A 72,089-nucleotide genomic window follows, 5' to 3' on the forward strand; every position below is an offset into this window, starting at 1 on the left:
CGCCCCATAACCCTGTGATCAACCTTGCCCCAGCAAACCGGGGTGTTATAAAGGGTTATCGATGTGTTCAAACGCATCTTGTAACTAGGTGTTATAAAGGGTTATTCCACGTGTGATTCGATGTGTGAATTGTATGAGTATATAGTCAAAGTAATTCGTTCCTTTTGCCCTAACAGGAAAAGAGATATCATTGGGCCCCTCGATGATTTGGTGTTGACTATATAGTGACGGGCTAAGCCAGGACTAATTAATGTGTTCAATTTGAAGTCCAGTCAAGTCATTACAAATCGGGAAATCATGAAACATAATTTTGGACAATGAGATTGATTCTGATCCATGTCTCGTGTCCATATGATATCTTGAAGAACGAATGAATACTTGATCACTTATCTTAGGGCCAAAAGGTGATTTGAATCAGAGTTCGGAAGTGGCTTTGGAAAGCACTCTTTGCTGTTTATTTCAAGGTCTATACTTGCAATTGTAGTTACAGACTTATCCAAGTGAGAGACTGTTGGATTAAGGTGTCTAAGCCAATAACTAAATTGGTACATTCTTGAATTAGAAGCAAAGGTCTTTTTGGGTTGACCTCAAAACTAGTAACTAATTAGAATGACAATTAGAGAAAAAGGATAATTTATTAGTTTATTATATGAATAATAAACTAATTGGAGATTGAAATATATTATTTATTAATATATTATATGATTAATATATTAATTGGAAATAGTCATGATTAATTGATTTGGATTTAATTCTAAGATTAATTAGAATTAATCATTCAAATGACTCTTTTGTTTCCATGGGAGTTTCCTTAAGAAAGTATAAATAGGACACCATGGATGTCATATTTTCCACACACCTTTACTTGCTTTCATAGAGCCGAATTCATCCTCTAGTCTCCTCTCTCCTCAAGTCTTCTTGCGACTAAAGTTTGGGTACAAGCCATTAGAGTCATCCATTCCTTTGGTGCTACATTTCCAAGATCTAAAAGAAGGATTATATTTTGATTATTTATAATAATAAGCAAAAGGTATGAAACCCTAATTTTCTATATGAATTTTGATTTCATAACTTATCTCCTAGGGTTTTCTTGATATTCATAGTTAGCCGATATCAATAGAGAAAACATAGATCCTTTCTAGTTTGCATGTGAACTAAAGGGTTTAAGTGTTTTTCCGTCACGTGTAATTTTTGTTTATAACTTATAAAACCCATCAGAGTATATACTTGCGAAGGAATATTTTATTGTACAAGATTTAACATATTCAATGCCAGGAATATAAATGTTGGTTAGAGGAATTATAATATATGTAGTGTTGATTACTATTGAGGAAAGGTTGAGTGAAACTGATAGTGGCTTGCTTGATTGTAAGTCCAATATGAATGATAGATGGCAGACTTGGTGTCAGTAATGTCATACTATGTAATGAATAGTTGAAAGATGCTTAGGAATGTATGATTGAGAATGTGATGATATATTTTGTTGTATAACTAAATTATATTGTGTTATGTAGGTTGCTCACTAAGCTCTTTATAGCTTATCTGTTTTTTGTTTGTGTGTCTTTCTTATTCAAGTAGATGTGTAGAATGAAGTGGAGTTACTAGCGTCCGACATGGATTCTTAAACTAGATTCTTGTAAGATCCTTTTTGATAACTACTTGTACTAATTTTTAATACAAATGTACACCGAATTTGCATTGATTCATGTTTTATAAAAGAAATTTTTATTGGTGTACTTTGTGTTAAAACTTTGGGTGTTACAGCATACAATGTCAAAATATAATACTAATGCTACTAATAAAGAGATATAATAATGTGTATAACATATATGACATTTATAAATGTAAACACCTAGATTTTTCATACTAGGGATACCCCAAAATTTTATTTATTTACAATCGTATAAAACATTTTCGTGTAATCTGGCACACTGGAATACACGAAGTTATCATAAGGAATTGTATTGACATCGAGTACAAGATCCAATACGAGTGCTACAATCGTCCTAACCTGCAACACAACATCAAATAAACATTGTAAGTTTAAATATTAGTGAATAACTACTACAATAACATATCAATATATATATCACCAGATATTATAACAACATATCACCAACAATAAACATCACATCAATTATATTAATCTATAATTATTATTCCGCCTAACTGATTATTGCCTTATAACACCATTAATTCGAACCAAATATTCATCACTACCATTAAACACTCTGTAGATATACTTCATCCCATATCAACTACATTATTTATCACATGCAAGATATTTCACCAAACTACCACAAATCATCCTCAGTTATATATTAATATCACAATATACCTAACCACATATTTTTTTAACAACACACACATCAACAACAACATGCATTATAGTAAAGCTACTCACCTGGCTAGTTAGTAGACTAACTCATGCTTCAGTCTTTGCCATCCGCTGCCTCTTAGCTTTCTATGTACTAACAACTATTCGACAAATAACAAGTTCCTCAGAACCTGTGACAACTCACTACGAACTAAACTCCATGATTATTTGTCACCAGACTAATTAAACTCTAAAATACAACTGATAAACAACTTAACTCGGTAAGCTATTAGCTAAATCTCACTTATCGGGTAACTCCTGTAAATAAGGATTTATAACCCTCGCCATCCATACTAAGTATTTCTCTGCAAGATTTATCTACTAATCTTATCACTGAGCCTATGATAAAATCATATCTTGAATTCTCATAAAACATTCGGGTCTAACAAGTAACAACCCGTCATAATTTACACTACAAAACACTATAACATAACAACAAAAAAAGAGGATACATCAACACCGCAAAGCTTGTACCCATGCATTTTAGAAAGGATTCTACGATGGACGATCTCGAGAACAATCTCTAAAGCTGTACCATCCCAAAATAACACCCTTTTTCATTTTTAAGTTTATAAAACGGTAAACCATATCGTTGTCATAAAATCCAGGTAGTCAAATTTTATCAATACATTATAATAATCAGAGTGAATCATGAAAGTACTTTTATAAGAAAACAGTTATTGGAGTACAATCCTAGAATCATCATAATGCGGAAACATGGGTGGATACATTGTAATCATCCCGAGCTCTTACCTTTGAAAATAGAAGTACCTAAAACATAAACTGAAAATTGTAAGCACAAATCTTAGTGAGTTCCTCAAAATATAACATATCATACATACATTTTCCATGGGCTACCCCCACGGTCTTTTCCCTAAAGTTCCATGGGCTACCCCCATGGTCTGACATCCAAGTACCATGGGCTACCCCCATGGTCTTTCCTTGAAATGCCATGGGTTGCCCTCATGGTCTGACATCCAAGTGCCATGGGCTACCCCCATGATATTCCATACAGATGTCATGGGCTACCCCCGGGGTTTTCCAAGAAAGTATCAAAAAGACAACTAACATTCCACATAACAATTAATGGGCCGATATTGGTGCCTTCGACCCATGGATATGGTGAGAAGACTCACCTCAATCTGTTGATAATCAAATAACTGCTCGGACCCCTGAACTGGATAACCTCGCGCCAACTAACAATAAATATAATATTACTCAATAATTAACCCGATAACCCAAGATCCAAGGCCTACTCCATAAACAACTTACCCTAAAGGGAAAAAGACCATTTTACCCTTTCTTACTTGTTCCATTATCAAGGCCCAACCCAAAATACACAAAAAGCCCAAGATGGCAACCCAAGCCCAGTATGGCCCAACTTCCTAATTGGGTCTAAAAATTCTCATGGGACCAATACCAAGAAATTCCTCAGCCTAACCATGGCCCAAAAATAGAAGCCCAATGGCCTAACAAGGCCCAAATCTTCAAAAAGGCCAAAATGCAAACTGGGGAGTACGCCCCGTGTTCTCGCCCTCGAAGCATATTGTATAAGTCTATAATGCACAAACTCGACATTACGCTGAGTGTACTCTTATGTACGCCCCTGTACTCCTCCAACCACCTTTTCATTTCAATAAGCGCTTAATCAGTTAAGACAAAGTACCAAACTTTTAGATCTGATTAAATAAGACTACTAATCATGTAAAGTTGGCAACTTTACATGCTTGCATGGAACAAAGGGACTTGAAAGCTTAATAAGGACTTAACAAAGGTCTTAATGCTTGCATGGACCAAAATACACCATAAATCTTGCATTTTTATGAACCTTGGGACTGAATTGTAACACCCATAAAATTTGAGCCAAATTAAAACATTTTAATTCATTGAAAAACCATTAAGTTCATACATCTTGTTTTCAAAATAGTTTAAACATCAGAGTATCCCCTAGAACCATATCACATAAATCATAAAACATGAAGAGTGGTACGATCATGCCTTCGCCTTTCCACGATCTCCTGAAGTACCTGAAACAATACACTAAACTGTAAGCCCGAAAGCTTAGTGATTTACCCCTAAAATACCAACCACACATAAACATACTCATAACATATCAAAAATAGAACAGCCATGCACATCGGGTCTACTGTGTGACTGGTCCGCCCGCACCGGGCCTTCAGTCCACCTGGTCCACCCTCCGAGTCTAGCCATGTACATCGAGTCTACAGTGTGATTGGTCCGCCCGCACCGGACCTTCAATCCACCTAGTCCACTCTCTGAGTCTACAGTATGACTGGTCCACCCACATCGGGCCTTCAATCGGCCTGGTCCACTCTCTGAGCCTCGGCACGTCTGGTCCGCCCTCTTGGGGCCTTCAGCCTATCCGGACCACTCGCTGGGCCTTCAGAATATCCGGTCCGCCCTAGGTATGTTGGCCTACAGCACAAAGCAGGACCCGCCTCAACCCATCCCCCGTCAAACAACCATGTGCACATAAAACAATTAATCACATAACAAATCCTTAACCAGACAAATAGTCTAAGATATCACATAGCATATCAACATCCTAACCAGGATTCCGACCTAACCGGCCACTAGCATAACATTACCCTATATACCAGGTACCGACCTTAACCAGTTCACTAACATAACATTACCCTAAATATCGGGTACCAACCTTAACCAGGTCACTAACATAACACCATCCTAAATATCAGGATGCAGATCTAGAAAAGCAATAACATAACAAACAATACCCGGATTTCCATCCGATAAAGGGCCCGCCTTGGTGCCGTATACCCTGTCGATATAGTAAGGATAACTCACCTACAATTGTCGACTGAAGAGATAAGACCAAGCTGCTCCGACCACCGACACGAACTTCACCACATAACACTACCAAAGAACCAATTCCATAAATACCAAAATTACCAAAATACCCTTGGAAGTCAAACTGGTCAACTCTTGGTTAAAGTCAAAGTCCTCAGTCAAAGTCAACCTTCCTGGTTGACTCTACTCGCCGAGTCAACCCGTCGACTCGTCGAGTTCTTATACTCAGAAAACTCCCATAACACGACTCAACTCGCCGAGTCGCCCCAAGACTCGTCGAGTTCAACGATCTCGGAATTCCATCCTGTCCAACTCACTGAGTCACCAACCGACTCACCAATCCAAAGCTTTAACCAAAAGAGGTTGGGTTCTGCGACCAGACTCGCCGAGTCCAAGAACAGACTCGCTGAGTCCAAGGCAATCTTCAACAGACTCATCGAGTTGTTCTTCCAACTCGTTGAGTCCATGCACATGTTCATACAACTCCTCAAGTACACCCATGTGACTCGCCGAGTCTCTCCAGTTCTCAATCCATACAGTGGCTTTTCGAGCCATGCAGGGGCTCCAATTCATAGACCCACTCTTCTACAGTCTAACCCTCACATAAAGTTGCAAACTTTACGTGAAACCAAGGAGATATAGGCCCAATACACACTAGGGCTAGGGTTAAGGACTAGGGGGCATCACCAACAACTCTTAAATAGAAGCTTTATGACATTTTGGACCATCACAAGCCTAGATCTGTACTAGCAACCTCAGATCTAACTCCAAACCCGAAATAGATCTCAAACAAGCTAAGGAACTCCAAATCAACCACCAGGGATGAACCAAAAAGGAAATAGCTTAAGATAATGGCTCCTTACCTCTGAGATGTGCCCAAAATGATGTAGATCCCAGGTCTACACAAGCCCCTTGATTCTAGCCTCTAATTCCTCAAGATCCTTACACCAAATTCCTCTTCCAAGCTCCAATTTCCTCAATAATGAAGTCTCACACGAAAATTAGGGTTTGCTGGAACTCTCAGGGGGAATAGGAGGCTGGGAGAAGGACATAAAGTCCTTTAAATAGGGTGCAACCCTCGGGATTAGGGTTTTCTCATTTTAGCACCAACTCGTCGAGTACATCTTCCGACTCGGCGAGTTGGCCACTTAACCTGCGATCAAATCCCACTCTGACTCGACGAGTAGCATACCTGCTTGTCGAGTAGCTTCCTTAATTTACACTTAGCACCATTCAACTTCTTGCTTCCGAACTTGGGATGTTACATGAATGGAGCTAAGATCTAGCACCCATTGCTTCTGGAGAAGATCAAGAATCCATCTTTATCACAAAAAACTCCAAAATGCACAAAATACTCCATGATGGATCACACATCTGGTCCCTCTCCTGTCGGGCAAGAGCTTTCAATAAAGCATCTCTCGCTTGGAAAGAAGGAACCGGTCTGCTTTGGAGATCCCGCAGAAGTTCCCGGATCTTCAAAAGCTTCACGGGGGACGCGAAATGGACAATGGGGGAAGGTTTGTCTTCCATGGTAGCTAGGTAGCCCCGCATGAAGGTGACTCACCCCCGATTGTAGGAAGCCCACTCTACAGTCTGACATGCTTTCCGTATCTCGTCTTCAATGGGGTCTGCTCTTTCTTTTTTGGGAGAGTATGCCAATATGATCTTAATGAGGTGCGGGGCTTTGCATCTGACATTCGTTGGGCTTCCCTCTTCGGGAGCATATAAGATCATCAAGATAGAAACTTTATACCTCCAAAATGTAGATCAAGATACAACAACCCTGGATCCAAAAGCTTCTAGTAATCCCACACTTCTCCAAGAAGTTCCTAGTTCTTTTATGAACACCAAAAAGCATGAAATACCACCAGAACCTCAAAAACCAGTCAAATGGGGGCTAGGGTTTCGATTCTAAGGTTTAGAGGGATGGAGGCTAAAGATATTAGGGTTAGGTGATTAGATAAGGAGCTTAAATAGAGTCCAAGACCCTAAAATAAGGTTTGGGTTTGACTGTAGTACGCCCAACATACTCCATAAGGAATGCACGATCACACTACTCAGTACGCCCAACGTACACCATTGTATGCCCAGCGTAATGGCCTCCTCACTAGTACGCCATGCATACACATGTGTACGCCCCACATACCTGCTTAAACCTTAAAACCATGAATCTTCCAACGGCCATAATTTCTTCGTTTTAGTCCGTTTCCGACGATCCTTATATCCACGAAGAGGAAACAGGAAGCCCTACACTTCTATCAACTCAAACTTGCCTTAAAACTTCCCGAACAAAAATCCAATTCTCATAAAAGCCCGAACTAACACTTTACCGAAATACCCCTTGGCTCCAAAACTCAGTATGAACACCCAGATCATCCAAATTACATTACCCACACCCAAATGGGTCTAAAACTCTTTTCCTCAAAGGCCCTAAGCGTGATGATTCTTGGTCTTCGGGTCACTACCCCACATAGGAAACGATTTGGAACAGGGTGTTACAACTCTCCCCCACTTAAATTAGATTTTGTCCTCGAAATCACTCCTTACCACCGTCCTGGGAAACAACGCTCCGATCAAAACCTTCTAGTGTTGAACAAAACACTGATCCCAAAACTGCCGATCCAACACGATATTGCTAAAATTCTGAAATCCCATTACTTGCCTAACCTTCACATAGGTGGAACCAATCTGAACATAATCATAAGATTATCGACCAAAAGCCAACTCGATACGTAACTCATAACACGATATCCAAGGATTAACACTTTCATTTCACCTGAAACCTTCTGATTCACTGGATCCAATCACTAAACTGGGATATAAAATCCCAAAGCACCGCTGAGACTACCAGTCTCACACCTGGTCCAGCCTCCAGGTTCCTGAGAGTCCAACTAATGAGGCTACCCTAGCCTATGCACCACACTATACCACTCCTTGGCCACATAATCATCCTACTAAAGCCAAAATCCAGTTCCTTGTCCCAACCGGTGCCTGCCAGGTCTCACCTGTATTGCCATAATCATAAAGGCCTCGCTCATGGGTCTCACCCATCGAGAGATACACAAGCCCAACCTCGCCTTGGACCCCAATGGTCTTTTTCCCATAACATATAGATGCTCTCCAACCCCACTGTCCGCCATGCCCAAGGCACGAGTTGATATTCCTTTATACTCATGACCACCCCAATGATGGTCTACCTCAAACCGGTGAATGCTACGATCCCATCGCATACTTACAACACTTCCATACTATTGGTCGATCCAATGAATGTTACGGCCACCCTGCATTCTTACGACACGTTTATCCTGCCATGGCCATCGCACATGGTCTTAACACACCCCTACCATATCAACCACAATCATCCTGAGTCGAACCCACATTCGACTAAATCCCAATCAGTTGTTCGGTTCATGCTTCGAACCCCAAAGTCTTAATCAAAAAAGAAGAGGTAAAGAGGCTCTAACACCACCCTCGACCTAAGACCATCCACATACCCGCCGTTCGCCACTACTGATGTGCAACAAAACACGAATAGCCTTTCTTGTGTAATCCCTTAGACCAAAATATTATCCCCTACTTGGATTCGACTGCGCTCTTCCAATCCTCAAGATTTGATGGCTTTCCAATCCATCTCACAACCTTACAACTCAAATTGTCGACAGCATGAGCTTACAATTGCCCGTGTTCCATTATTAGCCAATCTCGATGATTGCATAACTCTTAAAATCCAGATGAATATTCCCCAAAATCTCACAAGCCTAATAACCCCAATCGATTCCCATGATACAGAACCAAATCCTTAAGTCCTTTATGCTGGTGACGAAGACGATAAACCTTACTCTGAACTGGCGAACCTTCACTCCAACTTCCTATCCTCAAAATAATCTTTAAATTCTAACCATCTTTAACCCTTGCGATAATAGAATTCCCTTGGCACTTCCAGTGACCAAACAACTCATGCGACTACCACCACCAATTTCTTGCTACCTCTCCTTCCCTAGCAACGGTAGTGATTGAACCCAAAGATTCTCCCATGGGCAACTATCGATCATACAAGAACAAAAGATAATACAATTATACTCTTACTTCATTGGAGAACTAACCAGCTAATCTGACCATAAACCTTCCAAACGATGCCCCTAAATTGACCCCACCAACGAATCAAAAAGACAACCGAACAAACTGAAACCCACTCAGCATGATACGACTCACTAAAGACTTTTGGCATGAAAAATGGCATATAATAATTCTTGATGATATAACCCATACAATAGTAGAGAACCAAACCAGACATAATGCTTACCGAAACCAATACAAAATTCCCAAGCAATAAAAATTATGATAATAATCAAGAAGAAAGCATAAGATAACATACCCGCAATGGCACTTGATGGAACCCTGGTCTCCCCTGACTGACATTGCAATACTCGGATCCTCCCATTTGGGGCTCCTGCCCCATCCTCACGAGCATCAAAGATCCTCAAGGTAACCGGAGCATGTACACTCACTGCTCCACACCCACCATCAGAGAGTCGGCCTTCTTATGTCCCACTTGATTGCAGCGAAACATAACGGGATTTCCCCTTGAGAACAATCCCGACTGACATGGCCAACCCTTCCATACTTGTAGTAGCCCATGCCCCTAGAACGATAAATCCCATCGTGCTACTTCCCGCACGTTCTGCACTGACCCCAACCTAGCTGGCCCCTCAATCGTTGATCTGAAATATCTGGTCTCTTCACAGGACCCTTCACTTCCTACACCTGATTTGACCCCCTCTTCCTAAAGTTCTCCAAATCGATCTCCCACTCTCGGGCTATAGAAATCACATCATTCAGGGTCTTGCACCCTAAGATACTCACAAACTCCCTGATGTCATCCCTCAACATATCATGATACCATACCTTTTTATTTTCCTTATCCGATGCATACAGTGGAACCAATAGAGCCCTCTCCCGGAACTTGGTAGTGATCTATGTCACAGTCTCAGTAGTCTGGCGAAGGTCCTGAAACTCCCTCGCCAACTATTGTTCCTCAATATCTGGCAAAAACTCAGCCCTAAACCAAGTCACAAACTCATCCTAAGTCATCGTCTCCAGGGCTTCACCTCCCAAAGCGAAGTCTACCTCCTCCCACCAATCATGGGCTCTGTCCTTCAAAAGACATGAGGAAAATTTGACCTTCAACCCCTCGGGGCAGAAACTCATCATGAAAGCGTTAGCCATATCTGCTAACCATCTCCTACTGGCAATGGGTTCCTTCTCCCCAAAGAACTTGGGAGCTCCACAAGCATGGAACTCATGGAAAAAAAGAGTGTAGGCTCCAACAATAGCCATAACCTTAGCACAGAATGCGCCTAAACTCTCATCCAAAATCTCCCAAATCTCCTCCTTAACCGTAATAAAGATCACATGAGTCTGCTCTGAAATACCACGGGTAATCTGCAACAAGATTAACTCCCGCATCAGCTCATCAATCAACTCAGTACATGTACATGTGCTGGAACCAAAACATGAACCCCCTTCCTGAGTGCTCATCACCTAACTGAAACACAACATGCAAACGATCAAAACGTACCCAAGAATCCGAATCCCACAGGCTTCCTAGATTCTTCGAAACTCTCCCCGATTCGAGTATGGATCCTGTGCTTTCAGTAGTACGGGCTTAATACTACCTTCCATACCTATCCATAATTTCCTTAGGATTTATCCTGAACCCTCTAAGTCACCTTATCAAACTGATATTCCAAATACTCGTTGAACAGCGCAACAAAAACCATTGAAGCATTTCCTAGGGTTCCCTACGTTTCCGACCTCACCCTGCCATCATCTGTTAAAGAACTCCCCATAATGTTAGTTAACTACCCCATGCATACAATCACATGCAATAAAGCTCAAATAATCCTTCGAGTAAAAGACTCATCCCTGCAACGGTTAGACTCAAACGAGAGCTGCGCAGTAGGGTCAAATCCATCACTCTGAGATTATTCAACCTTTATTACATGTGACTTAACATATTCACTTAATAGCTAACTTATATCACTTAAGAGTCCCACAAAGAACAAAGCAAGGAACATTCATGTAGTAGCACTCCAATCCATAGAATAACCAAAGAACATTCAAGCTCACATACTACAACTCATGCTAGGAACTTCCATGCTCACTGTTGGTTGCCTTATGCATGCAAATTATACACAATACATGCTCAAATAGACGGTCGAATAAAAGACTTTGAACGGTAAATAAGGCCAAATCAATCATTTTAGGGCTATATGATCCTAAACGTATACAATTTTTAAAGCATATACTTAACAATTACGGATACCAATACATATTTCCAATCTAGCATAGCATCCAATGCTTCCTAGGCTACAAGGCATCGCATATCAGGCCAATCTATCATGCAATTCCTGAAAGTATCCCTAGCCTCATCCTAGCATGAAATTCTCATATCATAAAATGATAACAAACATGTATGGGTATTCTGGGAATCACTTACTTGAGCTCGGCCGATTGCACACATCACACCCTCTTTGTCATTACAAAAATCCTTTTATAATTTTCCTTCCTTTTACAAAAATCTTTTTAAAACTCGTTTTACTTTTAAGAAAAAAATTACCAATTCCTCAGTTTGAGTTCAGTCACACCCGAGAGTGTGCCTGAATCCCTCCAACCAAGGATCTGATACCAACTTGTAACATCCAAAAATAATACCTGAAAATTTTTTCATTTTTAAGTTTATAAAACAGTAAACCATATTGTTGTCATAAAACCCAGGTAATCAAATTTTATCAATACATTATCATAATCAGATTGAATCACGAAAGTATATTTATAAGAAAACAGTTATCAAAGTACAATCCTAGAATCATCATAATGCGGAAACATGGGTGGATGTGCTGCAATCATCCCGAGCTCTTCCCTTTGAAAACAAAAGTAGCTGAAACATAAACTGAAAACCATAAGCACAAAGCTTAGTGAGTTCCCTAAAATACCACATACCATACATACATTTTCCATTGGCTACCCCCATGGTCTTTTCACTGAAATGCCATGGGCTACCCCCATGGTCTGACATCCAAGTGTCATGGGCAACCCCCATGGTCTTTCCTTAAAATTTCATGGGCTGCCCTCATGGTCTAACACCCAAGTGCCATGGGCTACCCCCATGGTCTTCCATACAGATGCCACGGGCTACCTCCGGGGTCTTCCAAGCAAGTATCATAAAGACAAATAGCAATCCACATAACAGTTAATGAGTCGGAATTGGTTCCTTCAACCCATGGATATGGTGAGAAGACTCACCTCAATCTGCTGATAATCAAATAACTGCTCGGACCGTTGAACCGGATAACCTCGCGCCAACTAACAATAAATATAATCTTAATCAATAATTTACCCGATAACCCAAAATTCGAGGCCCACTCCAGAAAACCAACTCCCCTCAAGGGTAAAAGACATTTTTACCCTTTTTTACTTGTTCATGATAAAGGCCCAACCCAAAATGCAAAAAAAGCCCAAGATGGCAACCCAAGCCCAATATGGCACAACTTCCTAATTGGGCCTAAAATTCTCATGGGACCAATACCAAGAAAGTCCTCATCCTAACCATGGCCCAAAAACAGGAGCCCAATGGCCCAACAAGTCCCAAATCTTCAAAAAGCCCAAAATACAAACTAAGGAGTATGCCCTGCGTTCTCACCCTCAAAGAATACTATACAAGTCCATAATGCACAAACTCAGCATTACACTGAGGGTACTCTTAAGTACACCCCACGTACTCCTCCAGTCACCTTTTCACTCCGATAAGCCCTTAATCAGTTAAGACAAAGTGCCAAACTCTCATATTTGATTCTATAAGACTACTTATCACGTAAAGTTGGCAACTTTATGTGCTTACATGGAAAAAAGGGTCTCGAAAGCTTAATAAGGACTTAACAAAGGTCTTAATGCTTGCATGGACCAAAATAAAAACTAAGGAGTACACCCCGCATACCAGAATGGTACTCCCCGTGTTCTCACCCTCGAAGAATATTGTACAAGTCCATAATGCACAAACTCAGTATTACGCTGAGCGTACTCTTAAGTACACCCCACGTACTCCTCCAGTCACCTTTTCACTCCAATAAGCCCTTAATCGGTTAAGACAAAGTGCCAAACTTTCCGATCTAACTCTATAAGACAACTTATCATGTAAAGTTGGCAACTTTATGTGCTTACATGGCAAAAAGGGACTCAAAAGCTCAATAAGGACTTAACAAAGGTCTCAATGCTTGCATAGACCAAAACACACCATAAAGCTTGCATTTTTATGAACTTTGGGACTGAATGGAGCTAAGATCTAGCACCTATTGCTTGTGGAGTAGATCAATAACCCATCTTTATCACAAAAGACTCCAAAATGCACAAAATACTCCATGAACTAGATCTAACATATAAGATCATCAAGATAGAAACTTTATACCTCCAGGGCTCTGATACCAACTTGTAACATCCCGATTTTCAATCCAATTTTTTTTCATTTTCATTTATTCAAATATATCAGAGTATAATTACATTAAGCGGAAACATATTGTGAATGCACATGTGTACAGTCAAACCTTGCCCTTCTCACAAATCAATGAAGCACCTGAAAAACATTTATAATCAACTGGGTAAGCACGAAGCTTAGTGAGTTCCCCAAAATATCATATACCACAATTCATATACATGCATACAAACAATGGCTCACTATGTGCCAATAATATGTGTATTTTAGACTTATAACCCAACCATTTCGTCCACAACACGCATCTACGTGTACTTACGGCCTACATGTCATTTCGTTAACACATGTTTATATATACTTACGGCCTACATGTCATTTCATCAACATGAGGGCCTATAGGCTCCTAACCTCTTTGTCATTCCACCACCATCCCATCTCTAAATCTAATACAACAATTAAGCACATAGAGACTGCACTTTAAACTCTACTAGTACAGACACATTTATACTTTCTACTCTTCCAGTTTCAAGCATATAGAGATTATATTATCAATTTATTCTACTAGCTCTCTATTCTAACATACATGGACATGTTTTGTAGTACATAGTATAGTGATACAACTCACATGAACAATTACTCATACAATTGATAGCTATTTAAGTGATTCCACTTGTGATCCAACTGGCGGGTAACACGCCTAACTAGTATTAACCTATAATAATATAACTTATTAATCTCTATGAAGATATGGCAATGAAAGCCAGATCTTTCACTAATCCCAATGAATATCGAGAATTCTATCAAATAAGGATCAACCAGGCAGGATAGTTGGGAGGCAGGACCATTTCGGCATTAAACCTTTCTGAAATCCAACAACCAAGTCAACATGACCATTCTAGACACCTCTCCCATAAGTAGATCAATTAATATTATGACTGGAATTACCGATAAATCTTATTTATACATTCATAACAACGACTATGAAGATAAATATAAGTAACACTTAAAGCGTAGTAAGTGTAGCCTTATTTGTCCATCACGCCTTGGCATCTACACAGTCGCTTCGCGACTTTTCGGAAATATCAACATACTTTCGAATGACCATAACTTCTTCATATGAACTTTGTTTTTGACAAACTTTACATCCACAAAATCGTCTCCATGTAAACTAAAATTTTCTTCAACAATATTTGCTAGAAATCAATACACCACATAAATCAACTCTTTGCTTTATTTCACATGGTAGTCTTATAAACAATTTATACCCTTTCGAATAATACATGTTACGAAAAAAAAGTATTACAATAAAACTACAATCCATTACACTATTAAGAAGTTCAAACTCCATCAACGTGTCTCAAATATCTCAACTCTTTCAAATGATAATCTTAACTCTGGAAGTGGTTCAAAGCATGCAAAAGGGAGCACAAAAATATACTAACATAAATTGTAGCTTCAACTTATTAAGTCAACACAAAATAATCACCAAATTAGTTAAAATACAAATCGTATTAGTTCCAAAATATCAAATAACAAAATAAGTAGTAAAACCAACTCACTAGCAAATTTAATGCCTATCGATCTAGTGGGACCATCATGCTTGATCTTTGACAATGGTTTGTTGAATGGATCAGCTGGATTTTCTTCAGATGATACATGACTCACTATGATGTTATTGTATTCCATGAAATTTCTAATGTAGTGGAACTTTATGAGTATATGTCTTGTATGCTTTTTTTGTCGAGGTTATATAGCCAAAGAGAGTAGACCCTCGTTATCGCAGAAGATCTCAACAAGATCAACTATGCTCATAACACCTAGATTGATGATGAACTTCTTGAACCGCACAACCTCCTTTACAACTTCATTAGCTATTATATACTCCGACTATGTCGTCGAATCTGTTATGGTCTCTTGCTTGGAACTTCTCCAAGTCATTGCTCCTCCATTCATCAAGAACACAAATCTCGACTGTGATCGAGAATTATCTCTATCATTTTGGAAAATTGCATCTATATTGCCCTTTATCTTTAGCTATTCCTTATCACCAAAGACCAAGAACGTATCTTTAGTCCTCTTAAGATATTTCAAAATGTTCTTCATTGCGATCTATGACTTTCGCTTGGGTTGATGTGATAATGAATTTTCATGCTCAAAGCACACGATACATTATACCTAGTACATATCATGGCATACATGATCGATCCTATAGCAAAAGCATATGTGACTCGACTCATCCTACCAAGTTCTCTACTAGTATATGGATATTGAGTCTTACTCAATCTTTTGTCATGTTGCATAGGAACAAGGACTTTCTTAGAATATTGTACCCTGAAATTATTCAAGATCTTATCTAAGTATGTATTGTGGCTCAATCCAATTACTCGTTTAAATTTATCCTTGTAGATCTTTATAACAATTATATATACGACATCTCCCATGTCCTTCATAGCTTAACATTTCCCAAGCCAATATTTTAAACTTTTCAGTGTTGGGATATTGTTTCCTATGAGTAGTATGTCATCGACATACAATACACGAAAAAATACAGTCCCACAAGCTCTAACATATATGTATGGTTCATCATCGTTTCTTAAGAAACCAAATTCTTTGACTTTCCAATTGAAACAAATGTTCTAGATGCGAGATGCTTGTTTGAGTCCAAAAATGGACCTCTTTAGCTTGCACACTTTATTTGGATGCTTGGACTGTACAAAACCTTCAAGTTGTACCATAAACACATCCTCAGTCAAAAAGCGGTTTTTACATCCATTTGTCGTAAACATGACTAGCTCAAGTTCATGAGGATATCTAGAACAAATGAATAACTAGTCACTTATCAAGGGAGTAAACATGATTAGGTCAAGTGTTTGGCAGTTACATTAGATGACTAACTCTTTTTTGATTATTTGAGGAGTATTACAGACCTTAAAAAATAATGACTTGTTTAAGTGGGGGACTATTGAAAATGTTTCCCAAGGTTATTAACTACTTGGTAATAATTCTAAATAATAATAGGGTCCTTTTGGGTTGGCCTCATGACACAACTAGCAATAAGGAAATGGAGAAAAACAAGTTGTTAATTTATTAAGTAATTAATAAATTAATTGGAAATTATTTTGGTAATTATTTCAATAGTTTTAATTAATTAAAGAGCTTGAATAATTATTAATTCCTAGAGATTAGTTGGAATATTCCAAAAGCTCTTGGAAGATGACAGTGGACGATTTTGATATCCTTAGGATATGGATAAGACATGTTTTGAATAAGATAAAGATAAAAACTAAGAGTTTGAATCTCTTGAGGATTTGTTTGTTGCCTATAGATAGGGAGCTAGGGATCAAACCACGTATGATTTTTTTTTCTCTCTAATTTTGTTCCCTTCTCTTTCCTCTTTCACTCCATATTGACGAAAATGTAACCCCTCTCCAAGTGTTATTAATTTTCACAATATCCCTCATTAGGGTTTCCTTGGTGTTGCTTCTTGGACTCTTGGGTTTGACTACGTTAAAGGGATTCTCATTTGGTGTCCTTTATCCATTGTAAATGTTGTCAATCACAAGGTCTCAATCAAGAGATCGAGAGGTATATATCCTTCTTTCAGATTGATTTTAAAGTACGTTGTTGAAACTAGTAAAATCTATATCTTAGGATGCATGTACACTTAAGTAATTTTTTTTTGTTTCCGATGCCATGACTTAGTGTATTGATGCTATAAAAAACCAACACAACGTGTTACGATAAAGGCGAAATGAATTTTGTGGTTAAAAGGTATTATGACTTTTTTAAATGATAATTTTTTATAACATTTAAAAATATGAATGGTTTTTTTAAAGCTCTTAAAATATGAATAATTTTTCGATAAAAGATTTTAGAGATTGTTAAGATCGAGATCTTACGTAAGATCATTTTATGTTTTGCAAGATCGTAACCGTAAGATCGGATCGAGATCAAAAGATCCTATTAAAATCAACTAGTCTTCAAATTTGTTCGCAATGTCTTGTGTACAATACTCATTAAAATTGATATTCACTAAGACATGTGTACAATACTCATTAGAATTGATATTCACTAAGGCATCGATGATGTAAGTAACTTTAACTTTTTAAGTATGAAACATAATTCTTGTTGTTACAAACCACACAAATTAGGAAGAAAACATAAAAAATAAGATAATTGTCATCATATACAACTAAATACATTAGATCATAATGATAGTATCATGAGTGCCATAATGCTCTGTGTATAATTCAAGATGAATAGACGAAATGATAATACTTAATGAGACTTTTTGCCTCACATGTGATGCTCGATTTTAAGTTGTATTGACGATCTTTTGAGGCTCAACTATATAATAAAGACTAAAGAGGTATTATCACATCGGTTAAAATCTTAAGATCCTAGTCGGGATCCTAAGATCCCAAAATAGATCTTGCTTTCAGATAGATGCTAATATGATCGAGATTGTTTTTCACAAATAGGATCTTAAAATTATAAGATTTTAAGATCAAGATCGGGATCTTAACAGCCATCATTGAAACATTAGAGGGACCATTTATGTAAAATTTTCAATTTACATAAATCTTCCTAATAATTTATAAACATAAATCTTGTAAAACAAGATAAAAAAAGTGATTAAAAAAATGAAGATTGAAGTAGTATAGGGTCTTTTATATATAAAAAGAAATTAACATAAATCTTGTGAATTTTGAAATATTTAAATCTTTCTAAAAGTTTTCAACAATAAATCTTGTGAAACAAGATAAAATGAAGTAATAATAATAAAAAAGGAATGAAGTCGTGGAGGGGCCATTTATGTAAGTTTGCTTATGCGTATCGGAGTATCGGCGCACCTCCCTACGCAATATTTGTATACTTTGTTGTGTTGTGATAGCAGCTCCCAAAAACTAGGTCTCCAGCTCCCAACGACTTCTCTTTCACACAAAGAGAGAGGAAGGGAGGGAGGGAGAAAGGGAAGAAGGAAGAATCAAGAATTATGCCGACGTTCACGACAATTGCTCTCGAAAATCTACTAGAGCATAGAAATCCGAGCACGAATTCGTCGACTCTCAAGAGCCAACAACCCTCCACCAACAAACCTAACTATCCTCAAAATCATGTAGAACAAAACGATGAAGCTAAAGAGGAGGAGAAATTGAAAGCAAGGAAGAGATTGAATCACATCTACATATCACCTGCTCTCTACACGACTCCAGAACCGACTCCGATTTTGGATTATTCTTCATCTGGCTCTGTCTCGTCCTCGCCGTACGTGTTTAATCGGAAGGGGCGTGGTGGGGGAAACTCCGCCAATCGGAGAGTCGATGGGTTTGAGGTTCAGGGAAGTGGGGCCCAGTCGGTTGGAAATGAAGCTGAGACGTTGCTTGATGGGGAAGACGAATTGGTTGAGAGTAGTTTGATTGGAGGAGGGGGTGAAAATGGAAATCGTGGTGAGGCTGAAGGTGAAAGTGCGGATGATGATGAAGACTTTGTAGATCCTCGATGTGATTCGTTCAGTGTTGCTAGCTCGAGCGACCTGAATGATTCTGGGAGACTAGGGCTTGAGAATATGAGCGTCATTTCTAATCAAATCGGCGAATTCTATGACGCCATTGAAGGTAAACAAAACGTTTCTTTAAATCTGGTTGACTTGTGTGCTCCTGCTCTAGATTTGATTATATGTTGTTTATTGCCTACTTCATTTCTGAGTTTTTCTCGATGGTTTGTTCAAAGTAAAGACTAGAACATATAAACCCTAATCTCTTCTCCATCTTTCCAGAATTTTCTAGCAATTAATTTCAAGTATTGTTCCATTGGCATAAGTTCCAATCCCAATCAAACACAGTAGAATCTGCTCTTATTGAATCATACTTCTATTGATTCAACAGATAGTAATATCATCTAAACACAAACTGTAACTTTTGACACAGATTTCTCTTCGGATGGATCTATTATGAGCTTAGCTTCATGTAGCCGCAACCTAGAATCAGAGTTGCACACCACACGAATCACTCTCATTGAGGAGATTGAGAAGCGGAAGATCGCCGAACAAGAACTTGCTAGAATGCACACTCAATGGCAGAAATTCAGCAAGATTCTACTATCTCAAACTGGCTTCAAGTTTCTTGAAACACCTTCAAGTGAAGGTGGTTGTATGCAGTTTGACATTAATGAAATGAAGCAGTTTTCTCAGGAAGTTGTTTATGCTCGATTTGTGGGGGAAGCCATGGCAAAAGCTGAAGCTCAGGCGGAAGCTGAGCTGGCGGCAGAGGTGGTGATAGGATCCAAAGATAAAGAGATCTCCAGGTTGAAAGACAGGCTGCAATACTATGAGGCTATGATCCATGAAATGTCCCAAAAGAACCTTGAATCTATGGGTATGATCTCTTATATCTTAATTACCTTTTTAACCCTATAACATATATTTGATTTGTGGGAACTTTTGCAGAGGTGGCAAGAAGGCAGAGAGAGAAGAAAAAGGGGTATAGGAAATGGTTATGGAGTTGTATAGGAATGTCCATTGTTATTGGAGCTTCTGTGATTGCTTACTCATATGCTCCACCTACTACTACTAATACTGCAGAGTCTGAATCTGGACATGATTAGTGGTTCTATTCATCAATCTTACTTGTTTACATGTCAAATAATGCAACAAAACATTGAGGGGTGATTATGACCAAATGGTTGCCCAAAAAAAGTGAAGTTCACAATTTTGGTACTGATTTCAAGTAGTTGGATTTGGTTGGATCTTTAAAAGGGTTTAATACTGACGTGATAAAATTTAGGTTGTAGATGAAATGGATTTAATGAAAGAAATGCTTTTGGCATGCTATTCATTTGTTTTTTGTGTTACATGGTGTTTAGTTTATGTATGATTTGTCAAAATATTGCTTCTAATCAATCATGTTAATGCAAGAACCTCTTTTTATTTGGGAGATACAATTTCAATGTGGATTGAGCTCTTTGTGGTGATAGGTGTTGTTGATCTTATGTAGAATGTGGAGCATCCACAGAAATATAATTTTTTTATAAAGTTGAAAAAGGTCATATTGTAAATGCTTTACAATAGGTGAAGATTTGTAATTGCTTTTTCAAAATGAAAGCTTTGAAAAAACTCATATTGTAAATGCTCTAACAATGAATATACATGATGTTTTTGAACCATGCAATTTGGGTTTTAGCAGCCGCATGAATTTCAATTCCTACGTAACTTGGGCTTTTTTGAAACCATTGTGTCCTTGTTTATATCTCACGTGACACTTTTGAACAATATAAGTTTGTCCTCTTTTTATCTTGTTTATGTCATAAATGATGGTTTTAAACAATGTAAGATCCTATCCTCCTTTTGTCTTGGCAAAAACAAAGAATTTAAATCTTATTCAATTCTAATATGGATTGGATTTCTTGTGGGTATTTTGCTATTGTTCTTGTGTAATCAACCTAGGAAATTGCTAGGGAAATGATAAAACGTGTCATTGGAATGGGATGGTATTTGCATGAGAATGACCTTTTTGCAAACACCATCTAATCTTTTTGTATATACAAATACTTTCTTGGGTAGTTGTGACCATGGGGACATGGCTAGTTGCCAAAGTGTATTGGTTTCATACAAGATTCATTGTTATTTTTTTCACCATTAAATGTTATCTGGATAAATAATATTTAAATTTTTTTTAAGATGATATTACACTAGAAAAAAATATGAAAGCAAAAATATATGGTAATTTGGGATGAGAAACAATCGTTGGAACTGAATTAGAACCAATTATGCATAACATTCTGGTTCTCGGTTCTTCAACTTCCCCTTTTTCGGTCTCGGTTTTTCTCTAAAAGTATTTAAAATTTTTAATAATATATATATATATATATATATATATATATATATATATATATATATATATATATATATATATATATATATATATATATATATAGAGAGAGAGAGAGAGAGAGAGAGAGTAGGGACTAAACTTTTAAACATAAAGAAATAGCTAGAAAAATCCCTAAACTATATGACCTTATTAACGAAAAAGTTATCCTTCTTTTTTTATTTGCAATTAAGCACAGGATACCCAAAAACATTTGCAAAATGGGTATTATACTCAGTTTGACCATATTAACGAAAAAGTTATTCCTTATTTTTAACTGTCTGAACAAGATGTCAAATCCATGCATAATTAACATTCAAAATTAGACATCTATTTAATCGTTGTGTCATTTCTTTGAGGATGGGATCTCAGGTCCGTTAGCTAGAAGGCTTAAATTTTTCCTATGTGAACCAGCATTAAATTTTTTTTAATAATAATAATAATAATAATAACATTTCCCGTAAAGCTCTTTAGTTGGGTTGAAGACGTAGCTTAAGGCTAACCGGAGTGGGAGGACTAAGCCACGCGTCTTGCTGATGTGTCCGGCCTAAGGACGCGTGAACACCGCCCCTAAAGTCGGTGGTTTGGGTGTGGCCGTGTGTCGTGGATGGAAGGACGGACGAAGACTAAGAATAAGAAAGTAATAGCAACAAATGATCCTTTTTCTCCCTTTTCCTATGTATCCATAGAAATAAAAAAGAAAATGGTAATGGACCCATTTTTCGGAAAGCGGGTGAAGAAGACAACCAAAAAGTAAACAGGAGGACATTCATATTTGCTTTAATTGAAATTATAAATTTGGTCTCGGAGGTTGTGTCTTTTAATTTTATTATATCTTCTCATTTTTATTTGAATAAGTTAAACCTTCAACTATATATTATATATGTTTATTTAATTTAAAAATAATAAAATGTTTATTTGATTTTTTAATTAGCAAAATGATTACTTAAGTTTATAATTATGTTTTTTTATTTAGACAAAATTGCAAAAATGGTCCTTGTGGTATGTAATTTTTTGGGGTTTTAGTCCAAACCTCGAGTTTTTTAGATTCATGGTCCTTTTGGAGTGGTTTGTATGTGAAAATAGTCCCTCCAAAAATTGAAATGACTATAATACCCTTGCGGTATTTATTTTTCATTTTTTTAAAATTTAATCTTTATTTATTTATTTTAACAATTAAAAAAATAATAAATGATCTCTCTCTCTCTCTCTCTCTCTCTCTCTCTCTCTCTCTCTCTCTCTCTCTCTCTCTCTCTCTCTCTCTCTCTCTCTCTCTCTCTCTCTCTCTCTCTCTCTGATGATCCATCACCCAAAACACTCATTCTCATTGTAGAACCAGTGAAGAAGAAGGAAAGGACCGGTGATTCTTCGCCGGTAGTAGCAGGCTCAACTGTCTCCGCCTATTTCCACCGAGCACCCGCTGTCAAACACCCCCGAAATTGCTGTTGTACTGTCTCGATATCCCTTCATAGCCCTCTCAATGACTGTCATCCCATTCGTCTCCTTCCCCGAAGAGCTAGAATCACAGGTGATGTTTTCCCGGTTCCCCACTATCACCACCTCCATATCCCCTTCCCTTCCTCCTTCTGCCAAGAAACACCACCACACAAGCACCCTCTCTGACTGTTGCTACCCTTCTCAACCCCCACAACCCCGATTGAAGGCTTGAACTGCCGGAAAAATCGACTCCACCTTCGTGCTTCATAGCGAATCAGGAAAAGAAGAAAGAAAGAAGACTGTTGTTGCTTTCGGTCCCTTTTCGTCTTCGATCAAATGGGATTCGAATGCCCATTCCCTTTCGTTTGACTGACAGACCAAACACAACCACCACAAGTCTCGACTTTCACCCTTTTTGCTCGATTAAACTCCTCAGGACCACCGGCAGTTGATTTTCCTTCCTATGTTGCAGTTGACTTAACCAGAAGACGAAGTAGGTCGTCGGAGAGGCCCTGCAATGCCGACGCCCTTCCTCCTCCCCTCTCCGCGATCCATTTTTAACCACGACCATTACCTGTCGATTGTGGCCTTGTTCTTCTCAACTTTCGTCCGTCACGTTCCCACTGCTCCTTCAACCAGATGAAGGCAAAGAGGAAGAGACCCCCTTCTCATTTTGATTGTATTGCTTTATTAGAGAGAGAGAGAGAGAGAGAGAGAGAGAGAGAGAGAGAGAGAGAGAGAGAGAATGGGGTGTGGACCCTATTTTATATTATATTAATAAAATATTAAATTAAATAGAAAAAATATAACAAATATATCAAGAGGGTAATTTAGTCATTTCAATTTTCGGAGGGACCATTTTTACATACAATCTAGTCCAAAAGGACCACGAATCTAAAAAAGTCATAATTTAGACTAAAACCCCAAAAAAATGCATACCAGAGGGATCATTTTTGCAATTTTGTCTTTTATTTAATCTAATGTTAAAAAAAATTAAAAAAATATAAATATAAATGATATGGAGTGGTAATCATTTCCAATATCTAGTGAGTAGATGATTGTTGGTGATGGAGCTGACGTGGTATTGAGTTGGCAACTCAGCACTTTTCCGATAGCTTGGATATGACCACTACCCGTAGCATAAAAGAAAGCAAACCTTTTTAGTCGTCTTGGGAACAAAAAGATTAATTACAATTATCAAACCAATGTCATTGTTTGATGTTTATCCTTGTCCAGGTTTGCTTTATTTTATCTTCCCACATTCTGAAGTTTATAATTATACAGGATTTCAACTATTGCTTAACGAAACATTAAAAAGACTAACCAAACATATATCGCTGAATCTTGTGGCTCTAATTCAAAACAGTTATATAAAGAAAGCAATGTAATCTCAAAAAAAAAAACACCACCTTAGGGTAAGATAACATAAGGCTAATAACATTTGTAATGAAATTTGAAATATTAGAAGATGTGTAACAAAGATACAGTTAGACAACATCTGTACTACTGAGTTGACCCAAGTGCAAGATCATGCCAAATATCTCCATCCGCTTGTGGTGCCTCATGATCTGATAAACAAAATGATTTTATCAAAGTACATAAATACAAAGCAACAATTAATGAATACTATTTTAATATTCTTGTTTAAATAATTTTGAAATATGATTTAATAAAGACAGCTTATAAATGATACTGAATGTATTTGCACTCATTCAGAGGATCTACACATCATTCAGAGGATCTACACAGACAACTTATATGATAATGAAAATTTGTTGTTTGTTTGACACAATGGAATGGAGTGGAGTATTCCATTATTCTGTTTCATTCCATTCCATTTCATCATACCAAAGGCAAACAGACCCTAAGAACATCAAAGGGGCAAAATATAGAGAAAGCTGATAATGAATTTTGGGAAGGTTTTATGGTTTTTACAGCATCAATGGAGTTCAAAGAATGCTAAACCATGCAAGTTTTGTTCAATTGATAGATAAATACTAACAACCCAATCCAAACAAGACATGCGATTCAGTTATTCAGTCGTAAATAAAGCAGACACCAAAAAAAAAAACCCTAAGAAGGTAAATAGATAGAAATATTTGTTTGTTAACAACAAGAGAAAACATACTGGAATCTTCAGCATCATCATTCCGAGGGACGAGTGATGGGGGTAATGCGAGATCTGTTAAAACAGAGTATCAACCATTTAATTTAAGCATAAATTCTCCAATTTCATGAAGCTTTTAGTACTTCAAGAAAGAAAGTGAAATAAGTAAAGTACCATCGTCAGGAAGAGTATCTCTCATCCATTCGTCGTCGACGACGTCAATTAAAATCCCTAGGGTTAACTCTTGTGCCATTCTTGGGCCCTAACTATATCATTTACAGTTGAAAGAAGATGAAATTAGTTTCCAATGATGCATCGTTGTTATGCGAATAGATTAGTCAAAGAATCGAACAAGTAGAGCGGGGCTTACAGTGGGGCTGTCGGAGAGGAAGCTTCACAGCGGAGAAAAAAGTTGGATAGAAAGGGGGGAATGAATTGTCTAGTTGAATTTTGCTAGGAGGGAGGGGGAAGAGATTAGAAGAAAATGGAGAATAATTGCAAAAAGGGAAGGGGAAGGGCTAATGGTCATAAAAACCCTCAAGTTTTCAGGGTTTTGTCGGTTTTATCTAAAGTTGAATTTTATGTCCGTTTTTACCCTAATATTTTCCAAAATATGTTCAGTTTTACCCTTTTACCGGTGATAACAAATTACTATTATATTAACGTCGCAAAAAAAACCCTTAAGTTTATAGTTTTTTTACGTTTTTACCCTTAAGTTTATAATTTGTTAACACTTTTACCCTATGTATTTTTTTCATATTATACGTATTCAAGCAGAAAAATCATATTTATAAATGAAAAAAATTTAATTAAATATTGTATTTACATTTTTAATGTTAATTCTTTATATATATTTATATATATATATATATATATATATATATATATATATATATATATATATATATATATATATATATATATGTGTGTGTGTGTGTGTGTGTGTATGGTTTTTTTTCTTGGATAAACCATTTAAGATGTAAAAAAACAAATTAATATGTTTTTAGAACTATAAATACATATTTTTATGTATTTAAAAATATACATATCAATAAAAAAAACTTGTTCATTCATAAACATGTTTATATAAATATATAAATATATTTTTAGAAGTGTAAATATGTATTTTGATATATGTTTTTTTTTAAGTATAAATATATTTTTAGAAGTATAGATACATATTAATATATAAAAGTGTAAAAATATGTATTTATACTTCTAAAAACTATATCCATAATACACATATTCATAATTCTAAAAATAGTATTTATCTTTTTAAATGGTATAAGATAACCATACAAAAACACAAATACACACAAACATATATATATATATATATATATATATATATATATATATATATATATATATATATATAACATTAAAAAAATATAATACAATATTTAATTAAATATTTTTTCGTATATAAATATGATTTTTCTGCATGAATATGTATATTATGAAAAAAATATACTTAAGATAAATATGTAAAAAAAATTATAAACTTAAGGGTAAAAACGTAAAAAAAATTATAAACTTAAGGGTTTTTTTTGCAAATTTAATATAAAAGTAACCTGAAAAACCTGTTATCACCGGTAAAAGGGTAAAACCGAACATTTTTTTGAAAATGTTTGGGTAAAAACGGACATAAATTTCAACTTTGGGCAAAATCGACAAAACCCTAAAAACTTGAGGGTTTTTATGACATTAACCCAAAAGGGAAAATGATTTTTTCGAAACGAAAAAGACTGAGCACATAAGAGGGACCGAACGGGTTGGAGCATGTAATAAAGTAATGTGTGAATATGTTTGAAACAGATGGTTAAGTGTTGTGTCATGCAGAACACGTGCATCAGTTTTTAAATCAAAAATCTTCTAAAAAACAAACATTTGCGAATGACCAAGTGTTACGTGTGTGCTGCGCGGCGCAGCAATAAATGGTTAATTAGAAAAAACAAACACCACCTAAGTCTTAATGAAGCATCGTTTTGTTCTGTCTAGTCATTTTTTTACATCATTTACTATTGAACTTGTTGTAGATGTTTAAAAAAAATATCCTTATTATCAGTTATTGAAGGTTTCAGGCGATTTGTCATCTCCATCGACTCTTCGATCATCTTCTTCCACGAGTCTCTGACAAACATTAGTTTTTCGGTGATTTCAAACATTTTCTTGAAATCATTTAAACCAAAATACACATGTCAAATTTGTAAGTCCTGAAATTGTTTAGTTCAAAAAACCAAGAACTTGCTGGAAAAAACAAGAAATTATTTGGGGATTAAAACTAAGAACATGCACACATCAGGTTTGAGGGTTCTTGTAACGACCTAAAAATCACGACTAAAAATTTCTTTTAAAACATTACTAAAACCATATTTATAAAAACGTATCATAAGTCATAACATAATTTTCTAGTATTAAATTCGAAACATGATCTCATTATCAGAGTAAAACATTCCCCAGGCTAACTCATTATGGTGTGTACACTACAACCTCTCCGAGCTCCTCTTTTGAAAACTGAGTACCTGAAACCAAAACTGAAAACTGTAAGCACGAAGCTTAGTGAGCTCCCCCAAACTACCACATACCATACAACATATAAAGCACATACTGGGTCTTGCCCACTGCATCGGACCAAAGTCCGGAAACTGCATCGGGCCGAAGCCCAGACTAACTGGGACCATGTCCCCTGCATCGGACCGAAGTCCGGAAACTGCATCGGGCCGAAACCCGGACTAACTGGGACCATGTCCCCTGCATCGGACCGCAGTCCGGATACTGACTGAGACCTTGTCCCCTGGAAGGAAACTCACCTCGGAATGTTGACTGCTGAAAGCTCGAGTGAAAGATCCCCGACTGCTGTCCCGGCTGCTCTCCGGCTATCATGACAAGTCAAAACACTAAATCAAAAGGGGAATCTTTTGATGGGTAAAATGACTATTTTACCCCTACTATGGTGTGGGTCATAACTAAGGCCCAAAACCTTTAATTCTTCTAAGCCCATCCATGGCCCCACTAAAGGCCCACTAATGGCCTAGTTTGCTACATTGGGCCCAACCCCATTATTGGGCCTTATCTTAAGCCCAAAACATATACTTGGCCCATAAACACTGACTCTTGATGGCCCACTAAGGCCCAAAGATCTATAGTCCAAAACACAGCCCACACCGAGGCCCAACAGCTCAAGGCCCAAGTCTGGCAATGTACGCGGGGCGTACTCCTAGGTACGCTGAGCGTACTGGCTGGTGGCTTGTACGTCGTGCGTACCTCCTTGTACGCCCAACGTACATCCTCATTAATTCAACTTCCAATAAGTTCTTAATACCCCGATTCAGAAGCTACAAACTCAAATCCAAGTCTTATTCCATGCATTAAGCCATAAAGTCACTGACTTGGTGACTTTATAGGACCCAAACTCTCAAAACACTCTTCTACTTCCATAAATGGGACTAGATCTCATGCATGGACTTAATAGGACCACAAAGGTTGAAACTTTACTGCTTCTGGGACTTATATGACTCTAAAGGGGGCAACCCTGGTCTTAGAAACGAGCTTAAGTCATAAAGTCCCAATCTTGGGACCAAAAAGGTCCATAAACTTGCACTAAGGAGATCTAAGAGGTAAATCATCAAGCTCAAGAATTTCTACCTTGCAAAGGTCCAAAATGAAGCACTTATCCCAAATCTACAAGCTCTAGCTTCAAAGGTTCCTCCTTGCCAATCTTCTTTTCTTTGCTTCCAAGCTTTAATCCACCAAAATGGGTTCTCCAAGGTCAAGATCTCATAAAATGAAGATAGGGACGTTCTAGGGTTTCTTCTGAGGTTGGGGAGGCTCATATGGGGGCTAGGGTTGGAACCATAATGTCCTTTATATAGTGCTCAATCCGAAATTAGGGTTTCATAACTTTTTAGCGTACGCTGGGCGTACACCTTGGACATCCGCGACCAAGCTGCCCCATTACGCTGGGCGTACCCACGCGTGTTCCAAACATGCATGAATGGTCTTCTATGCAAACTTTTCTCTTTAAGGGCCATTCTTGCCAAATCTTCAAAGTGTCATAACTCCTTCATTCTAGATCCGTTTCTGATGAACTATATATCCACAGAAAGGTGGCGAGAAATCCTACGCTTCTAACAACATATCCCGACCCGTAAAGTTCTCGAATAATAACTCCAAATTAATAAAGGACTAAAACGCCCCTGGCCTTGGCCTCTGAAATTCCATAAACGAATATTTTAGAACAGGGCGTTACAGTTCTAAAAATAGATGAAAACACTCCTAAAAACGATTTCTAGATGAACACACTCCTAAAAGTATGGAGCCCCCCCTTATGTCGGATCACCACCTGTATGTTATTTGTTCGTCTCCACCTTCACTGTCGTTAAGTCACCTTTTATCGGAGCTTCATTCACTACTAAACCCTACAACACCAGTGAGTTATTTTCAACACTAAACTCTAACGTCGTCGAAACCTATGTTGGCTACGGTTTTATGGTTCGAGGGCTCTAGTTTTCAAGTTCGAGAGTTAGGGTTTTTGGCAGCGACAACCACACTAGGCTAGCTAGGCTTTCAAGATCAGAGTCGTCGTAGGTAAAAGGTGTAAGGATTTTCCAAATTGGAGTCATCGATGTAATCATCTCTCGACTTTCTTTCTCTGCGAATTCAGCACCGGATACTACTAGGATTCCGGTGGCTGGATATTATTTCTTTCTTTTTCAATGTTTGGCTCATCACCAACAAATTCTAGTCCACCACCAACGAAGTCTGGTTTATCTGTGGTTCATCGATGTGTGTCGAATTCCGACGAAGTCCTTAGCAAAGTAACCAGGCACTTGGAGAATGTGCTCCACCGTTGGAGATGCACTCCTCCTAAAAGCATGGAGAATACGCTCCTGACATGGAGAATGTGTTTCTGACGTAGAGAATGTGATGTTGGGTAGAAGAATACATTGAGTAGATCATGGATGTTTAAGGATATGTTGCTTGATATTGAATGCGCTCCATGCATAATGAATACATCTTATGCATGAAGAATGTGTTGCCTATGTGCATGACATGTGGTCATACACACCCCTCAAGGTTGAAGATTCTTGAAGCAACAACATGACGTCTTGTAATTGACTAATTCCTTTTAAGGCCTAATTATGGATATGCATGGCCCATCAGATTTAGCCTATCCCTATGTTTGCCTATAAATAGATACACATCTTCATCAACATTCTTATCAGGGCCGGTCCATTAGGTTTTAATGCCCAGGGCGAAAAAAGAATTTTATGCCCTTATGTTTATACCATACAATAGACAACACATACAAATATATATATATATATATATATATATATATATATATATATATATATATATATATATATATATATATATATATATATATATTAAAACTTTGTAAAAATTGACTTTCAATACATGAATGCGTTAATTCATTCAATCTTTCTAAAACTCCATTATTTGAATAGATATTCATGAACTTCATCTTTGTCCGTTTCATCCAACAAAAAATTTCTGCAAAAAAAAAAATATTAAAACTCATTTGGCTTAACTTTTATCCATATATTCATTATTTTCACAATAACTAGAATTATTAACCAAATAATTGAAAATTCTAATTAGATTATTAGAAGTATTAGGTGGATCATTAAAATTATTAATCAGTTTAATAGAACTATTTTTACTAACGTTTTGATTTCTAACAAAAAAAAGTATTTAAGCAAAGATAGATATCCAAATTTTATGTTTTTGTTTACACTATCAATATGCAAAATTGCAAAATAATCTGAAAAATGAATAATAAAATAAAAAGTAAGAACCCTTTTTAAAATAACTATTGTGTAACAAACAACAATCGAAAGTTATATGCATGCTGCCTCCTAATTAGGAATCAAACTAATCAGAAAGTTCAATTGATTAGTATTTGGTGTACCTCCAGCTCCTAAATCATAAAACATAACACATAGATTCAAAAGTTCAACTTATTAATGTATGGTTTACCTTAAAAGGGAATAAGAAAAGTGATGAGAAAAAGGATTTGGAAATTACTAAATAACAAGGCCTCGAATTCTAGTTTGCAACTCTTTCAAAACAGGAAATATGAAATGAAGGCTTCGATCTCCTAGTCTCCAACAGTCCAACTTCGAACTCCAAGTGTACTAACATACGAATCGGGAAATGGAAAATACCAAATTAGAATAGTTATTAGCTTAGAAGAATAAGAGAAAGGAACCACCAAACCAGATTAGGATATTCCTCAAACAAGAATCAGGGAATCACCAAATCAATATACTTCAAACACGAATTAATGAATCCCCAAATCAGTATACCTCAAACACGAATCAACGAATCACCAAATCAGAAAAAAGAAATCGCCATATACTTACAAAAGCCACGAATGTTATCACAAATTGGAGAATAAGAGAATAGAAGAAATGAAAACAGAAATTAGATTTAAAACACAGATTCAGTCGATTTGAATTTGATTAAGAGGCTTCTCGATCTCTACAACTTTTGGATTTCGAGGCGTCTCTTGGTAATCAGCCAATCACACTTACGAATACACCTTGTGTGTCTTTCCTGTTGTCAATTATTTTTCTTTTTCCTTCTCTGATCACATGCCTTGCACAAAGACTATTTATCTAAATTTTTTTGGGCCAAAACACATATACATATAGTTGCTTACTAGACTAATTTGATGCCCCTCCATTAATGTTGCCCTGGGCCTTTGCCCATTTCGCCCATGTATTGAGCCGGGCCTGATTCTTATGCTAGATATGTGTGCGTATGTGTGTACAAATTTCAAGAGAGCAATCATTGTGATGATAAGAGCATATCCACCAAACCATGTTAAATATTGTGTTTAGGTTTATAATTTTTCGATTTTTGTTTTTCAGAAGTTATTCCGCTTGTTTTACCGAAATTGTTTAGTATTTTTTTAAAATTGTTTAACTTGTTTTGTTGTTTTTCAAATAATATATAGTTATGAAGCTTTCATCATGAAATAAAAAAACCATTAAATAGTACATAAACATATAACAAATATAAAGATTTACACATAGTCCAAGGTTGACTACCAATATCTTTCTACTAACGAAAAATAATGTTTAATTTAACACAAATGACATAATAGTTCTCATTATATTTTTGCAAATTCTAATTTCTTTTATAAATACATATTTGTAAATAAATTGTATGTAACTATATACATAATTTTAGAAATATTTATTATGTTTTTATTCAATTTTTGTTTAAAACGAGTTATTCACTTTTATTCCAAGATTTTAACTCTATACCTCATCCGGTATGCTTCTAATTTCCCTTCGACATTTTCATAGCGTTAATGGCTTAAGAATTTTCATTCCAGAAACTTCTACGTCTCTTCATGTTCAAATCTCCAACTCTCTGCACTTTAAACCCAACGATTCAAAATTCACATGGCGAGAATCACTTCCATCCTCTTCTTCAAGCTCAAACATCAAACTCTCTTCTCCTCCACCTCCTTATTCCGCCACCACCTCCCACCGTTAACCGTCCCTATTCCACCCACACCCCCAAACGAATCCTTCTTTTCCCGACTCTTCAACAGCACCACCACTACTTCCTCTCAACAAACAACCACCCCAAAGCGCAACACCAAGGTAAACTTCTCACTCTCCGACTCTGAATCCGACGATGATTCCCAATCGCCACCAACGCCAGCCGTGAAAGAGATAAACAAGAGCAAGCTACCGCCACCGTACGACCCATTTAAGAAAACCCCGGTGATCCAAGAACCCGATGACCCCACAAATCTCCAGGAAGTGTTTCACAAAATACGCACAGAAGGGCTCAACGATAGTGCAGTCAAGATGTTCGACGGATTGTCTAAAGACGGACTCACCCACGAAGCGCTTGAATTGTTCTCCCAGATCAAAGATAAAGGCCAGATGCCGGACGTAGTGGCGCACACGGCTGTTATCGAAGCGTACGCCGCCGCTGGTAAAGCTAAAGAAGCCCTGAAGGTGTATACGCGCATGCTTGCTTCCGGCGTCCTGCCCAACGCCTACACTTACTCGGTGTTAATCAAGGCTCTGGCGGGGTCCGGTGACCAGAAATTGTTAGGGGAAGCGAAGAAGTATTTTGTGGAGATGATGGGGAAGGGGATTAGACCGAATCCGGCGACATGTGTGGTGGTTATGGAGGGGTTTGTGAAGGTAGGAAAGGAAGAAGAAGGTAGAGAAATGGTGGTGAAGATGAAGGCTCTTGGAATGGCTCCTGATGAAAAGGGTGTGAGAGAGATTTTGAAGAACAAAAGAGGTCAGGTTTTTCGATCAGTTATCAACATTTTATTTGAAAGCTGAAATGAGTTAAAACATAGAGAGATTACATGTTAAGAACTTCCTCCTTGTTGAAAGACAATGTCGAATGCAAAATCTTGATTTTTGTAACGCATATATTCAAATTTGCAGTTTGAATTTGTTTTGATCAAAGAATATGTTGTCTTTTTGATGACGATTGGTGAGAAGCAGATGATATATCTTCAGTTTTACGATTTCAAGAAAATCACTTTGATACATAAACATAATTGAAGGAAACACTCATTGATTAATAACGAATTCAAGAAAATCACTTTGATACATAAACGTAATTACTCAATAAGACAAAAATCAACAATCCGAAGGGGAACACATGGGAAAAAGCTGCTGCTACATAAAGATAATCTACTGATTTCGCCATTAGATTTCTGTAGCATCATGCATCGAAAGCACATGTTTATCCACTTTTTCCTATTTTGACCAAGATTCAAAGCACACCGACTGCCAGCATGGGCGGCAGTTGGTGGCCTCCTCCACCCCTTTTCACCGGAGCAATGATGGTTAACACTTGAAGAACAGAAGAGCATCAACTAATTAATAGTCTTGCTTCTTAGGGCATTCAGATGCCCTGTGCCCTGACCTCCCACAGTGGAAACAAGGACCCGCAAGATTTCTGTTTTATTCACACATTCATTCAGTCTAACCCTCAGATTTTACTTGTATAAAGTTGGCCAATGAATAAATATAATTATTTCTTTATTATATTATTCTAATTTCATTTCTTCCCATTACAAGGCTTTTAAAAATCTACCCGATTATAACAGCGTCATCCAAATATAAAGCAGTTTTTGTAATGTCCCGATAAAAATAAACCAAAAGCATATGATGTCATAATTGGGTAGAATTTTCAATATATATTTTTTTTAAAGTACAATGTTGTACTAGAAAGAAATTAAGCTATGTTGTTATTTCTTGCATTTAGCCCTTTGAGTTTGCATTGGACTGAAAATCGATACTGATGTCAATCGAACAAAAATTGCAATTTTTTTGTCCCGCCCAAAAGAGCCCTCTCTCTCATATCTGTGAAAAAGACATAGATACCCTTCTCATTTTTATCATCGAAAATAGCCTTGAAAAACTTATTAAGCCGATGTAACAAATATACACGGCACGGGAAGCTTTTTGGAACGCTATCTTTAATGACGAGGATGAGGAGGGCATTTACGTCTTTTGCAAAGACTAGAGTTCGCAAACAAGTTTGTTTCCCACCTTTTTGTGTGAACCAAATAATTGCAATTTTTGTAAATCTATTCGACACCAAACACAGTACAACTGATTGTGTCATATCTCATGCATAACAAATGGGTGATTGTGTCATATCTCATGCATAACAAATGGGCCTAAACGACTTATGCAAACTTCTAAATAGTGCATTCTGCAATGTATACTACCTGTCCCTATTTCCAAATGATGGAGAGCGTGAAGATGAAGATGAAGATCGTCTATCACCAATCAACCAATCACTTCCACCGGTGGTTGTCCTCGACCCTCCACCAGTTCTAGAGCCTCCTCCGCTTGACCAACTACCACCACCACCACCACCTCTACCGCCACTCCTACCGCCTTGCCGGAAGTTATCCCCTCCACCACCGGATGAGAATCGACTATTATTACCCCAACCACGGGACCCACCGGAACCTTCCCTTCTTGAACCTCCACCACCTCGTGAACTTCTCTCCCTGTTTGAAAACCTTCCATAAAAATCACTCGCTGGACCATTGTCTTCCAATGCAGGCAACTGCAATTCATATCCGTTATATGACAAATTAACAAAAACAAAAATTACAGATACATTTTTCAAAATCGAAAAATTAACTTCACCTTGTTAATTTTTGTAATAGTGGTGCCAGGTGGCATCTCCTTAGTTAATAGATTTTTAGCAATCTCTTCGGGAAGATCAAAAACAGCACCTTGAACCTGATGACAAAATATATATATATATATATATATATATATATATATATATATATATATATATATATATATATATATATATATATTACAAAAAGCAAAAATCTTGTATCTAGTGGACCCACCACCAACTGTTATTTTTTATACCTTTTTATCTGCAATCACATGAATTTTTCCAAGTGCGCCAGCAGCCGTAGCATACACACTAGACAAAAATCCAGTAACCGTTCTAGCAGACATGTACCCTTGCAACGACGACTCAGAATCCCGCGTCATTTGCAACGTCATCCATCCCTATCACGCAAAATTACAAAATTACCCTTATATAAAACATAACAAAAATAAAATAAATATACCTTTTCATGTGTGATTAAAGAACGAGAAGATGGTGGTTGGGAGAAACCGCTCATGTGTGCAAGGGCTGCAGCGAGAGCCCGTGTACCCTTTTCATCAATTAACTTTTGGGCAGTTGGAGTGAAGAATTCTATGGAGTCGTTATGAACACATGAAAGGGTAGCGATTACTTGTTTGACTGAGGAATCCAATAGATCTTCGACAGCTGGCGGACTTATATATTCAAATTTGCATCCAACATCTTGCTCCAGAGATCTAACGGTTCTCCTTTGATTATTTGTGTACATCAAAATCGCCTTCCCTTCCTTTCCTGCGCGCCCAGTTCTACCTGATCGATGCACAAAAGTTTCCGGATCGTTCGGTAGTTCGTAGTGGATAACCTAAATGCAAGAAATAGCAACGTACTTTCGTCATTTTATTGATTTAGTCGATTTAACTATTTTTTTTTAAATAATAATTGGATTGATAGTTCGGTGGCTAAATCGATAAAATATAGGGAAAATGACACAAATGCCCTATGAACTTTCTAGGGTTTACCCTTTCAGTCCCTAAAGTTTTTGTCGGACTTTATGAGTCCCTAAACTAGGATATGACCTGCTCTTTTAGTCCCTGTCAACCTGTAATAGCCGGTTCAGTGACCTTTTAGACCAAAAAAACTCACATTGTGCCCTTATAAAGCCAAAAAAATAAGTTCGGAGATCAATACGAATTGAGTGTGAATCGGCATTAAAAGAAAAAAGAGATTTTTTTTGTACGAATTGACCCCCGAACTTATTTTTTTGGCTTTATAGGGGCACAATGTGAGTTTTTTTTGTCTAACAGGTCACTGAACCGGCTACTACAGGTTGACAGGGACTAAAAGAGCATGTCATATCCTAGTTTAAGGACCACCCGACAAAAACTTTAGGGACTCAACGGGTAAACCCTAGAAAGTTCGTAGGGCATTTGTGTCATTTTCCCTAAAATATAATAGTTCACTACAAGAGATTAAAAATGGTGAAAGTACATTATTACATTGTAACTTTCTATATTTTGTTCGGATATAATAACTACAAGATATATATAAACAAAAAAAGCATACCAAATCAACATTGGGTATATCAAGTCCACGAGAAGCAACATCTGTAGCAACAAGCACTGTAAACTTTCCTTGTCTGAATCCATTCAGTGTTCTTTCCCTTTGATGTTGAGATATGTCACCATGTAATGCCTCTGAAACAATACTACTAGTCAACCCTAATGACACCTCATCTGCATCCCTTTTTGTTTGAGTGAAAATAATCGTCTTCCCACCCTTTGCATATACCTAAATCCATATCTCAACTTTATAAATATAAGATTTTTCATTAATCAAAATAATAATTAAAAAAAAAAAAAATTCAATGGTCATACAGTGACAAGATCACCAAGCATTGACCGTTTTGAAGTTGAGGTAGATTGTATAGCATAGAGCTTGATGCCTTCTGCTAGCTTCTCATCTTGATCACCAACCTTTTTAATAAGCATCATGACATAGTTTAAGACAAATAAGAAGAAAATATTATGTAAATTGGAATGTTAACATGTCAAAAAAAAAAAAAAAACTGACCAAATCAATAGTCAAGGGGGACTTCAAATATTTCCTAGAGAGTTTTTGAACCCAACCAGGCATAGTTGCTGAAAAAAGCATGCTTTGTCTTTGTGAAGGAAGTTTTTGTAAAATAACTTCAACATCTTCCTCAAAACCAACCGCAAGCATTTGATCAGCTTCATCAAGAACCAAAAACTGAACTTCCCCTAATTTCAAAATATTACTATTCACCAGGTCAATGAGTCGACCGGGTGTCCCAACCACTATATCAACCCCACGACTCAGTTGGTTTTTTTGTAATGTGTAAGACACACCACCATACACACACACTGTTTGTAAATAAGGTGCAGATTCTTTGATTTCGTTTTCTACTTGCTTTGCTAATTCTCTTGTAGGTGCTAGAACTAAAACTCTTGGCATTCGTCCCACAATCCTTTAGATAAAAAAAAAAGAATGAAAAAAATTGTTAGATCCTATAAATTATTGGGATAAATAAATACAAAGTGTATATTGAAAATTGAATTGTTTTGTATTTGAAGTGAAAATATGTTTTTATGTAAAAGAACATTTTATTTATTATTTTTTTGCATATGTACCTATTTCGGTTTTGTTCATCCTCTTCGGTGAGTTTTTTGATAATAGGAATTGCAAAGGCTAAAGTCTTCCCTGTTCCTGTTTTTGCACGACCAATAATATCTCTCCCTTCTAATGCAGGAACCAAAACGGCTCTCTAAAAATCCAAAAATTAATATCACAATTAAATTTCGACAAAAACAACCTTAAAACAATTGTAATCGCAAAATACTAAGATTTTTGGATACACGTTTTGAAATTGAAAGGTGTAATAGCAATAGAAGCATTTAAGAAGTGCATAAATAAAAGGGAAGAAATGGTGAAATTACTTGAATTGGGAAAAGCTTAGTAATTCCTCTCTTAACAAGAGTTTCAACCAGTCTTTGAGGCAACCCCAGTCTACGAACTGAAAGTTCATCATCATCGTCATCATTACCATCATCAATGGAGGCTTCAAATTCAGACTCATCGTCATACTCTGTATCACCATCGTCTTCCAAAGAAGAACCTTCCTCGAACACACCAAGACCCTTAAACGCCTCCTCACTAAGAACTGAATTCCGCGCCGCAATTGCCGACGTCACGAAAGTAGAACCACCTCCGCCGACGCCGACGCTGTTATGTCTGAGTCTGGATAGGGATGTGAAGTGGATTTTATCGGAAGACAACGGAAAAGCTAAAGGGGATGAGGGTGTAGTGGTTTTCTTCGAGATATGCTCTAGTGAAGAAGGCGTTTTCGGGAAAATGGAGGAGACGCCTATGATGGAGGAAGAACACGACATGACGGTGGTGCTGGTGGCGGGATTTCGGAAAAGGATAGGAAGATAAGGGTGAGAGGTTTATGGATGTATGGTAGTGCAGACCTCTACCTCTTGCCTGTGACTAAACCCACGAATTTATAGTACCCAATTTTTGTTTGTTTCTCTTGTGATTTTACTGGATATTTAGCCAAGAGTATACTATATAGAATTATGATTTTGTAAATTATTTCGTTTAATGTAGTTTCTGTTAATGTAAATTAAACATTTGGTTAATTATGTGTTGGAACTTTGTTTTATGCATTCTGACCTACACTCACAAAATTCCATCTCAAATTCAAGATCTAAGTTTGGGATTACTTTTAAACCTTAAATTCCTTTTTGTAAAACCACTTTTGTAAAAAGACTTTTTACAAAAATAGTTTTTAAAATGTGTTTGGTTTAATTTTAAGCAACAAAAATTAAAAGTTGTTTTTAAAAAGTGTTTGACTTAACTATGTAAAATGACTAAAAAAGACATTCTTACATATTTTCAATGATTTACTATTTTACACTATTTTATACATAACAATTTTTTACGCCCAATTTATAATTTTGTAATTTTCTAGATTAGACCATGATAATATTTAAATTAGGTTCATACAAAAGCAAAATACAAATTGTAAATAATTCATAAAGAAGATCATAAATTAAGTTCATACAAAAGCAAAATACAAATTGTAAATAATTCATAAAGAATATCACAGACAGTGCCATATTACATTCATCTCCGCAATATGATTATATCTTCTGCAATAATATCTCGTATCACTGTCATATACGAATCGTCATCACTCATGCGACGTGTACTCGGACCTCCTTTGTAAACTTCACTACTACTACCATCTCGTGTGGGAGTGTAGGATTCTTCTTATGCCCTATTGAATGCTTCCTCAAACCTACCAAACTTTCTAATATATGTTTGTATGCTTCCCAAGAAAATCCAATATTTTCTAACATGTATGTTTGTTACTGTGTTTTGTAGTAGTGTATAATTTACTAGTTCATGTGTCTGGTTACCACCAGCTGTATTGTATATCGTTGTTTTGAATGAAATACCCTTTGTATGAAAACCCTGGCTATTACTAGCAATGTATAGAATATTCTATTTGAAAACCCTGGTCACCACCAGTATGTATAGTAGTTTCATTACTTAAAATAAAACCATAATTTGTATCACCTGAAATCCTCCAGTGTAATGTAAAGTAGTTCTATTAATTAAAATAAAACTAATGAATAATGAAATCCCGTAAACAATGGTTAGTTTATACTGCTGTGAGTCGTATAACCATGTTTGATATGACCTAGTGACCCCTACAACGTTCTTCAGGCGTTGAAAGTTATGACATTTGTCACCCCCGGCATGTCTGCCTAACTGTAGCTAGCAGTTTAGGTGTGTGATAGTTAGTCCCGAATAGACCTATTCACAAATCTCACGTTCTCCCTTAGGAGACTCTGGTTATACTATGATGGGATTTAGCCAGCACCCCGAAGGGTACAATTGAAGTAATGTCTCATAACCCTGTATTAACTAGTTTACGTGTAGTTCTGTATTATTCTCTTGTATTTGAATCCGCTTGTATACTTGTAGTGTAGCAATAATTATACTTAAATAATTATTTAATGTTGTATTCTTGAAATCCGAAAGTAGTAATGTATATCCTAAACTAAGTATGTCATAGTTTATATGTTTGTTAATGTATAAGCTTTGAATTCGTAAAACTGTGTATTGAAATCTCAAACTATACCTATTATAGTTTGCATGTATGTTATGTACTTGGTTCGTGTATTGATCTGAAAACTATGCAATATTGATTGTAAGTAGAAAACGTCCCTTATGCTCAACATGTTACAAAAGGGATAAAATATCTAAATATTTTATAAAATGTGGAAATCGTTTGGTTGTATCAATTGCATAAGTTTTAAACATGTTGAAATTCTTTTGTATGAGTTCACAAAATCATTTGTGTTTGGCTTGTATTCCCCCTGAAAACATTAATAGTAAAAGCATAAGGATTTGAACTCACTGTTAGTTACGTGAAAGTGTCGGACTGTGAAACTGAATGAGGACCTTCAAGTTGTTGCACGCGGAATTAACAAAATCCTAATAATAATTAAACACATATACGCCTAATATTAGCGAAACCATTAATTATAGTGTTGGAAAACACTTGCTTTTAGTTTAGGAATGTTACCGAGACTCAATTGAATCGGAAAAAGTGGGTTTTCAGCCAAGTTCACGACGTGGGAAGGTTTGCGGTCGTGAGCTGTTCTCGGGCGTGAACTGTTCTCGGTCGTGAACAACCCTTTGAATGGTTTATGGCCGTGAACGGTTGTTCTTGAAGAAATTATGAAGGTTTGAAGGGTTCACGGCAGTAAACTGATTTCGGCCTTTGAAGATTTGAAGGGTTTGCGGCTGTGAACTCAAGAACAACAATACTGGATTTGATGAAAAACGCATTTTAGAGGTTCCACTACAACACCTAAAGGTGATTTTTGATGATTTTCGGAAGAAAATGGGGGTATTTTTGTGTTTGCGGTTGAGAGGTTAGAGAGAGAATGGGTGAGTATTCGGCTAGAAAAATATAAATAAGTGTTAGGAGCACATATGTATAGACTGAGTTCATGGTTAGTGATGGGGTCCACCAACCATGAACGGGTTTACGGCCGTGAACACCAATCAGGCCGGATTGATTATTGAAGAAACTCGGGTTTTCGCGCGATTTTGTTTCCGACTCTTATATAAAATTTAATTATATAACTTAAATGATTTTCCAAACCATAAGAATTTGAAAGAACTAAATAGAAATTCAAATTTTAATTAACGGAAACGGCTAACGTTAACAGAAAAAGGTTCGGGTTGTCACAGAAAACCACATGTATTCTCAGGGAACCGGTAGACAGGTACACCCGCAGGTTTTGAGAAGATGGAGCTTTTAGAATCGCGTCTTTTATACTTTTGTTATACATTTTGTTTTCATACAAATTATGTATCGAACAGATGTAAATACTTTATTTATTCAATGTAATGGTTGTGTTTACTTTGATTACTATGATGCAATTATTGTGATACTGTACATGACGTCCTCCGCCCCCGAACATTTCCACCGTCTCGGTTTGGGGTGTGACAATTATGGTTGGTTTAATGGAAGTACAATGGATTATTACTTCGTTGATTATCGATTCCTAAGATGACCAGATTAATATTCACTAACCTAATCCTTTAGCAAATAAGTTCATTGATACGACGATTAAGCAAATAAACTAACAAATTTACTAGTGTTTAGTTCGAGTTAAGTTAGAGGTCGTTTGATAGTTACTAACCGGGTTAGAAGTTGACTGGGTTAAAAGTTCTGACCGAGTTAACTTCTGACTGAAACTTTCTTTTGATTTTGCATCTGATTGACTGTATAAAATGACTATATTACCCTCAAAGTAGATAATTTAATAACACATCATTAGTTGCAAGAATAAATTCCAAAGAATAAGGTTCTAAAAGTAGATAATTAAATAACCAAAAACAATTTACTTTTATTTTCTTGTCAAACAAAACATAAGGTGTACGATTAACAATCGGATACTAGATTCATAAGAGATTAATATCTCTCAAACGCCAAATTTAACCCTAATCAGTTGAGAAAATGCAAAACTTTGGTATAAATCTAGACAAAACCTTTATACACACATTTACACATTTGATCTACATTTGACAATTTAATCCATAACACATATCCTAATGACCAAAGCTAATCCAATAACATATAACCTTTATTCACGCATTACCAAAAACTAATTCAATAACACATAAAAAACTCTACCACCAATCCTTAAATGCAAGTGTGTTGAGCCCAAAATGCTATGTTGCAGCAATCAAAACAGACACGAACTCCACCCCCATTACATGAAGCCCTATTTGAGAAATCAAGAAATTAACAAAACTACACCACCAATCATTAAACACAAATCATTAGAGATAACAGTCATATAACTAGAATAGTTCCATTGATCACTAACAAGGGAAAATCGAAAAAGAAAAAAAATCAGCTTACATGCGCTGCTCAGGAGGTCGTCGCCGGTAGAGGCCCCTGAGGTGTTGTTAGTGATTTATTAATGTCTAAGTCCATAACTATTTTGGTATGTACTTGACCCGATGGTGCATGGTCCTTTTGGGTTGCCTTCACCAAAGCAACTTGATAGGATGAATTATGGAGATAAATGATTAATTATGATTTATTAATATATTGTGAGAATAATATATTAAAGGAGAAATCATGTTGTTTAATTAATATTACTCAAGAATTAATAAGAATTAAGTTTGTGGCTAAAAGACATTAATTAAACTTAAGGGACTAGAACTGTCAATTGTGTGATAGTTGAATATTAGGCTAAGGGACTCCATAAAGGATGGAGTGGACGAATTCTATGGGGAAACCCATTAGAAATCGTCCAAGGCCTCTAAGGAGGGAGTCCATGGGTTACTTAGGGCCTAAGCATCCAAATTAGGGTTTCCTTGTTAGATAACCCTAATAGCCTCACTATTTAAAGGACCCTTAAGCCCCAAAAACATGGTGAACTTGTTCTCTAGGGTTTCCACACGTTTTGGGCAGCCTCCTCTCTCCTTATTCTTCATCAAAGCATCAATACAATAGAAACCAATCAAGGCTTTGATACCACTGATGGGTTTTGGCCATAAGAACATCCTATGTGCTCATACAAACCCTAATGCTTGGATCTAGGTTTCTCTATTGTACATGCAATTCATCCAAGACTTTAAACCCTAGATCTAACATATGATAACCAATATTAACATAATATTGGGTTCAAGATATTACCTTGATTGTTATGTAGCAATAACAATCACAAATCCTCTGTGTAATGACTTTAGAAAGCTTATAGTCACAAATGTCACTCCTCTTGCTCTTGGTGTTTGTGAACCATTAGAGGAGTGGCATTTGTGACTCTAAGCTTTCTAAAGTCATTACAAGGAGGATTTGTGATTGTTATTGCTACATAACAATCAAGGTAATATCTTGAACCCAATATTATGTTAATATTGATTATCATATGTTAGATCTAGGGTTTAAAGTCTTGAATGAATTGCATGTACAATAAAGAAACCTAGATCCAAGCATTAGGGTTTGTATGAGCACATATGATGTTCTTATGGCCAAAACCCATCAGTTAGTGGTGTGCTATGTGGGAGGAAGGGCTGTAGAAGGAAGGGTTGTAGAAGGAATCGACCATTCTATTGATTTCAGGGGAAGAAGAAGAAGAAGAAGAAGAAGAAGAAGAAATCGATTTACCTGTTGCGCTGCTTGGAGGTTTCCGCTGGTAGAGGCTGATGAGGCGTCATCGGTGTTGTGCTCTATTGAAGAAAGCGACGATGCAAGGAATGAGAAGTGGATTGTTCCCGGTCCATCAATAGAAAACGGGGGACCGAATCTGATGAAAACCTTGGACTGAGTCCACATTTTGGACCGAGTCTTTAACTTTCAAATCCTTATCAAACATGCCAATTGGATTTTGTTGGACCCAATCCCTCTTTGGACCCGGTTAGAACCTATATCAAATGACCCCTTAGACTTATAATGATTGAACTATTTGGTTTAAATGAATCGGTTCAATATATGTTTGGTCCTCATATATTTATTCCTACATTTACTTACCCATTTTTCTATTTAACCCTATGTTTTGGTCAAAACTCTAGTCCTACGATTTTGTAATTCACAGGATTATAAGATTCAAGTTAATCAAGAATGATTGGTCAAACAAACTCAATTAAACTTAGTAATAAACAAAAAAGTAGTTATTTGTAACGCCCGTGTTTCTGGGCTAAGCACTAAATATAATATAATAGCTAGCTTAACCTTTGTAACTCATTTTTAAGTAATAAAGAGTAATTATGTGAATTATGTGTTTATTTGCTTAATTATTATAACTTAAATGAATTAAGAATAAAAAAATGAGCGTCGAAAATGAAATATTAGATAAGCCCGATAATGATACAAGAAGACGTAGTAGTCATGACGAGGTTTCCGAATATATAAAGAATGCAAAAATCCGAGTTATAACGAATAAGTTATGACCTGTCGAAGTTTCGCGACAGAACCGGTACGGCACAGCGCAACGTAAATAGTGAATTTACGATAGAGCGATATTTAGCCTTAGTAATCTAAACGAAAGTTGTAGAATACGTTCAACCGAGAGCATACATAAAAAGAACGTCTAAATCTGACTTCGTATGAGGAAGTTATGATTTTTCTAAGTTTCAGCTTAGCAGTATGCAGCCCGAAGTTCGGATTTGAGATCGAGTGATTTCTAGCCGAAACAATCTAATCGAGAATCGAATATCTCGTCGATAGTAGTGCAACGGTAAAAAGACAGACGAAAAAGGACGTCAGATGAAGAAGTTATGAATTTCTAACAGAGTTTTCCTGTCCCGGCCTACTAAAAATAATATAATAAAAATAAAGTCAAAATTAGCCGACAGAGTCTAAATGAAAGTTGTAGAGCATAATCTCACCTACGCGTGGATATAAAGAACATCGAAAACGGAGATCGTATGCAAAATTTATGAATTTATGAAGTTCGAGGCACGCATACCAAAGAGGGAACGCCCCGCGTTCAATTGGGAAACGCTCCGCGTTTAATACTTGGCTCCGAAGAGGCCACGTCAATGATGACTCAGTGAATAAGGGATAGGATTGGAACCCCGCTCCTACGCACTGCATTCGAAGGGAACGCCTTGCGTTTGCGGCAGACTTCACCATATAAATAGATCACAAAGGGTAGCCGTTTGCGGTTGCCAAACCTCTTCTCTCTCACCCTTATTTCATCGATCTACGCACAAATTATACCCCCGAAGCCTCGGTATCATCCTGAGACCCGACAGTCCTGAAGCCCCGAAGTTCCCAAGCCGAAGCTCTGCTCGCGAGAAGCCCGGTTTTTTTGAAGATCTCCCAATTTCACTAAAGAAATACTACTTTTAGAGCCGTAGTGCTACCCGATCATCTTCTTAACAAGTGAGTGTGTGGTCACTTTCACCTTACACATAGATATGAAGTATTTTATATAAAATACGTGCTATGTGTAATTATATTGTTTTTTTATTTGAGATGAGTGTTGAATGGATGTTTTATACATGTTTTAAAATGATTTAAACGGTATATGTATTTTTATCTACAAATATGTTGGGTATAACATGGGTAGATGAAATAGTTGGTGTGTGTTAAAATGATGAGAGGTCTCGATGCTGTTGATGTTTCAGTCATCTAGCGGAGTATGGATGACGACCACAGACTTTTATAGACAGTCCACTAGAACGTTAGCAGGCTCGCAACCTGTAGGTGTTTGTGAACTTAGTGTTTAGTGGTATACTCCATCCCCCACATGGTTGTCTTATTTGACATAAATTGCTGAGGAATCCCCTAAAGCAGTGTTGTTATCCTGATAAAAATCCTTAGACTAGGTCCCTTGTGATAGGTGTTTAGGGACGTAAAGTGAGGATAACGGGAATGGGTAATCAGGGTTATTGTTGGTTGATAAAATTAATAAATTTATTTTGGATTGATAAATTTATTGTTAGGTGATGAAATTAATAAATTTATTTCTGGTTGATGAAAATTTAATAAATTTATTATTTGTGGGTTGAAAACCCTATATGCTCACCATGCTCCCAAGCCTGACCCATTCAGTTTTTTGTATTACAGGTAGTGGACTCCGAGCGTAGTTTGGAGGTTGAAGAGGGATTTTTGAATTATAAGTCAGTAGTTGTAAATATTTGTTGTAAGGATTACAATTTACCGTTTATGCTTTCGTTCTGTTTTAGAACATGACATCCCAAGGTTTTTAATATATAATGAAAATATTTATTTCTTTAAGAAATGTTTGGTTAAATTTTTATTATATTCTGTTTTGGGAATAAATTCCGCAACATCTTTTGGAAAATTACTCTGATTTTATTTTAAAAGCATAAACTAAATCGGTCTTTTCTGGCCGATAAAATTGGGGATGTCACAGTTGGTATCAGAGCATTAGTTTAAGCGAACTAGGAATTTGTAGGATTTCTAGACTTAAACTTAGAATGCTAAGTGATGATTGTGAGATGAGTGTCTACCCTATTTTAGACACGAGCACTAATGTATTTTAGGAAAGATGCCTAAAATGCTTTTATGTGCTAAATGTTATATGTTTTCCATATATGCATTATTTGTTCGGATCTATGGTCTGTTGTCGACCGGATCTGGAAAACTTATGTGTTTAGGATTCTAAGCGTGCAACTACGATATTAGAACTAGCATATAATTTTTCAGAGTAATTAAGATCTAAATTCACCATATTTGGTATATAGATAATAATGGCGAAAACCCGGAGTGGAGCCGGAAATGCAAACAGAAATCAACAACCTTAACCCCAAGAAAAAGAGCAGGTACTTGTTGTAGCAGCTGCACCTGAGCCAATGACAATGGCTGGGGTACAAGCAATGATGCAGACGATGTTGGATCGTCAAATGGAGGAAACACGACGTTTACTTCAACGGAACCAAGAGGAACTTTCAGTGCGTGTTGAACAGCCTGAGTTGAATGAAGGGCAATCAGAAGAAGGAAACTATAGTGGGGATATTGGTCAAGCCAACCCACTGATAGTTAGACGAAACCATCAGAATGAAGGAAATGACAAACGTGGATGCAAATACAAGGATTTTATGGCATCCAAACCACCGTGCCTATCTGGAATCCCGACACCGGTGGAAGTCATGAATTGGATCTCTGAAATGGAGACAATGTTTGAAAGTTGCGAGTGTAGTAACAAGCAAAAAACCGCTCTCGCAATTCCTCTATTAAAATCTGGAGTACTGAACTGGTGGAAACTACTAGCTGATTCGATGCCTAGGGAGAAGCTAGTAAGATGTCATGGGAAAATTTTATGGTACAACTAAAGATGCAATACTGATCGGAGCAGGATCTTTTGGAAATCAACAAGGAGTTCCAGAATCTGAAGAAAGGAAAAATGAGCGTTACTGAATACGCTGTAAGTTTTACGGAGAAAATGAAGCTTGTTCTATATCTAGTTCCAACCGAAATCTCCAAGGTTAAAAAGTTTGCCCACGGATTACCAGCGGACTTTGGTCCAATGGTCAAGCAAGCAACCAATCTGAAAGCCACCATTGGGGCTGCTAAGAATGTGGAGACCCCAATTCGAGAAAAGGGTCTGGAGAGAGAGAAGGTTGGTGAGAAAAGGAAATTTGATGGGTCGTCAAATTCCAACAAGAAGAGCAAGTTCTCAAAATCTGGTACAAAGAAGTTTGGAGAAGGTGAAGCCAAACGGTGTGACAAATGCAAGAAAAAGTATTGTAACGCCCGTAGATCCGGGCTAGTCAATTTAGAGGCAATAAGTGTCGAAAATGACTTTTCGGCAAGAGATTATTTATAATAAATAGTCTTAACCAAGTTGTAGAATATGTCTCAAGGTTTCCATACATATAAAGAACGCCGAAATCCGAGTTATAACGAAGGAGTTATGGCACGTCGAAGTTTTACGGCAAAACCGGCACAGCACCGGCAAGCGTAAATAGTGAATTTACGATAGAGCAAGATTTAGCCTTAGTGATCTAAATGAAAGTCGTAGAATATGTTAAACCGAGAAAATCCATAAAAAGAACGCCCAAATCTGACTTCGTATGAAGAAGTTATGATTTTTCTAAGATTCGGCTTAGCAGTGCACGGCCCGAAACTCGAATTTTAGTTCGAGCGGTTTTTGGCTTACGCGACCTAAATGAGAGTTGAAGATCTCATTAGTAGAAACTCAACGGTAAAAATACATACGAAAACGGAGTCTGTATGAAGGAGTTACGAATTATTCGCGGTCATTTAGCAGTCTAATCTCCTCCTACTGTTAAATTTAAGATCGATCGAGAATTAGCCGACGGAGTCTAAACGAAAGTTGTAGATCTTGATTTTACCTACGCGTGGATATAAAGAACGTCGAAAATGAAGCTCGTATGCGAAAGTTATAGGGTTTAGAAGTCGGTAGGGTGCTGCTGCAAAAGGGGTGACGTGGTTGAATATGGGCCAAGGCTTTCTCCCCAAGGAAAGCCATCAGATGATGACACGTGGCACCAACTCGGCGAGTTCGTTAGGATTTCACCCTATAAACAGAAGTGTCGGGTTTCTCTCATTTCTCACACCTTTCCCCACTTCTTTCTCTCTCTACACTCTCTCTCTCTCTATAGCCTACCTTAATCCCCCTAAAGCCTAGCTAAACCCCCTAGCACCTGAAGGAAACCCCGAGGCTCCTAGAGTCCTGAGAAAAGAGCCTTTCGGCTCGAAAACGCTGCTCCAGCGAAGCCCGGTTTTCGAGAAAACCCGCTGTAAGTGAGCCATGCCTAACCTATCTTTAGTATAGCTTATGTTTTAATATAGTAATGTTATTAGGACCTTATAATAAGTATTTGGGCTATTATTATGAGTTATATTGAGTGTTATTTAACGCTTATATAATAATAATAATAGCTGGACTATTAATTAGTCGCGGTTATCGTTAGACTAAACCCTAGTGGTATTGATACTAGGTTTTATCGAAGGAAATCGTTTTGAGAGTATCGAAGCGTTGTCCGAGTGCTGAGTCACCACCTTTCAAGTGAGTGCATGGTCCCTTTCAGCTTACACATAGATATGAAGTATTTTATGTAAATTACGTGCTATGTGTGCATATTATCTGAATACTTGCTATCTATGCTGGATGAACGTTTTATACATGTTTTCAATGATTTAAACTGTATAAGTATTTTATATCTACAAAATATGTTGGGTAAAACATGGGTAGATGAATGATGAGGAATAAAAGCTGAAATAGAGGAACACTAGTAGTGCAGACCTAGTGCCCTATAGGTATACATTGGCAGCAGTGGACCTAGTACCCTATAGATGAGCACTGGCAGCTGCGCCACAACCCGTAGATGTTTTAGATCTACGGTAAACGTCCTAGCAGCTGCGCTCTAAGGACAGTATCGGCAGCTGCGCCTAATAGGGAGTCTTATGACCATGACAGTAGCGTTTAAAGGTCAATACTGGCAGAAGCGCATCATAGAAAATGTCCAAATTCTGGCAGCTGCGCCTAAGTGATAATATTAGCAGCTGCGATTGACCAATGTGTCATTGACAACAATGGAATTCATGTTGTTTCCTTAGGATGATCCTTAGGAATGAATGAATGAGAAATAGCGGATTCTTAGGGTAGATCCTTAATAATAAGGAAGATAATGGGGATGGGTAATTGGGTTGATTGTTTAATTGTTTAAACATAATAATTATATTATTGTGGGTTGAAAACCCTATGTACTCACCAGGTTTCCCAACCTGACCCACTCAGTTTATTTATATCACAGCTGTTGTTATGAAGTCACATTACACTGAGAGGTTAAAGAGATGTAGATCACTAGTGTAAATAAATGTAAGTTCTGTTTATGCTTATGTTTTTGTATTGACGATGACATCCCAAACGTTTTAGAATGAATAAAATACGTTTCTTCGAAAATGTTTTGATAACGTATTTAACATGTTTTTCTGGGAACAAATTCCGCAACATTTTTATGAAAAGAAGTACTCTGATTTTTACAAAGCATAAACAAAATCGGTCTTTTCTGGTCGTGAAAATGGGGATGTCACAGTTGGTATCAGAGCATTAGTTTAAGCGAATTAGGAATTTGTAGGAAATTTCTAGACTTAAACTTAGAATGCTAAGCGATGATTGTGAGGTGTGAGCACTAGCTTATTTTAGGAGTTATGCCTAAAATGCTTTTATGTGCTAAATGCTTTGTGCATGATATGTTGTTAATTGTTCGGATTTATGGTCTGTTGCCGACCGGATCTAGAAACCTTATGTGTTTAGGATGCTAAACGTACGATACGATATTAGAACTAGCATGTAAACGTTTCGGAGTGATAAGGATGATTTAAATGTCAATCCTAAGTAAAGGTCTAAATTCACCTTATTCGGTGTATAGATCAAGATGGAAAGAACCCGTAGCGGAAACGTGAATGCAAATGGGAACCGAAACCAACCCCCAGTGATTGAGCAAATACCAGTTGTGGAAGCCGCTGCTGAGCCAATAACGATGGCCGGAGTGCAAGCGATGATCCAGGCGATGTTGGATCGTCAAATAGAGGAAACCAGACGTTTGCTCCAGCAAAATCGAGAGGAAGCGACCATTCAAATCGAACAGCCCGAGTTGAACGAAGGGCAGACTGAGGAAGGAAACTACAGTGGGACTGTTGGTCAAGTCAACCTACCAATAGTTCGACAAAACAACCAAGATGAAGAAGTCGAGAGGAATGTATGCAAGTACAAGGATTTTCTAACTTGCAAGCCATCGACTTTCACTGGAAAGGAGGATCCGATCGGGGTCATGGATTGGATCTCGGAGATGGAATTAGCTTTCATAACGTGTAATTGCAAGGGAAAACAACAAACCACGTTTGCGGTACGCCAGTTCAGAGGAGGCGCGGTTCGTTGGTGGAATACCTTGGGGAAGACTCTGAGCCCCCAATGAGCCCCTGCAACTGACATGGGCGGAATTTCTGGTGCAATTCAAATGTAGGTACTGCTCAGCCCAAAATCTGCTCGAGCTAGAAAACCAATTCCTTACCTTGAAGAAAGGAAGCATGTCTGTTGATGAATACACCAACAACTTCACAGAAAAGATGGAGTTCGCCTTACGTCTTGTTCCGGATGAGCTGACAAAAGTTGACAAGTATGCAAAAGGACTTCCATGGGAGTACGCGGTGCCAGTGCGTCAGGCACCTACTTTGGAGGCATCTATCTAGGCTGCCAAGTCGGTTGAGGAGATGATCAAGGGAAGAGCTGCCAACAAGACCGAGGTTGGCGAAAAGAGGAAGTTTGAGGGGTCTGCAAAGCCCGATGAGAGAAGCAAGTCCAGTACAAGGAAGTTTAGAGGAGGAGGGAGTGAAGAAAGATGGTGCGAGAAGTGCAAAAAGAAACACTCTAGAAAATGCGGTAAGGAGGTGACTTGTTTCAAGTGTGGGAAGCATGGGCATTATGCCAACGAGTGTAAATTCAACAAAAGGGTGTGTTACGAATGTAACGAGGAAGGGCACTTCAAGCAAGATTGCCCAAAGAGAGAAGGGGCTACAAAGCCAAATGTGCCGTCAAAGCCAAAGGCAAGAGCATTTCAAATGATCCTTGACGAAGTAGCTGACGATGCAAGGAATCAGGAGTAAGGATGGATATATAGAGATCAAGTTATGAAGAAGCCATATAGATAGTGTCATATGATGTAGCCTATTAGAGGCATAATCTAGGGTGAACTTGAACACCCATGTAATAGTTTCAAGGAATAATAAAAACCTTCGTTTTGATATTTGATGTGTTAAGTTGTTATGTGATTTTCTTGTTTGGTGACTTGGAAAGACTGCGGGACAATACTTGGGACGAGTATGAGTAGATGTGAATGGTAGTAAAGGCCTATACTACCGGAAGCACATGACTCACACTTGGATCTGGGAAAGTCACAAGGTTACCAAGAAGCTAGTAATTGATTTCGTTTTATTCAAGTATGTCGTTACCATTGTTTCGATAATGACTAAGAAGATTGTTGTTATCCCGACCCTATTGGTCATATCACATTGAGTCCGACAACGATGAGTAGGTTACGTGGTTCAGAGAACCAAGTTTGATGTAGCGTCCGACTTAAACAAAACTATTGAAATCAAAGCGATCAATAGAAGTATCGCGCTCGTTGTTAAAGAAGTTGGTAGCTAGAAATGCTACATGTTAAAATGTGATTATATCACATTAGACCATGAAGGAAGGCATATTCCATTCCGGAATATGACTCTAAGAGACCTGAGTCTAAGCGTTGCTACATACGATGATAGGTCATTAGAATATGACACATCAGTCAGTTGTAGTAATCAAATTAACTTATCCTAAGTTTGTTAAGAAGAAGAAGAAGGAGTCTCTGATAAAGAATGAGGTTGTGACATGAAGGTCGTGATTGGAAGTCTAACATTAGATAGAGAGCGGGCCCTAGATCGGGCACCGCCTGTGGTCAAGAAGTCTTAGAGTTAGATACTCATTCGAAGAAACATCAAAGTTACGGTTATTACTTAGGATGAAGAGATAACGTATGGGGTCATCATGTGAGCCCTATTTCATTGATGAGTCCGGGACGTAATCATCCTAAGGGGGAGATAATTGTAACGCCCGTAGATCCGGGCTAGTCAATTTAGAGGCAATAAGTGTCGAAAACGACTTTTCGGCAAGAGATTATTTATAATAAATAGTCTTAACCAAGTTGTAGAATATGTCTCAAGGTTTCCATAAATATAAAGAACGCCGAAATCCGAGTTATAACGAAGGAGTTATGGCACGTCGAAGTTTTACGGCAAAACCAGCACGGCACCGGCAAGCGTAAATAGTGAATTTACGATAGAGCAAGATTTAGCCTTAGTGATCTAAACGAAAGTCGTATAATATGTTAAACTGAGAAAATCCATAAAAAGAACGCCCAAATCTGACTTCGTATGAAGAAGTTATGATTTTTCTAAGATTCGGCTTAGCAGTGCACGGCCCGAAACTCGAATTTTAGTTCGAGCGGTTTTTGGCTTACGCGACCTAAATAAGAGTTGAAGATCTCATTAGTAGAAACTCAACGGTAAAAATACATATGAAAATGGAGTCCGTATGAAGGAGTTACGAATTATTTGCGGTCATTTAGCAGTCTAATCTCCTCCTACTGTTAAATTTAAGATCGGTCGAGAATTAGCCGACGGAGTCTAAACGAAAGTTGTAGATCTTGATTTTACCTACGCGTGGATATAAAGAACGTCGAAAATGAAGCTCGTATGCGAAAGTTATAGGGTTTAGAAGTCGGTAGGGTGCTGCTGCAAAAGGGGTGACGTGGTTGAATATGGGCCAAGGCTTTCTCTCCAAGGAAAGCCATCAGATGATGACACGTGGCACCAACTCGGCGAGTTCGTTAGGATTTCACCCTATAAACAGAAGTGTCGGGTTTCTCTCATTTCTCACACCTTTCCCCACTTCTTTCTCTCTCTACATTCTCTCTCTCTCTATAGCCTACCTTAATCCCCCTAAAGCCTAGCTAAACCCCCTAGCACCCGAAGGAAACCCCGAGGCTCCTAGAGTCCTGAGAAAAGAGTCTTTCGGCTCGGAAACGCTGCTCCAGCGAAGCCCGGTTTTCGAGAAAACCCGCTGTAAGTGAGCCACGCCTAACCTATCTTTAGTATAGCTTATGTTTTAATATAGTAATGTTATTAGGACCTTATAATAAGTATTTGGGCTATTATTATGAGTTATATTGAGTGTTATTTAACGCTTATATAATAATAATAATAGCTGGACTATTAATTAGTCACGGTTATCGTTAGACTAAACCCTAGTGGTATTGATACTAGGTTTTATCGAAGGAAATCGTTTTGAGAGTATCGAAGCGTTGTCCGAGTGCTGAGTCACCACCTTTCAAGTGAGTGCATGGTCCCTTTCAGCTTACACATAGATATGAAGTATTTTATGTAAATTACGTGCTATGTGTGCATATTATCTGAATACTTGCTATCTATGCTGGATGAACGTTTTATACATGTTTTCAATGATTTAAAATGTATAAGTATTTTATATCTACAAAATATGTTGGGTAAAACATGGGTAGATGAATGATGAGGAATAAAAGCTGAAATAGAGGAACACTAGTAGTGCGGACCTAGTGCCCTATAGGTATATATTGGCAGCAGTGGACCTAGTACCCTATAGATGAGCACTGGCAGCTGCGCCACAACCCGTAGATGTTTTAGATCTACGGTAAACGTCCTAGCAGCTGCGCTCTAAGGACAGTATCGGCAGCTGCGCCTAATAGGGAGTCTTATGACCATGACAGTAGCGTTTAAAGGTCAATACTGGCATAAGCGCCTCATAGAAAATGTCCAAATTCTGGCAGCTGCGCCTAAGTGATAATATTAGCAGCTGCGCTTGACCAATGTGTCATTGACAACAATGGAATTCATGTTGTTTCCTTAGGATGATCCTTAGGAATGAATGAATGAGAAATAGCGGATTCTTAGGGTAGATCCTTAAGAATAAGGAAGATAATGGGGATGGGTAATTGGGTTGATTGTTTAATTGTTTAAACATAATAATTATATTATTGTGGGTTGAAAACCCTATGTACTCACCAGGTTTCCCAACCTGACCCACTCAGTTTATTTATATCACAGGTGTTGTTATGAAGTCACATTACACTGAGAGGTTAAAGAGATGTAGATCACTAGTGTAAATAAATGTAAGTTTTGTTTATGCTTATGTTTTTGTATTGACGATGACATCCCAAACGTTTTAGAATGAATAAAATATGTTTCTTCGAAAATGTTTTGATAACGTATTTAACATGTTTTTCTGGGAAAAAAGTCCGCAACATTTTTATGAAAAGAAGTACTCTGATTTTTAGAAAGCATAAACAAAATCGGTCTTTTCTGGCCGTGAAAATGGGGATGTCACAAGTACCACGGAAAATGTGACGTGGAAGTCACTTGTTTTAAGTGTGGAAAGCCAGGGCACTACGCCAGCAACTGCACAATTAGTAAAAGGGTGTGCTATGGGTACCACGAAGAAGGGCATATTTTGAAGGATTGCCCGAAGAAGAAGGATGAAACAAAGCCTAATCTTCCGCCAAAGCCAAAAGACAGAGCTTTCCAAATGACTGTGGAAGCCGCAAAAGATGCAACAGATGTCGCATCAGGTACCTTTCTAGTAAATGGATTGCCTGCCAATTTATTGTTTGATTCCGAAGCGAATTACTCCTTTATGTCACATAAATTTGGTAAAAGACTAGCATTACCTATAGAAAAGCTAAATGATGCCCTAATTATAGAAGTTGCTAGTGGCAAATTCATACATGTTAGCGATTATATTAAGAACATTGTCATCGACCTGAATGGAAACGAATTCAAAGAGAACCTATTACCCATCGAGTTAAATGGTTTTGACATTGTTCTGGGGATGGATTGGCTTAGCGTCAATGATGCCGAAATACTATGCAAGAAAAAGATAGTAAAGTAAACCCGCCAGGGAAAGAGTCATTTATGGTGTATGGAGATAAGCGCAAAGTGAATTCTAGAATCATTTCCCTAATGAAAGCCAGAAAATGTTTGTCTAAAGGATGTCCATTATACTTGGCGTTCGTGATCGATGCCAAGAAGGAAAAGAAGGAAATGCACAACATACCAATAGTGTGTGACTATGTAACATCCCCAAAATTCAAGGCCAAAAATTTCATTTTTAAATAAGTTATTACATAAACCATCAGTATAGAAACATTCATAATAATATCTCGTGTCAAACCAAAGTGTCAGTAATCAAAACATATTATCATAAAACCATATCATAGTGTAATTCCAAAGATCTCATGTGCGGAAAACATAGTGTGATGCGCTGCGATTGAGCCGGCTCCTTTCCTTGAAAACAAAGTACCCGAAACCAAAACTGAAAATCGTAAGCACAAAGCTTAGTGAGTTCCCCAGATACCACATACCATACAAACCATTTGATCCATACATGCCATACATAGCCAAGAGCCATACATAACCAACATATCCATAATCAAGTAAGGTGCTATGTGCCAAACATAGTCTTGCGGTTATGCCACGTGTCGCACGTGGTCTTCCTAGTCAAGCCTAAGGCCACTCGCTGGGTCTTATAGACAAGTGCCAAAGGTCACCCATGGTCTTTCATGCATGTATCACAAAGACAACTATACATACTACTCTACTAGGCTACTCCGCATATAGTTTCAGGAGCCACCTACTGGTCATTCATACACAATAGCATACAGTGTGCCAGGAACCACCTCCTGGTTTTTCATACATATTGCCTAGGGCTAACCCCTGGGTCTTCCTATCATACATAATAACATACGGTGTGCCGGGCGCCGCCTCCTGGTCTTTCATGCGTAATGCCTAGGGCTAACCCCCGGGACTTCCTGCCATACATAGACTAAATGGGCTGGCATTGTGGTCGTAGACCCATACAAACAGTGAGGAGACTCACCTCGTACTGTTGAACGTTGTTGATAATCCTGTGGCTGCTGTCCGACAACTCTCTGAGCTGCTGATCCACTAGCTCCCTGAGCTACTAATATCAACATAACACTTAGTTCCAAACTGAACTCTAGAAGTCAAACTAAGTCAAATATGGTCAAAGTCAACCTTCTAGTGGGCTCGAGTCGCCGAGTCAACCCATAGACTCGCCGAGTTCTTAAACTCAGAAACTCTCAAAATACAACCCAACTCGTCGAGTCACCCCAGGACTCGTTGAGTTCAACAATCTCTGAGTCCCATCCTGTACAACTCACTGAGTCACCACTCAACTCACTGATTTGCGTCTTAACCAGAGGAGGTTGGGGGGGTTCTGCGACCTGACTCGTCGAGTACAAGAACAGACTTGCCGAGTCCTTGACAATCTTCAACAAACTCACCGAGTTGTTCTTCCAACTCGTCGAGTCCATGCACATGTTCATACAACTCGTCGAGTACACCCATGTGACTCGCCGAGTCTCTCCAGATCTCAATCCATAAAGTGGCTTTTTGAGCCATGCAGGGGCTCCAATCCATAGATCCACTCTTCTACAGTCTAACCCTCACATAAAGTTGCAAACTTTACGTGAAACCAAGGAGATATAGGCCCAAAACACTATAGGCTAGGGTTTAAGACAAAGGGGCTTCAACAATGACTCATTGACGGCTGCTTTAAGACATTCTGGACCATCACAACCCTAGATTTGAAGTAGCCATCTCAGATCTAAGCCCCAAACCTGAAATAGACCTCAATCTTGCCAAAATAGCCCCAAATCTCATTCAAGAATAGATCTATATGCAAAAAGGGTAAAGGTAATAGCTTACTACCTCTAAGATGACCTCCTACTGAAGAATAATCCAAATCTATGTAAACCCCCTTGATCCAAGCTTCTTGATATTCAAGATCTCTTCACAAAAACCACTTATCTAAGCTCCAAATTGCTTCTAAGGACTCTCACTCACGATTTAGGGTTTTTAGATCTCAAAAGGGTAGCAAAGAGGCTGGGGAAGGGATGTAATGCTCTTTAAGTAGGGCACAACCCCCAAGATTAGGGTTTTTCTCGTCCAGACCAGACTCACCGAGTCCACTAGCCGACTCACCGAGTTGGTCACTTACTCTATGCCCCAGATCCTGCTCCTACTCGTCGAGTTCCTCCCTGGACTCAACGAGTTGACTCTTGACTTAGAGCCTTTCCTTTCTTTTCTTGGTCTTTCTGATTCTGGGTGTTACTGTTGGGTTTTGAGCATTCTAACACTTCCTAAGTGTACATGCAACCCTAAATACCTTGGATCTATGTTTTCTCTATTATACATGCAAATAAGAATATTCAAGGTATTATCCTAATCTAGCATACAAAAACTATGAATGTAACAAGATAGAATACATACCTCTTGATGTAGCTTGATGTCTTCAAGCTTTAAGAGCTTAGCCCCAATAGTGTGGAAGCCTCAAGTGGAATCACAAATCACCAAGACACCTTGGAATACTTTAGAGAATATGATTACTTGGTTCTCTCTAGTGAAATTGGCTAGCCCTTCTTTAGTGTATCCACACTAGTGCCAATTTCACCAACCAAAGACATCTTTATATAGTATGGAGGATTAGGGTTAAACCCTAATACCCATGACCTTTCATTTCCTAGGATCCATGGGTTAAACACTCCATGGACTATCCATGAAAGCTTAGCCCAACCTAAATGAACTTGGCCCATTCCATATATATAAGAGTCCATATTTAATTAGTTCCTTTTGATCACTTAATTAATTATAAATTAATTCTTGATCAATACTAATTAAATAATATGATTCCATATTAATATATTAGAACTTATAATATATTAATATTAATCATAAACATACTATTCTCAAAAGATTATCCATATAAATTGTGTCGGTGAAGTGCAACCCAAATGGACCATGCCGGGTCGGGTCAAGTACATACCAAATATAGTTATGGACTTAGACATTAATCCAACAGTCTCCCACTTGGATAAGTCTAAAACTATTATTGCGTATGACTTCAAACCTAACTGGCAATCGTAGCTCTTAAAGCCGCTGTCGAACTCTGACCTTGTAGATGAACTCTGACCTTTGTCAGTGACTTGTCCATTAGATAAGGGATCATATATTCCTCCATTCTAGATATCATATGGACTGAGACATGGATTATAATCATTCTCTCTGTCCATTTGTTGTTTCCCGATTTGCGATTTATGACGACTGACTAATTGAACAAATCAAATCAGTCCTGGCCCGGCCGAGCACTTCCATTTGTCATCATCAAATCATCGAGGGGCCCACAGATATCGCTTTTATCCCGAAGGTAAAAGGAACGGATAAACTTCGACTCATATGGCTTGTTCTACTACTTGTTGAATAATACACAAAGGCACGTTTTATAGCACCGAGTTACCAAATGCGTTTTCGTGCAATCAATGTACAACCAACTCATAGTAACAACTCATATCTCTAGGTTTGAAGAATATAAGATATTATCGTCTCATGATCACTCGTGATAAAATCCATGAAGTGATTCCAATGAGCGTGGGTTGAATCCAATACTCAGAACTTATGAGCACTCATGAGTGTTGTAGCCCTTTGTCCAACACCTTAGACCTCTACAAGCCAACCCATGACAGCCTTAATTCATATCTACTTCCAACATATGACCGACTGTGGATGGTTTGAATAACTTAGTCATTCCGGAAGAATAACCCAGTTTATTCGGGAAGTCAAAACATGCAAAATGAAACACAATAATAATTGAATCCAATATGGTATCAACTCTTTGAACATAAATAAAACACCTTTTATTTATCACCATATGATTACACATTATTCATTGTATACTGTTTCAGCTATCAACTTTATTCTTGAATTTAAAACAATAGTTGTCCCATGCTCCAAGCATGTACACTATGTTTTCTTAAACACTAGTCATGCCACACACCAAGTATGCATGCTATGTTTGTCTATGATCCTTACTTTGTGAACTAGATCAATTGAACATAACTTCAATGATTCTCTTTTCACACTCCCAAATCCTTACCGCAAATGCAAGAATTCCAAATTCATGCCATTTACTGAAATCTGTTAGATTCTAAACTTATATGCATTGATCCTCTCGTAATGATTATGCACAAAGTCAGAAAGACTTGACAACAATCATTACAGAGTATTCCAAAGGAGATCAACTCCTTGGAAATATCCTTCTTGCATTAAGTTTCCTTAATCTTACACAGATTGAAAATTCTAACTTTGAAACATTTCCAGATTCCATTTTGACTATCACTTCTGAAAAAGAGTTGCCTCCTTATAGATTATGTCAATATGGTCCTTCCAGAATTATCACTGTACTTCCAACCGTCCTTGAGCAAGCAATCTTTTGTAAACCTTAGATTGTTCTCGACAATTGTTTAATCCTTTTAGTCATATCCAGCTCTAAACCTTTTCCCTTCTTAATGCCCCAGGCATTTGGAAAATTTTAGAACAGATGATTATAGCACATGTAATCGATCCTATATCCGAAGCATATGGGACACGATTCATGATGTCTCACATAAAGACTAAACCAGTCTTTTGCTATAACATTTCCATTTCTATTTGCCAAGTTCTCATAATTCAGATTATGAAAAGGGATGCCGTAATCATAATCGAATTTTAGAACGCAAATAATGGACCCATATACAGAATTTCCTTATGTTGAGCCATTCCAACATGAAATTCATATATATCCTTGACTAAATGATTAAAACCTCACGATCTAAGCTTATAGATTTGAGATGAAGTATAATTTCCTCTCCCTTAATTATAGCAAAACAACTCTTTCCCAATTGAAACTTTTGTTTTTCTATAATTAACATTGCTAACTTGCAATACTTATCATAATTATCATGCTCCCACTAACATGATGATTATTAGCATAACACTTATGCTCCCACTAGCTTTGACATGTACCCAGAAATCAGCTGGACTTCTAGAAATCAATACTTCATTGACTTTCTTACCAAAGTTCAGATTTCTGATACTAGATTGTTTTGATAAGACTTTATCAAAATCATACACCTTCCCTTAGATAGCACACTTGTGAGTCTAAACAATTATGAAGAGGTATGCCGTAATCATAATGGTTAGACCTTTTTGCCACTTCTCACAAGTCCAGGTTAGTGTGCCGGTAAACCACACACGCTCCACTAACGACTTTGAGAATGCAAATGTCACAGTTGCTATCTAGCTAAAATCTACTTAGTGAAAGTGTTTCCTCACCATCATTTTCATGAATCGGAGAGAAACCTTATGACACTTAGATTTAATGGTGTATGTGTTCTTATCCATGTGAATTGTCAAAACCATAGTCACAAGGCAAAGATAATGACAAATCCAAACTCATATGGATTGAACTCAATCTTAATTTCTTGCCACCTGGCATCTCAAGGGCCTGCCATTGCTTCCAAGTTGTTGTGCAACAAATTGAGAACTCTAAGAACTCATATGCAAAGCCAACTTTAACTGGAATGGGCACAGAATATGTCAACACGATAGGTTATGAACCTCAAGTTGTTTAGGTTTTTTTCTTGATTAGTTCTTGAGACTTTCAAGACCTTTAAGACTCCCACTGTCCTCTTGACCTATAAGACTCCCTTGTCAAACATCCAAGAGATAGTGCGGATTCTAATCAAGAAAAACACTTTACCCAATTGGCCTAAGTTGGTCTTTGTTTTATCCAAAACATCACAACTTACCAATTCCAAATGTACAAGAGTAGAAAACTTTTACTCTTACATTTGACAAGTGTTTTAAAGCTTCTTTAAGACATCTCACTCATGTTACAATCTTGGAGTATGACTCTAAGACTTGTATTGGCACGAAGTATGACTCATCTACTTGATTTAACCATTTCAACAATTCAAGATCCCTCTTCTTAGTCATAAGAATGCACTAAGACTTCCTTAGAGAACTAATTGTGCTATGGTTTCTTAATCATTAAGATGATCACAAAACTGATACTAAAGTACTCTCCCATCTTTTCAGATTTGAGAAACTTTTATCCTTCTGCCTTATTTGAATCTTCTTATTCGCTCTGCCATACATTGAAACTTTTCCAATGTCTCAGAATTACACTTTAGCCTGTAAGTATAACCATATTTACTAAGCTTTAGTAAATTATGACGAATAATCTTATCGATCTTTTGTGGTGGACTTAATCAGTGCACAAGAATGTGTACTCGATCCCTTAGTCCATTACTTGACTCACACATCCATGTGAATAAGTAATTAGTCTTAATTTTCCAAAACTTGGAAGTTCTCATTCATCATGCTATACAACTTGCATGATTCCAAGTTCCGGTCCACTTGAAACTTGGGTGATGAGAATCTTTCCTTATTTGGTAAATTTAGACATTACCACAAATGAAAGAATCAATTTTATATTTCCATTCTTGCTCTTAATGGAATCATATAAGCAACAATTTTCCCTCAAATGCCATTGTAAGGATATTTTAAAATAAATAAAATAAAAAATTTTCTTTTATTTTAAACTTTGCGGAAAACTTATCCTTACAATCCATATGAAAACTTGTTGTTATCTATTCCTAAGCAATATCTCATAACTCCTAAGAAGTAGCTGAAGAATCCGATTTTTCAAACTATGCGATAGAAATCCATCTATGCGATCAGATTCAGCATATTCTTTCTTTAGGTTTCTTCACTTTTCTTTGATTCTTAAAACATCACCATGTGACCCAGTCACATCATGTATCAAGAATCTCAGAATAGAAACTTAACAGAGTTAGATAGTGGACTTTACCTGAAGTAGAGTCAAACTTATTGACTTTAATATCCTTAGGTAAATCTGGCAGCTTCGCAACCAATGCCCCTTCCTTTGGCAATATAAACATATGGACCCTTTTGATAAAGGTACACGGGACTATCACAGACTTAGCTTTTCTCTTTACCATTTGGTCAATCGAGTTGACTATGGCCGATCCCTTTCCACTGGGAAGAGAGAGCTTTACTAGATATCCAATGTCATCATTGTCAATGTCCATAAAGTTTTAGGAAGTTGATCTTAACAAATAGATAAGATCATTAAGGGTCTTGTCATAGTCTGTTTCATAGGTGTTCCAAAAGAACTCACTATGTGACTTAGAAAGTGATTGAACCACCAACTTTCTCAAGACTTTGACACCCAACTCTCTCGGCTTGTCAATATGTGACTACATCTCCAAGATGTGATCACACCTAGACCTTGCCTTGCCAATAGGGCTTGAGTGACCTTAAACTTTTCAAGAACTTGTGGGTTGGGGAGAATAATTGGAGGAGGTGAAAGAAGTATGATTTCCAAAGGACATCATCTTCATTTAGGAAACCTTGTTTCACTAGATTTGGGAAGATCATAGGTGTCTATTACAGACATCTTTTGGGAGATATTCAAGATAGTTGATTTAAAGTCCTTAATATGACACCCAATATGAAATATTAAGGCTAGGACCCAACAAACTATTTTATAACTTAGAAGAGGTATGCCGTAATCCAAGCTATAAAATATTTGAAGGTAGGTGAATGACGATTCACCAATTTCCACCAAGATAAACGAAATGAATTATTAGGTTTTAATTGGTTTTGAAACTCCTAGATCTTTGAGATTCATTGAACTTTTCAAAGGCATGTTTCAATCTCGAGTGTGCCCTTCAGGTTTTGTGACTGGGATGCCGAGGATCACAAAACAAGGTGTGAAGTAACCATGCAAATTACTTGGTACCCTTAAGTGTTTACCCCTCAATCGATGTGCCGGTTAACCACACACGCTTCATCGATACTATGATAAATATTAAGTCACCCTTTACCTACCTTGTTAAGTCCAAGTTAGTGTGCCGGTTAACCACACACGCTCCACTAACGACTTAGACAAAGTGTAAAGTGTAATTTCATGGGTTAGCACCTTATTCACATTTTTCCTAAGTAACTAAGATTGGGTATTATTAAGAGTTTAGTTACTTAGTATTATCATTAATACTTTTAATGAAGGGAGAATTCTAGTCCTGTCAAACCCGTTCGGCTAACGACCCTCCACCAGTCAAGCAAGCGGTGGGTGAGAGTGGACACCCATTAAGTTGCCATTTTATAGGCAACAACCTTATACCCACCTTATAGACCGGCTTCGTGAATGAGGCGTACTAGCGGTAAGACTGACTTTACTCTTATACATATATATATTATTAACTTATAATATTATAAAGTATAAGGGTTGAATTTTAACTTTTAAAATTCTAAGGGCTAACTTGGAATTAAAGTATTCATAAGTGAAAACTTTACAAATTCCAAAACTTGAGGGCAAGTTTTGAAACTATTCAAAACTAATTAATTCCATAACTTATGTGTTTAAAGTAGTTTTAATCCAAAAACTCTTCAAGTTCCATAACTTGAGGACAAGTTATGGAAGACTTTAAACTAATAAAATAATTAACTTTTCTTTATTTTATAACTTATGGAATTAATTAAGGTTACACCTTTTTATTTTATTTTATTTTATTTTATTAAATGAAGAGACTCTTGGTCCTCCATAACTTGAGGACAAGTTATGAAGTCATAAAACCATTTAATTAGAACTAGACTCTTCACTTTTGTAACCTTTGCCAATTTTTATGAGTTTTATGATTCTTAAATGTGACTTTTCATATAACTTGAGTACAAGTTACAAAAACACATTTTAGAATCAATTCTTAGATTAATTTGGATTAAAACCAACTATCACATAATTTTATTCATTAATCTAAATTCACTCATAAAACAAGGTAACACAAAAAACTTTTGGTGATCCATAACTTATTCTTAAGTTATTGAATCCTTTAAAACATTAACACCAAATTTTGTAACTCCATAAAAACTTTGAATCAAATTTTTTTTTTTTTTTTTAAAAACCTTTTCATATCCATAACTTATGGAGGTTTCAAAAAAAAAAAAAAAAACTCTTTAGATCAAACTTTTAAAACTAATAAAATAATCATATCATTTTATCTTTTATTAAATTTGACCTAATTCAAATCATAAAGCAAATTATTCAAATTTTACAAATAATTAGTTTTTCACAAGAACAAGTAATTATCTTAAAATTTGACGAACTTCATGTTTTTTTTCCTTTTTTTTTTTCAACTTTGAAAATAAAATATTTGCATCAATATAACAGAAAACAACCCGTGGCTCTGATACCACTGTTGGGTTTTGAGCATTCTAACACTTCCTAAGTGTACATGCAACCCTAAATACCTTGGATCTATGTTTTCTCTATTATACATGCAAATAAGAATATTCAAGGTATTATCCTAATCTAGCATACAAAAACTATGAATGTAACAAGATAGAATACATACCTCTTGATGTAGCTTGATGTCTTCAAGCTTTAAGAGCTTAGCCCCAATAGTGTGGAAGCCTCAAGTGGAATCACAAATCACCAAGACACCTTGGAATACTTTAGAGAATATGATTACTTGGTTCTCTCTAGTGAAATTGGCTAGCCCTTCTTTAGTGTATCCACACTAGTGCCAATTTCACCAACCAAAGACATCTTTATATAGTATGGAGGATTAGGGTTAAACCCTAATACCCATGACCTTTCATTTCCTAGGATCCATGGGTTAAACACTCCATGGACTATCCATGAAAGCTTAGCCCAACCTAAATGAACTTGGCCCATTCCATATATATAAGAGTCCATATTTAATTAGTTCCTTTTGATCACTTAATTAATTATAAATTAATTCTTGATCAATACTAATTAAATAATATGATTCCATATTAATATATTAGAACTTATAATATATTAATATTAATCATAAACATACTATTCTCAAAAGATTATCCATATAAATTGTGTCGGTGAAGTGCAACCCAAATGGACCATGCCGGGTCGGGTCAAGTACATACCAAATATAGTTATGGACTTAGACATTAATCCAACAGTTACAACACTCCCCCACTTAAACTAGACTTCGTCCTCGAAGTCTGCTACGGCCAACTACCTTACCATCTGGTTGCCACTTTACCACTAGGTATACACTCCTCCCATCAGATCCAAACCTTGAAGATGTCATCTTCAGAATAACCCGTTCCTTACTACCTTCGAGTACAACACTTTTATCCAATCGGTAATCATACCGATACTCCTATTACACTTACCCTTGATTCGCAAGGGGTTTACCCTTTTACCCTACACTGTCACTGGCCTTTCTAAGGTACTTTCCACAAGCAACAACCTTCCCAATTTCCTTCGAGGACTTATCCTCTGCTGAAACCGCAATCCCGACCACTCCCAGTGCCATCCATCATACCAATACTCACGGAATAACCCCCATACAATGCTCCAATACTGAAAGCTCCACCCAATCGTGAGAATTCAGACAATCCTTCAGGGTAGCAGATCTCTCTCTGCTACGTTTAAGGTTCAGACGAGAACGGCGTCACCGAGCCAAATCCTTTACTTTGAGATAATTTGATCCTGTGATGAGCAGCTTAGCATCATCCGATTAATTCATGACTTTTCGCACCGAATCCCTTACCATCATTCCATCTTGAAGTCCTGTTGACTCCCATCCGCCTACCGGATGAACCGAGGCCGCCCTGGTCCCAACTGTTCTACCATTACTCGAAATACCGGTTCCCCCTACTACCTCGGAGATACGGTCCCCCCGCCCACACTTCATGAACTAAGCTACTAATGAATGCCATGACTTACTCGCAGTCTTATGCCACTCCTGGTCTCCAATGACCTACCGACTTCCGAACCCAATCATAATGTGGCCCATTCACATCCGGGCGGCTGCCCCGTCCTGAACTTAACTATCTGAAAAACCCTGCCAATGAATCACACACCTGATACATTCACACTAGCGAATAGGGACCAACGAATGCTACGGGCCACCCTATAGTCTTACTATACTCGGTCTTCCAACTAGTGAATGCTACGAGCCACCCACATAGTCTTACAACACTTCTGCGCTGCCAACCAACTAAAGCTACGGGCCACCCCGCAGTCTTGCCAAACCAGTGCTATGGGCCACACCGCAGCCTAACTATACTCACATACAATTGCTACGGGTCACACTGTAGGGTTACTAAACTAATGCTACGGGTCATACCGCAATCTTACTAAACTAATGCTACGGGCCACACCGCAGTCGCACCACACTTCGACGCTATTTGCTAACCATTGCTACGGACCGCCCAACAGTTTTACCACACTCCTATTACTATCTGACCACTGGCGAATGCTACGACCATCCGGTAGTTTGACAACACCCTTCCACACCGACTGGATGCTACGACTAACCCATAGTAGAGCATACAAGCACAATCTAGTACCCCCAAGCTGTACTCATGTCCTATCTGAAACTCCCAACTGATTCTTCTGCAATCTGCTATCGGGAAGCCCGAGAATGCAGTCTCACAATTGGCAAGTTTTCTGAACTTCCAGTTCACACTTTCCTCAATTCACACAGCCACCTGGGCTGTCTTTCTTCCCGATAGGAGAGCAAAACTTATCCCAGTTCCGAAACCGATGCTGCTCCTATAACATGATTGTTTCTCCCCCACTTAGCTTTGGCTAAGTCTTTATTGCACACGAAAACCCGAGGACTTACATTCCTTCCTCCCTTACACAAAAGGAATGATAACTACCATCGCCTTGATGTCGCTAGCGATCCATTACTAGTCCGCTCCAAATACCGTACGATTACCGAATACTAGATGAACACCTCCTGCATCCTCGATACTGATAATCCCCTGAGCTCCAACTAATGCCCTTAAGGTCCGAATAACTAATGCTCAGAGCAACCTCATCAGTGATACACCACTTCCCCTAATGCTTCCAAAAGCTATCCCAAGCACCAAGTCTAGAACCACCAAACCCTAACGATAGTGGAGGGCTACTCCATGGACCATGTCCACCAACCTCCATGCAACGCTCCTGAACCGCTTTTGGTCATAATCGAGATAATATTAGACACTTCGAACTCGAAGTGAGGGATGACCCTACATTAGCTACTAATAGTTCCCGGTATGCAATTGGCATATGACAATTCTGAAAGTACAATCCGAATACAAGTAGAGAGACAACTCATACATACTATCACCAGAGTCCGGGGTAAGAACAACCCTAATACACATAGAATCGAAAATAGCCATAGATACATACCTGCAACATTCCCTGCTATAATCCAGATTTCCCTCATCTATCACTGCAAGGCCCTACCCTCTCACCCATCCGTAATCCTCGAAGTTGTCGGGGCAGACGTACTCCCTGCTCCTCCCCTCACCATCGGGCAGTCGACCTTCTTGTGACCCACCTGATTGCAGTGAAAACATAATGGGCTTGCCCCCTGTGGGCAGTCACTACTGACGTGACCATCACTGCCACATTTATAGCAGCCTAAACCCCTGGAACGACAAACTCCCTCGTATGGTTTCCCGCTCGTGTTGCACTGACTTCGGACCTGCCGACCTACTAATCGCTGATCTGAAGTCTTGGGTCTCTTCCCGGGACCCTCCAAAGTATACATCTAATCTGACCTGCTCTTCACAATGTGCTCCAAATCAATCTCCCTTTCTCGCGCCCTAGCAATCATAGAGTCCAGGGTCGGGCATGCTGAGAAGCTGACATGCTCCCAAATATCAGCTCTCAACATGTCATGATAGCAGGTCCTCTGCATCTCATCATCCCCTGCATATTGAGGCACCAATAAGGCCCTCTCCCGAAACTTGGCGGTAATCTCTGCCACCGACTCTGTCGTCTATCTCATGTGTAGGAACTCTCTGGCCAGCTGCTGAAGCTTCACCACCGGTGCAAACTCCACCCTAAACCTGGTCACAAAGTCGGTCCAGGTCATAGCCTCAATGGCTGAGGCTCCCAAGGAATCACTCACTGACTCCCACCAGTCTCTGGCTCTGTCTCTCAAACATCCCGTCGCAAAGTGGTCCTTTGACCCCTCCGGGCAGAAGCTCGTCAGCTGCGCAGACTCAATGCCTGCTATCCATCTCCTAGCAGCAATGGAGTCTTTCACCCCATGTAAATCCAGCGCACCACTCCCTTTGAAGTCCTTAAAGGACAGTGTGCATGATCCTAACTGGTTGGTCGCCAAGTCACTCCTGAACGCCCTGAGGCGATCCTCCATCAGCTCAATGATCCCTTCCTTGATCGACCTGAAGATAACCGGCGTCGCATCAAGGATACCTCTCATGATCTCGGACGTGATGAACTCGCATAACCCATCATCCACATGCTCGGATCCTGCACCAGAGACCGATCCTGACCCAGATCCTGAACCTCCCGCTCCATGTCGTGTGACCACCATTCTGAAAATAAACATACAATTGTCAGGGTCACATATACTTTCTAGAGGTCTCACACACTTTCCAAGATTCCTGGTTCCATATCTGCCCTCCTTGACTCGAGTACGGATCCTCTGCTTCCAGTAGTATGGGCCCATACTACCATCCACATCTATCCGTACTTTCCTCAAGGGTTTCTTCAACTTCACCAAGTCCCTTTCACTACTACTAACACTGCTCCCAACACTACTCTCATCCTAGGCTTGCCCTAGGGTAACCTCCAACCCGCACCCAGTCCTCAGCTACTGAAGGCATCTTTATAATTCTAATTAGCCACTACCTGGATACCATCACATGTGACGAGGACCAGATAATCCTTCGGGTAAAGGACTCGTCCCTACCATGGTTAGACTCATACGAAAGCTGCGAAATAGGGCCAAATCCAACACTCTGAGATTATTCAACCCTGATCACATGTGACTTGGCGTATTCACCTAATGGCTAACTCTCATCACTCAGAGTCCCACAAAGCACAAAGCAAGTAGCATTCAGACAAAAGGGAAATCTAACCAGAACATAATCAAGCAATTCTATCCACACAACAAGAATTTGTACTAGCATGCGATGCCAAGCTCATATAATCAGGCATAACCTAAACAGGCTACCCTATTACTGTCTACTCAATACTAGCATGCAATCCTTATAAGTTGAAGCACATAAAGCAGGCACATAAGGCATCATTCCTAGATCCTTAGTCCTATTCTAGCATGTTGTTCTACTGAAACTGATAAACATAATATAAACTTGTATGGGTATCTTGGGGTAAATCTACTTGAGCTTGGCTGATTGCACGCATCACACACTTTGTTCTTCTCAAAGTTCTTTTCTCTTTTCGGATTCTTTTCAAACTAAATTTCATTTTTTTATATAAAAATGGTTTTACTTTTTAAAATTTTCATACCAAGCCCTTAGTTTGAGTTCAGACACACCTAAGAGTATGTCTGAATCCCCAAACCAAGGCTCTGATACCAACTTGTAACATCCCCAAAATTCAAGGCCAAAAATTTCATTTTTAAATAAGTTATTACATAAACCATCAGTATAAAAACATTCATAATAATATCTCGTGTCAAAACAAAGTGTCAGTAATCAAAACATATTATCATAAAACCATATCAGAGTGTAATCCCAAAGATCTCATGTGCGGAAAACATAGTGTGATGCGCTACGATCGAGCCGACTCCTTTCCTTGAAAACAAATTACCTGAAACCAAAACTGAAAACCGTAAGCACGAAGCTTAGTGAGTTCCCCAGATACCACATACCATACAAACCAACTGATCCATACATTCCATACATAGCCAAGAGCCATACATAACCAACATATACATAATCAAGTAAGGTGCTATGTGCCAAACATAGTCTTGCGGTTATGCCACGGGCCGCACGTGGTCTTCCTAGTCAAGTCTAGGTCCACTCCCTGGGTCTTACAGACAAATGCCAAGGGCCACCCCCTGGTCTTTCATGCAAGTATCACAAAGACAACTATACATACTACTCTACTAGGCTACTCCGCATATAGTGTTTCAGGAGCCACCTCCTGGTCTTTCATACACCATAACATATAATGCGCCAAGAGCCACCTCCTGGTCTTTCATACATATTGCCTAAGGCTAACCCCCGGGTCTTCCTATCATACATAATAACATATGCTGTGCTAGGAGCCGCCTCCTAGTATTTCATGCGTAATGCCTAGGGCTAACCCCCGGGTCTTCCTGTCATACATAGACTAAATGGGCCAGCATTATGGCCGTAGACCCATACAAATAGTGAGGAGACTTACCTTGTACTATTGAACGTTGTTGATAATCCTCTGGCTGCTGTCCGACAACTCTCTGAACCGCTGCTCCACTAGCTCCCCGAGCTACTAATATCAACATAACACTTAGTTCCAAACTGAACTCTAGAAGTCAAACTAAGTAAACTCTGGTCAAAGTCAGCCTTCCAGTTGACTCGACTCGCCGATTCAACCCATAGACTCGCCGAGTTCTTAAACTCAGAAACTCTCAAAATACGACCCAACTCGCCGAGTCACCCCAGGACTCGTCGAGTTCAACGATCTCTGAGTCCCATCCTGTCCAACTTACTGAGTCACCATTCAACTCGCTGATCTGCGTCTTAACCAGAAGAGGTTGGGGGTTCTACGACCTGACTCGTCGAGTCCAAGAACAGACTCTCCGAGTCCTTGGCAATCTTCAACAGACTCGCCGAGTTGTTCTTCCAACTCGCCGAGTCCATGCTCATGTTCATACAACTCGTCGAGTACACCCATGTGACTCGCCAAGTCTCTCCAGTTCTCAATCCAAACATTGGCTTTTCGAGCCATGCAGGGGCTCCAATCCATAGATCCACTCTTCTACAGTCTAACCCTCACCTAAAGTTGCAAAGTTTACGTGAAACCAAGGAGGTATAGGCCCAAAACACTTTTAAGGCTAGGGTTTAAGACAAAAGGGCTTCACCAATGACTCATTGATGGCTGCTTTAAGATATTCTGGACCATCACAACCCTAGATCTGAAGTAGCAATCTCAGATTTAAGCCCCAAACCTGAAATAGACCTCAATCTTGCCAAAATAGCCCCAAATCTCATTCAAGAATAGATCTAGATGCAAAAAGGATAAAGGTAACAACTTACTACCTCTAAGATGACCTCCTACTGAAGAATAATCCAAATCTATGTAAACCCCCTTGATCCAAGCTTCTTGATCTTCAAGCTCCAAATTGCTTCCAAGGACTCATACTCACGATTTAGGGTTTTTGGATCTCAAAAGGGTAGCAAAGAGGCTGGGGAAGGGATGTAATGTTCTTTAAATAGGGCACAACCACCGGGATTAGGGTTTTTCTCGTCCAGACCAGACTCGCCGAGTCCACTAGCCGAATCGCCGAGTCGGTCATTTACTCTAAGCCCCAGATCCCGCTCCGACTCGTCGA

General features: G+C 38.0%; 4 protein-coding genes across 4 annotated transcripts; 2 read left to right on the top strand and 2 right to left on the bottom strand.

The window, feature by feature from the left end:
* The first annotated feature begins 18,559 nt into the window (after positions 1 to 18,559).
* Positions 18,560 to 20,636, top strand: LOC111911789 (uncharacterized). Its single transcript, XM_023907529.3, has 3 exons — positions 18,560 to 19,312; positions 19,625 to 20,071; positions 20,143 to 20,636. The coding sequence occupies exons 1-3, from the start codon at positions 18,691 to 18,693 to the stop codon at positions 20,298 to 20,300; spliced, it is 1,227 nt and encodes a 408-aa protein (XP_023763297.1). The 5' UTR covers positions 18,560 to 18,690; the 3' UTR covers positions 20,301 to 20,636.
* A 3,695-nt stretch (positions 20,637 to 24,331) lies between these two features.
* LOC111911788 (anaphase-promoting complex subunit 13) lies at positions 24,332 to 25,609 on the bottom strand. Its single transcript, XM_023907528.2, has 4 exons — positions 25,477 to 25,609; positions 25,281 to 25,372; positions 25,128 to 25,181; positions 24,332 to 24,567 (listed from the first exon to the last, which is right to left on the bottom strand). Exons 2-4 carry the CDS (start codon positions 25,357 to 25,359, stop codon positions 24,503 to 24,505), a joined length of 198 nt encoding a protein of 65 aa, XP_023763296.1. The 5' UTR covers positions 25,360 to 25,372; positions 25,477 to 25,609; the 3' UTR covers positions 24,332 to 24,502.
* A 6,795-nt stretch (positions 25,610 to 32,404) lies between these two features.
* On the top strand, positions 32,405 to 33,586 carry LOC111911787 (pentatricopeptide repeat-containing protein At4g38150). The gene has a single exon (XM_023907526.3). It carries the CDS (start codon positions 32,549 to 32,551, stop codon positions 33,452 to 33,454), a length of 906 nt encoding a protein of 301 aa, XP_023763294.1. The 5' UTR covers positions 32,405 to 32,548; the 3' UTR covers positions 33,455 to 33,586.
* Positions 33,587 to 33,678: 92 nt separating this feature from the next.
* Positions 33,679 to 38,757, bottom strand: LOC111911786 (DEAD-box ATP-dependent RNA helicase 3, chloroplastic). Its single transcript, XM_023907525.3, has 10 exons — positions 38,207 to 38,757; positions 37,901 to 38,034; positions 37,323 to 37,737; positions 37,127 to 37,225; positions 36,816 to 37,040; positions 35,737 to 36,114; positions 35,528 to 35,674; positions 35,291 to 35,386; positions 34,861 to 35,207; positions 33,679 to 34,082 (listed from the first exon to the last, which is right to left on the bottom strand). The coding sequence occupies exons 1-10, from the start codon at positions 38,657 to 38,659 to the stop codon at positions 34,004 to 34,006; spliced, it is 2,373 nt and encodes a 790-aa protein (XP_023763293.1). The 5' UTR covers positions 38,660 to 38,757; the 3' UTR covers positions 33,679 to 34,003.
* Between the last annotated feature and the right edge of the window lie 33,332 nt (positions 38,758 to 72,089).

The sequence above is a fragment of the Lactuca sativa genome, chromosome 9 (assembly GCF_002870075.4).
Source record: "Lactuca sativa cultivar Salinas chromosome 9, Lsat_Salinas_v11, whole genome shotgun sequence".
NCBI classification, from domain to species: Eukaryota; Viridiplantae; Streptophyta; class Magnoliopsida; order Asterales; family Asteraceae; genus Lactuca; species Lactuca sativa.

Bases quoted from the DNA above. Each gene is read 5' to 3' on its own strand.
- LOC111911789 (XM_023907529.3), top strand. From the start codon at position 18,691: ATGCCGACGTTCACGACAATTGCTCTCGAAAATCTACTAGAGCATAGA. The intron at 19,313-19,624 runs GTAAACAAAACG...CTTTTGACACAG, and splicing joins ATTCTATGACGCCATTGAAG to ATTTCTCTTCGGATGGATCT. The intron at 20,072-20,142 runs GTATGATCTCTT...GAACTTTTGCAG, and splicing joins AAAGAACCTTGAATCTATGG to AGGTGGCAAGAAGGCAGAGA.
- LOC111911788 (XM_023907528.2), bottom strand. From the start codon at position 25,359: ATGGCACAAGAGTTAACCCTAGGGATTTTAATTGACGTCGTCGACGAC. The intron at 25,182-25,280 runs GTACTTTACTTA...CTGTTTTAACAG, and splicing joins AGATACTCTTCCTGACGATG to ATCTCGCATTACCCCCATCA. The intron at 24,568-25,127 runs GTATGTTTTCTC...TTTGTTTATCAG, and splicing joins TGATGATGCTGAAGATTCCA to ATCATGAGGCACCACAAGCG.
- LOC111911787 (XM_023907526.3), top strand. From the start codon at position 32,549: ATGGCGAGAATCACTTCCATCCTCTTCTTCAAGCTCAAACATCAAACT.
- LOC111911786 (XM_023907525.3), bottom strand. From the start codon at position 38,659: ATGTCGTGTTCTTCCTCCATCATAGGCGTCTCCTCCATTTTCCCGAAA. The intron at 36,115-36,815 runs GTATGCTTTTTT...TCTTGCATTTAG, and splicing joins ATATACCCAATGTTGATTTG to GTTATCCACTACGAACTACC. The intron at 35,208-35,290 runs GTGAAGTTAATT...TATGAATTGCAG, and splicing joins CTATTACAAAAATTAACAAG to TTGCCTGCATTGGAAGACAA.